This window comes from Arachis stenosperma, chromosome 5 (assembly GCF_014773155.1).
Source record: "Arachis stenosperma cultivar V10309 chromosome 5, arast.V10309.gnm1.PFL2, whole genome shotgun sequence".
In the NCBI taxonomy this organism is placed as follows: domain Eukaryota; kingdom Viridiplantae; phylum Streptophyta; class Magnoliopsida; order Fabales; family Fabaceae; genus Arachis; species Arachis stenosperma.
In genome coordinates, this window is record NC_080381.1 from 10063147 (window position 1) to 10119116 (window position 55970).

Here is a 55970-nt window from a genome sequence, read left to right on the forward strand (position 1 = left end):
TTCAGCAGTAACTTCTTTCCAATGAGCCCTTAGAAAATGGGAGGATAAGTATTGACGTTAGGATTTTTTGCCAGTAAAGAATTTCATAAAAACAGTCGCATTGTAGATATAGTCTCTAAACCGACAGAAATCCCTTCATACAAACGTTTTGGTTGTCACAAGTAACAAAACCCTAAATAAATTGTTAACCGAGTATTTAAACCTCGGGTTGTCTTCTCAAGGAATTGCATGGAGGTATGTTCTTATTATTGGTTATGAAAAAGGTAAAATGGGGTTTTGAGAGTGAAGAATAAATATGGCAAATAAATTAAATGGCAATTAAAATAAATAAATACTGTAAAGCAACTTTTGGCAAGATGAGATAAATTAGAAGTCCAACTTAGTTATCCCTCTCAACAATAATGAAAGTTGTATCTTAATTCCACTATGTTAACCTTTGAAGCAAAGGTAAGTCAAGGGACTAATTAGTTTGACCTTCGAATCCTATTTATTTCCTAAGAAAAAGTTGGGATAATTGAAGTTCAGTTCAATTAGCAAGATAAGGATTATCAATTACGCTGAGTTAGATAACTGTTGAGTTACTGATTTCTTAACCAAGACCAAAAGGGAGAAAGTAAATTACTGGAATAAAAATATCTTCAAATCGGAAACAATGATAGTTAAAAGGGACAATCATAAACTGAAATACTTCAAATGTCATTAATAATAATCTGTAGCATGGAATAATTCATAACTTGAATCATCAAAGTAAATAATCAATTCAAAGCTGGAATAAATGAACATAGTGAAAGGTAATCTTAAAATAAAGGAATATAAAACCTGGATCGAGATTTACTCTTAAAGACAAAAAGAAGTCATAAATCCTAATTTCTAAAAACACTACCTAAATCCTAAAGAGAGAGAGAGAGAGAACCTCTCTCCAAACTAGATCTAAATCATGGAAAGTGAATTATGAGAGCATCATTATGAATGGATACATTCCCCCACTTTATAGCCTCTAGTCTATGCTGTCTGTACTTGGATCTGGGCCAAAAAGGGCTTCAGAAATCGCTGGGGCGTATTTTGTAAATTTTGATTCGTGGCCTCTATCACGCGTCTGCGTGGGCCACGCGGTCGCGTCGTTCGGAGCTTTTCCTTGCCACGTGGTCGCGTCGTATGCGTTCTGCTTAAGGCGCACGGTCGCGTCAGTCATGCGGCCGCGTCGCTGCATCTTCGCTTCTGGCACGCGATCGCGTCGTCCATGCGGTCGCGTGGATACCAGTTTCCTTATAGCTCTGTTTTGCCTTCTCCTTCCATTTTGTATGTTTCATTTTTCATCCTTTAAGTCATTCTGCCTTAGAAAATTTGAAACTACTCAACATACTAATCACGGCATCGAATGGAAATAAAGGTAATTAAAATAATTAATTTTAAAGCCTAGGAAACATGTTTTTTGCATACATCACGTAATAAGGAAGGGAAAGTAAAACCATGCAATTAATGTGAATAAGTAGGTGAAGGATTGTATAAATCACTAAAATTAAGCACAAAAGAACTCATGAAATATGGGTTTATCAAGTATCCCCACATACAAGCTATTTTGAAAGTAATACATAGGAAATACAGAGTTTAAATAACAAATATCACATCCCATAAACTGAACAACACACAAAAGACAAAGTAAGTACATACACTTGCATCTCTTTGAACCTCACTAAATAAGTCAGCACATGATTTCTTAAGCAAATAAGATGCCTCACGATCAAAGAGAAGGAAAATACCCTCCCCACTATGATCTTCAACTGTTATTTTAAGTTTAACTCTGAAGAGAGGGAAAAAAAAAGGAACACAATGATTCAGAAAAAATAATACCAAGAAACATTATTTTTACAAACAATCTACAAGGCAAAATAAAAATACACTTTGAATAAAATTTCTGACCTTGGAGTGACATTGGTTATGTGCTTCAAACAGAAATCACAGTAATATGCACCATTCTGAGGATAGATACCCTTTCCACACACACAAGCAGAATACCACCAGCCTCCATCCTCAACAATATCTTGGATTGTACCAAAAATGATAAAAGAACCCTCCTATCCAAACAGCATTTCAGAATTTGTTAACAATATGAATGAAAAATCAGATCTGGAAATTGTTGTTTGATTTTATTTTTCAGTTCATTTGTGCATAAAATAAACATAAACACAACTAACTCAAAAGAAGACAACCTGATTCTTATCTTGAAGCTCTTCAATGGTGCATTTTCTAGTTAAACGCATGAAATCATCTTCCAAGGACACAACTTTACCCTCATTTGCAATAAACAGTGGCTGGGTACCATTCACCCCTTGCTCAATCATACTAAAAGAAAAAAAATTATGATAATACTTGTACTTGTTAGCCCAGATTGGCTATAAATAAAGAATACAATAAAAAATAAACAAAATAAACAATCCTAACCTCTTCCTGAACTCAACAACTTCAGGAAGATCAGGATTAAAAAATATTTGAGTGGCATACATCACATTTTGAAGGCCTACTTGACCTACACAGGAACACAGAAAAAGTCAAGCAAAAGTTTATTGGAGACAACACCTAGAGCAGCAATGAGATGTACAGAAAACAAACAATGTACCCCTAAAGAACTTGACTTTTGCAAGTTGAATAACTACAACAGGCTGCTCCACATCGCCAGAGGTAAGGAAATGATTTACTTGATTAACATAGTCCCCAAACAATGCACATCTCAAGGTAAGATTGAAACTCAAAACATAACAAACAATGAAACAGAAAATAAGGAGAAAAAGTGATTAAAACATAAAGAGAAACCAGCAGGAATGACTCAATCAACATACTCTTTGGAAGTTAATTCCAGCACAATCATTTTCACAATTTTTCCCTCTTTTGCATATTCTTTCTCTTCTCCCACTGAAGTTAAAAGACCAATAACATCTATTTCAAATAAACAAAACCTATTAAGTATTCAAAACATCTGTTAAAAAAACTTAAATAACAGCAGACAAAGAAGATAGACACACCAACTAAAAAATCATAATCTTCGGTCATATTCAGCAAATCAAAAAAAGGAAACATGTTGAAACAAGTCTTAGGGATAACATCTTCATCAACAGCTACAACAGTGGTTCGGTGAAGGAAAACCAATTTGAATTCATGAGAAGTTACTCTATAACTACCATAATTTGACACAACAGTAAAGTATGCCTGATGAGCGGATAATTTATACGCTTTTTGGCATTGTTTTTAGTATGTTTTTAGTATGATTTAGTTAGTTTTTAGTATACTTTTATTAGTTTTTAGTTAAAAATCACTTTTCTGGACTTTACTATGATTTTGTGTGTTTTTCTGTGATTTCAGGTATTTTCTGGCTGAAATTGAGGGTCCTGAGCAAAAATCTGATTCAGAGACTGAAAAGGACTGCAGATGCTGTTGGATTCTGACCTCCCTGCACTCGAAGTAGATTTTCTGGAGCTACAGAAGCCCAATTGGCGCGCTCTCAACGGCGTTGGAAAGTAGACATCCTGGGCTTTCCAGCAATGTATAATAGTCCATACTTTTCCCGAGATTTGATGGCCCAAACCGGCGTTGCAAATCAGCCTCAGAATTTCCAGCGTGGAACTGGCATAAAAATTGGAGTTAAACGCCCAAACTGGCATGAAAGCTGGCGTTTAACTCCAGAAAAGGTCTCTACACATGAAAGCTTCAATGCTCAGCCCAAGCACACACTAAGTGGACCCAGAAGTGGATTTTTACGTCATTTACTCATTTCTGTATACCCTAGGTTACTAGTTCACTATTAATAGGATCTTTTGACATTGTATCTGTACCTCATGACACTTTACACGTTTCTTTGTGTACCTTCCACGGCATGAGTCTCTAAACCCCATGGTTGGGGGTGAGGAGCTCTGCTGTGTCTTGATGGATTAATGCAATTACTACTGTTTCTTATTCAATCATGCTTGCTTCCGTTCTAAGATATCACTTGTTCTTAACCCGGATGAATGTGATGACCCGTGACACTCATCATATTCTCAACTATGAACGCGTGCCTGACAACCACCTCCGTTCTACTTTAGATTGAGTAGATATCTCTTGGATTCCTTAATCAGAATCTTCGTGGTATAAGCTAGAACTGATGGCGGCATTCAAGAGAATCCGGAAGGTCTAAACCTTGTCTGTGGTATTCTGAGTAGGATTCAATGATTGAATGACTGTGACGAGCTTCAAACTCCTGAGGGCGGGGCGTTAGTGACAGACGCAAAAGAATCATTGGATTCTATTCCGGCCTGATTGAGAACCGACAGATGGATAGCCGTGCCGTGACAGGGTGCGTTGAACATTTCCACTGAGAGGATGGGAGGTAGCCACTAACAACGGTGAAACCCTTGCATACAGCTTGCCATGGAAGGAGTCTTGCGTGCTTGAAGAAGGAGACAGTAGGAAAGCAGAGATTCAGAAGATGGAGCATCTCCAAAACCTCAACTTGTTCCCCATTACTGCAAAACAAGTACTTATTTCATGTTCTTTTGCTTTTCACAATCCATCCTGATAATTTCTGATATCCTGACTAAGATTTACAAGATAACCATAGCTTGCTTCAAGCCGACAATCTCCGTGGGATCGACCCTTACTCACGTAAGGTATTACTTGGACGACCCAGTGCACTTGCTGGTTAGTTGTGCGCGATTGCAAAAGTGTGATTGCAATTTCGTGCACCAAGTTTTTGGCGCCGTTGCCGGGGATTGTTCGAGTTTGGACAACTGACGGCCTATCTTGTTCCTTAGATTAGGACTGTTTTATTTTTATTGGTTTAGAGTCTTTTAGTTGAGTCTAGTTTCATATTTTAAGTTTGGTGTCAATTGCATGCTTTTGTTTTTCTTCTAATTTTCGAATTTGCATGTCTTTAGTCCCTCTTTGATCCGTAAAAATTCTAAGTTTGGTGTCATTTTGTTGTTTTTCTCTTTCCTCTTTTCAAAAATCAAATCTGTTTCATAAAAATTTTTCAACCATATCTTTCTAATTGCTAATCTCAAAATCTTTTTAATTAACTAATTGATTCAATTTTCAATTTGCTTTGATCTTACTTTCTTTTAATTTTCGAATTTTTATTTTATTTTCCTTTTGTTTTATTTTATTTTAATTTTTCGGTTAATTCAAAAAAAAAATTTTGCAATCCATATCATTCCCTTTATCCATCATGGACCTAAGTGGGATTGATCAGTCCAGAAGGACTCTGGGGTCATATGCTAACCCCATTACAGCTGCATATGGGAGTAGCATCTGTACACCTCCCATCAAAGCAAGCAGCTTTGAGCTAAACCCTCAACTCATTATCATAGTGCAGCAAAATTGCCAGTATTCCGGTCTTCCTCAGGAAGAGCCTACTGAGTTTCTGGCACAGTTCTTACAAATTGCTGACACAGTACATGATAAAGAGGTGGATCAGGATGTCTACAGACTATTACTGTTTCCATTTGCTGTAAAAGATCAAGTTAAGAGGTGGTTGAATAACCAACCTACAGCAAGCATAAAGACATGGAAACAGTTATCAGACAAATTCCTGAATCACTTTTACCCTCCAAAGAGGATGACACAGCTAAGGCTGGACATCCAAGGCTTTAAACAAGAGGATAATGAATCCCTTTACAATGCCTGGGAGAGGTATAGAGGTATGCTAAGAAAATGCCCCTCTGAAATGTTTTTAGAGTGGGTACAGTTAGACATCTTCTACTATGGGCTTACAGAAAAAGTTCAGATGTCTTTAGACCACTCAGCTGGTGGATCTATACACATGAGAAAGACAATTGAAGAGGCTCAAGAGCTTATAGACACTGTTGCTAGAAATCAATATTTGTATGAGTTCTCTCCAAAAGAGGAAATCTTGGCAGTAGCCACTGATCCTAATCCGCAAGAACAGATGATAGAGCTTAATCAACAATTACACCTGATGACAAAACAGTTAGTAGAATTTAAAGAGATGCTCCATGAAACTAAAATTGCTAACAAGAACATAGAACTGCAGTTGAATCAAGCAAAACAACAGATATCTAAACAGATAACAGAAGAGTGTCAAGCAGTTCAACTGAGGAGCGGGAAGACATTGAATAACACTGCTCAAAGTAGCAAAAAGCCAAATAAGGAACAATTGACAGAGGATAACCAAACCACTGTCCAAAATCCCTCTGAGGACAGTAAGAGCCCAGAGAGGAATACTGTTGGCGTTCAAACGCCAGAAAAGGGAGGAAAATTGGCGTTAAACGCCCATTTCCTACCCAGTTCTGGCGTTCAAACGCTAGAAAAGGGAGAGAAGTTGGCGTTAAACGCCCAATCTTCACCCATTCCTGGCGTTCAGACGTCAAGGGAGGATCAGACACCTGAGAGTGCTGACAGTAATCCCTCTAAAATGGCTTCTTCAACCACTTCTGTAAGGAATAAATCTGCAGCAACTAAGGTTGAAGAATATCAAGCCAAGATGCCTTATCCTCAGAAACTTCGCAAAGCGGAACAGGATAAGCAATTTGCCCACTTTGCAGACTATCTAAGGACTCTTGAAATAAAGATTCCGTTTGCAGAGGCACTTGAACAAATACCTTCTTATGCTAAGTTCATGAAAGAGATCTTAAGTCATAAGAAGGATTGGAGAGAAACTGAAAAAATATTTCTCACTGAAGAATGCAGTGCAATCATCCTGAAAAGCTTACCAGAAAAGCTTCAAGATCCAGGAAGCTTTATGATACCATGCACATTAGAAGGTGCTTGCACCAAGACAGCCCTATGTGATCTTGGAGCAAGCATCAATCTAATACCTGCATCCACTATCAGAAAGCTTGGGTTGACTGAAGAAGTCAAACCAACCTGGATATGCCTCCAACTTGCTGATGGCTCCATTAAATATCCATCAGGCATAATAGAGGACATGATTGTCAAGGTTGGGCCATTCGCCTTTCCAACTGACTTTGTAGTGCTGGAAATGGAGGAGCACAAGAGTGCAACTCTCATTCTGGGAAGACCTTTCCTAGCAACTGGACGAACTCTCATTGATGTGCAAAAAGGGGAAGTAACCCTGAGAGTCAATGAGGATGAGTTCAAGTTGAATGCTGTAAAAGCTATGCAGCATCCAGACACACCAAATGACTGCATGGGAGCTGACATTATTGACTCTCTGGTAGAAGAGATTAATATGACTGAAAGCCTAGAATCAGAGCTTGAGGACATCTTCAAGGATGCTCAACCTGATCAAGAAGAACCAGAGGAAACAAAGGAATTTTCGAAAATTCCTCAGGAGGAGGATAAGCCTCCCAAACCTGAACTCAAACCACTACCACCATCCCTGAAGTATGCATTTCTGGGAGAGGGTGACACTTTTCCAGTGATTATAAGCTCTGCTTTAAATCCACAGGAAGAGGAAGCACTGATTCAAGTGCTAAGGACACACAAGACAGCTCTTGGGTGGTCCATAAGTGATCTTAAGGGCATTAGCCCAGCTAGATGCATGCACAAGATCCTGTTGGAGGATAATGCCAAACTAGTGGTCCAACCACAGAGAAGGCTAAATCCAGCCATGAAGGAGGTGGTGCAGAAAGAGGTCACTAAACTACTAGAGGCTGGGATTATTTATCCTATTTCTGATAGCCCCTGGGTGAGCCCTGTCCAAGTTGTCCCCAAAAATGGAGGCATGACAGTGATTCATAATGAAAAAAATGAACTGGTTCCTACAAGAACAGTCACAGGGTGGCGTATGTGTATTGACTACAGAAGGCTCAATACAGCCACCAGAAAGGATCATTTTCCTTTACCATTCATAGACCAAATGCTAGAAAGACTAGCTGGTCATGATTATTACTGCTTTTTGGATGGCTATTCAGGTTACAACCAAATTGCAGTAGATCCTCAGGACCAAGAGAAAACAGCATTTACTTGCCCTTCTGGCGTGTTTGCCTACAGGAGGATGCCTTTTGGTCTGTGTAATGCTCCTGCAACCTTTCAGAGATGCATGTTATCCATCTTCTCTGATATGGTGGAGAAATTCCTGGAAGTTTTCATGTATGACTTCTCAGTATATGGAGACTCATTCAGCTCCTGTCTTGACCACCTAGCACTTGTCCTGAAAAGGTGCCAAGAGACTAACCTGGTTTTAAACTGGGAGAAATGTCACTTTATGGTGACTGAAGGAATTGTCCTTGGGCACAAAATTTCAAGCAGGGGAATAGAGGTGGATAAGGCAAAGGTAGAGGTAATTGAAAAATTACCACCACCTGCCAATGTTAAGGCAATCAGAAGCTTTCTGGGGCATGCAGGATTCTACAGAAGGTTCATAAAGGATTTTTCGAAAATTGCAAAACCTTTGAGTAACCTGCTAGCTGCTGACACACCATTTGTTTTTGACACACAGTGTCAACAGGCGTTTGAGACCTTGAAAGCTAAGCTGGTCACAGCACCAGTAATCTCTGCACCAGATTGGACATTGCCATTTGAGTTAATGTGTGATGCCAGTGACCATGCCATTGGTGCAGTGTTGGGACAGAGGCATAACAAGCTTTTGCACGTCATTTATTATGCCAGCCGTGTTTTAAATGATGCACAGAAGAATTACACAACCACAAAAAAAGAATTACTTGCAGTGGTCTATGCCATTGACAAGTTTAGATCTTATCTAGTGGGATCAAAGGTGATTGTGTACACTGACCATGCTGCTCTTAAATACTTACTCACAAAGCAGGATTCAAAACCCAGGCTTATAAGATGGGTGTTGCTTCTGTAAGAGTTTGATATAGAAATAAGAGACAGAAAAGGGACAGAGAACCAAGTAGCTGATCATCTGTCCCGAATAGAACCAGTAGCTGGGACGTCCCTCCCTTCTACTGAGATCTCTGAGACTTTCCCAGATGAGCAACTCTTTGCCATTCAGGAAGCTCCATGATTTGCAGATATTGCAAACTATAAAGCTGTGAGGTTCATACCCCAGGAGTACAGCAGAGTGCAAAGAAAGAAATTAATTTCAGATGCCAAGTACTACCTATGGGATGAGCCATATCTCTTTAAGAGATGTGCAGACGGAATGATCCGCAGATGTGTACCCAGAGAAGAAGCACAAAGGATCCTATGGCATTGCCATGGATCACAGTATGGAGGACATTTTGGAAGTGAGCGAACAGCCACTAAAGTCCTCCAATGTGGCTTTTACTGGCCTACTCTCTATAAAGATTCCCGAGAGTTTGTGCGTAACTGTGACAGTTGCCAAAGAGCTGGTAACTTGCCTCACGAATATGCCATGCCTCAACAAGGGATATTAGAGATAGAATTGTTTGATGTATGGGGAATTGACTTCATGGGTCCATTCCCACCATCATACTCAAACACTTACATTCTGGTGGCAGTGGACTATGTATCTAAGTGGGTAGAAGCAATTGCTACACCCACTAATGATACCAAGACAGTGCTGAAATTCCTCCAGAAACACATCTTCAGCAGGTTTGGTGTTTCCAGAGTACTAATCAGTGACGGGGGCACTCATTTCTGCAATAGACAACTATACTCTGCTTTGGTCAGATATGGAATTAGCCACAAAGTGGCAACTCCGTATCATCCACAGACAAATGGGCAAGCTGAAGTCTCTAACAGAGAACTAAAAAGAATCCTATAACGGACTGTGATAGCCCGAAGAAAGGATTGGGCAAAGAGTTTGGATGATGCTCTGTGGGCATACAGAACAGCATTCAAGACTCCTATAGGAACCTCTCCATACCAACTGGTGTATCGGAAGGCCTGTCATCTGCCCGTGGAACTGGAACATAAAGCCTACTGGGCAACCAGATTCCTAAACATGGATGCTCAGTTAGCTGGTGAAAAAAGATTGCTCCAGCTAAATGAGCTAGAGGAGTTCATACTCAATGCCTTTGAAAACGCAAAAATTTATAAGGAAAAGGCAAAGAAGTGGCATGACAAGAAGTTGTCAACCCGAGTCTTTGAGCCAGGACAAAAAGTTCTGCTCTTCAACTCTAGGCTTAGATTGTTTCCAGGAAAACTTAAATCCCGGTGGAGGGGTCCGTATGTGATTACAGGAGTGTCACCATATGGATATGTTGAGCTTCAGGATATTGATTCTGACAAAAAGTTCATTGTTAATGGACAAAGAATCAAGCATTATCTTGAAGGCAATTTTGAGCAGGAATGCTCAAAACTAAGACTTGAGTGATTCTCAGTAAAGGTCCAGCTAAAGACAGTAAAGAAGCGCTTGCTGGGAGGCAACCCAGTCATTAGCAGGTTATATGTTTTGTTTTTACAAAGGCAAGTATCAAAAATGAAGGAATTCACAGAGTTACAGAAGGATTCAGCGCAAAAAGCAGAGAAAAAGAGCTTGCTGGCGAAAAAATGCCAGTAAGGGGCATTTTGGGCGTTAAACGCCAGAATGGGCACCATTCTGGGCGTTTAACGCCAGTAAAGGTGCCATTTTGGGCGTTAAACGCCAGAATGGGCACCATTCTGGGCGTTTAACGCCAGGTGTGCAGCATCCTGGGCGTTTAGCAAAACGCCCAGTGATAAAGGGAATTCTGGCGTTTAACACCAGCCAGGGCACCTGGCTGGGCGTTAAACGCCCACAATGGGCAACAAATGGGCGTTAAATGCCAGAATAGATGCCATTCTGGGCGTTTAACGCCAGAAAGGTGGGGGACCAAGATTTTGTTTTCCAATCAAATTTTTTTTTCAAACTTTCCTTTTCTTACCCATACTTTTCTACATAAACACATCTCAACCTTTCATCATTCACTTTCAAATCTTCAAAAATCAAAACCATTCTTCAAATCTCTCTCAAATCAATCCCAAATCTTGTTCAAAAACTCACTCTTCTCTCAAATCCTCTCCATATCTTCTCAAATCTCTTTTCAATTTTTTTTCGAAATCTCCTTTCCCCCCCTTATAAAAACATGTTCAGCCTCCTCATTCCCCCACACCATTCGAATTCGCTCTTCTCCTCTCTCTCTTCTTTCCTTTCTTTTGCTTGAGGATAAGCAAACCTCTAAGTTTGGTGTGCTTTTCCGTGATCACTAAGCCAAGATTCATCAAGATCATGGCTCCTAAGGGAAAACAAACCAATTTAAGAGGAAAGAAAGAGAATAATCCAAAGAATCTTTGGAATCAAGAGAAGTTCTTAACCAAAGAACATGAAGACCATTATCACAAAATAATGGGTCTGAGGTCAGTGATCCCGGAAGTTAAATTTGATCTGAAAGAAGATGAATATCCGGGGATCCAAGAGCAAATTCGAAACAGAGGATGGGAAGTTCTAACCAATCCTGAGATAAAGGTTGGAAGAAATATGGTTCAGGAATTCTACTCAAATCTGTGGCTAACAGATAAGCAGAGAATGACTGGAACTGCTTACCATACCTACAGAACCATGGTCAGAGGGAAAGTTATGTACTTCCATCTGGACAAAATAAGAGAGATCTTCAAATTACCTCAACTGCAAGATGATCCTGAATCCTTTAATAGGAGAATGGTGAGAGCAGATAAAGGGTTGGATCAAGTTCTAGAGGACATATGCCTCCCTGGAACTAAGTGGATAACCAATTCAAAGGGTGTTCCAAACCAACTCAAGAGGGGAGACCTCAAACCAATTGCAAGAGGTTGGCTAGACTTTATTGGGCGTTCCATATTGCCCACTAGCAATCGTTCTGAGGTCACTATCAAGAGAGCAGTGATGATTCATTGCATTATGCTTGGAAAAGAAGTGGAGGTTCATCATGTGATTGCTTGTGAGATCTACACAATTGCAAATAAGAATTCCACTGAAGCCAAACTGGCTTACCCAAGCTTGATATCCTTGCTCTGTAAAGAGGCTGGGGTAAAGATGGGAGTAGATGAATTCATACCCATTGAACATCCAATCACCAAGAAGTCAATGGAAGGACAAATGCAAGACAACTCTATCAAAAGGAGGGCGCAGGAGTTCCTCCCTGAATTTCCTGAAATTGGCTACTGGGCCAGCCTAGAAGCATCTATCACCAAGTTGCAAGAAACTATGGAGCAACTTAAGGAAGAACAGCACAATCAGAACTGCATGCTCTGCAAATTGCTGAAGGAACAAGAGAAGCAGGGGCGTGAACTTCAAGAACTGAAACGCCAAAAATTCTCCCCTCAATTTGAGGGAGCATCCACTTCTCAAAATCAAGGTTGTTGAGTCCTAACTCTGTGAAAACCTCTATCATTAGGAGCCTATTTAAATTTTTTGTTTTTTATTTTTTGTTTTCTCTAGTCTCATCTTATATCTATTTTTGAGTCTTGTTCTTAATTCATAAATAATAAAATTTAAAATTCATGTCTTAAAGCTATGAATGTCCTATGAATCCATCACCTCTCTTAAATGAAAAATGCTTTAATCACAAAAGAACAAGAAGTACAGGATTTCGAATTTATCCTTGAAACTAGTTGAATTAGTTTGATGTGGTGACAATAATTTTTGTTTTTCTGAATGTATGCTTGAACAGTGCATATGTCTTTTGAATTTGTTGTTCATGAATGTTAAAATTGTTGGCTCTTGAAAGAATGATGAAAAAGGAGACATGTTACTGAGGATCTGAAAAATCATAAAAATGATTCTTGAAGCAAGAAAAAGCAGTGAATACAAAAAAAAACGAAAAAAAGGGGAAAAGAGAAAAAGAGAGAAAAAGAAAGAAATAAAGTGTGATCCAAGGCAAAAAGAGTGTGCTTAAGAACCCTGGACACCTCTAATTGGGGACTCTAGCAAAGCTGAGTCACAATCTGAAAAGGTTCACCCAATTATGTGTCTGTGGCATGTATGTATCCAGTGCTAATACTGGAAGACAGAGTGCTTTGGGCCACGGCCAAGACTCATAAAGTAGCTGTGTTCAAGAATCATCATACTTAACTAGGAGAATCAATAACACTATCTGGATTCTGAGCTCCTAAAGAAGCCAATCATTCTGAATTTCAAAGGATAAAGTGAGATGCCAAAACTGTTCGGAGGCAAAAAGCTACTAGTCCCGCTCATATAATTTGGAGCTAAGTTTCATTGATAATTTGGAGTCTATAGTATATTCTCTTCTTTTTTTTTCTTATTTGATTTTCAGTTGCTTGGGGACAAGCAACAATTTAAGTTTGGTGTTGTGATGAGCGGATAATTTATACGCTTGTTGGCATTGTTTTTAGTATGTTTTTAGTATGATTTAGTTAGTTTTTAGTATACTTTTATTAGTTTTTAGTTAAAAATCACTTTTCTGGACTTTACTATGAGTTTGTGTGTTTTTCTGTGATTTCAGGTATTTTCTGGCTGAAATTGAGGGTCCTGAGCAAAAATCTGATTCAGAGACTGAAAAGGACTGCAGATGCTGTTGGATTCTGACCTTCCTGCACTCGAAGTGGATTTTCTGGAGCTACAGAAGCCCAATTGGCGCGCTCTCAACGGCGTTGGAAAGTAGACATCCTGGGCTTTCCAGCAATGTATAATAGTCCATACTTTTCCCGAGATTTGATGGCCCAAACCGGCGTTGCAAATCAGCCTCAGAATTTCCAGCGTGGAACTGGCATAAAAATTGGAGTTAAACGCCCAAACTGGCATGAAAGCTGGCGTTTAACTCCAGAAAAGGTCTCTACACATGAAAGCTTCAATGCTCAGCCCAAGCACACACTAAGTGGACCCAGAAGTGGATTTTTACGTCATTTACTCATTTCTGTATACCCTAGGTTACTAGTTCACTATTAATAGGATCTTTTGACATTGTATCTGTACCTCATGACACTTTACACGTTTCTTTGTGTACCTTCCACGGCATGAGTCTCTAAACCCCATGGTTGGGGGTGAGGAGCTCTGCTGTGTCTTGATGGATTAATGCAATTACTACTGTTTCTTATTCAATCATGCTTGCTTCCGTTCTAAGATATCACTTGTTCTTAACCCGGATGAATGTGATGACCCGTGACACTCATCATATTCTCAACTATGAACGTGTGCCTGACAACCACCTCCGTTCTACTTTAGATTGAGTAGATATCTCTTGGATTCCTTAATCAGAATCTTCGTGGTATAAGCTAGAACTGATGGCGGCATTCAAGAGAATCCGGAAGGTCTAAACCTTGTCTGTGGTATTCTGAGTAGGATTCAATGATTGAATGACTGTGACGAGCTTCAAACTCCTGAGGGCGGGGCGTTAGTGACAGACGCAAAAGAATCATTGGATTCTATTCCGGCCTGATTGAGAACCGACAGATGGATAGCCGTGCCGTGACAGGGTGCGTTGAACATTTCCACTGAGAGGATGGGAGGTAGCCACTAACATCGGTGAAACCCTTGCATACAGCTTGCCATGGAAGGAGTCTTGCGTGCTTGAAGAAGGAGACAGTAGGAAAGCAGAGATTCAGAAGATGGAGCATCTCCAAAACCTCAACTTGTTCCCCATTACTGCAAAACAAGTACTTATTTCATGTTCTTTTGCTTTTCACAATCCATCCTGATAATTTCTGATATCCTGACTAAGATTTACAAGATAACCATAGCTTGCTTCAAGCCGACAATCTCCGTGGGATCGACCCTTACTCACGTAAGGTATTACTTGGACGACCCAGTGCACTTGCTGGTTAGTTGTGCGCGATTGCAAAAGTGTGATTGCAATTTCGTGCACCAATGCCATTCTATAAACTTGACCCTCAACTATAAGATCCCTAAACCTATTAAGGAGTGGTTTCTTAACTGTAGCTTGTATTTTTCCACACTAGAAATCAGATTAGTGAAACACATAATTTAAACTTGTAAATTTAAAAAACAAGTAACACCATATTTAAAAGAGAACTTAATAGGGGCTAACATGCTCATCAAGGAGAATCATCTCCATTGAGTTAGGAACCTCATGGTTACCAAAAGAGGGTACAACCCAAAGCCTTAGAACCCAAACTTTCAGCCTCCAAGCCTCTCTAGGAGGATGCATCTTAGAAATCATGTCAAATGGAGGAGGCATTGCAGTAAAAAAAAAAGGAGATAAACACAGTTGATGAAATAGATCAAAATGGAAACAGAAAAATTCTAAAATAGATAGAGCTTAGGAGGAAATAGAACAGAGCAGAATGCTTGTGCATTGAATGTGGTCCACCAACAATCCTTTTATAGAAAAAAAACCAAGACACAACCTCACTTTTTTTGAATTCAAGTTGAGGATGGAAATGGAGGGAAAACGAAATATGAGTCCACATGCATCTCCATTCAATGGCATAGAGACAACTAATCATAGGAGCAAAACCTAAACCAACACAAAAAAAAAGGAAAAACAAGTGAAAGTTTCAAGAAATCAAGAAATAGGGAGCAAAAAATGAGATATGACACCATACCTACTACAGTGCACCTAAATATCATTACACCATAGGGAAGAGAATCATCAACTACCCTAAACAATGATTCTACTCATGGCAATGAGAGTTGGTAAATGTCCTAGGTAGGGATACATTGGAAACAGCAAATCAATGGAAAAAGAAAGTATACACAAACATCAATAAAAATCTATCAATCACATCAACATTCAGGAAATGGGTGAGATTGAAACCTCATACGTTGATACTGATTCAGAAATTTCCAATGAAGAATATATATAGCACAACCTTATTATGTGTGCAGTAAATATTTTCATGGGAAGACCAGCTGATATCTAAATTTTTTTTCACAAACACCAAAAAATGTAATGCAATTCAGTTGAACTGAATAAATCAAAAAATGACCAGCAGGTTATACATCAATTTCTGTCAAGACCTGAACAGGAAAGAATGGAATTCCGAATGCAAAACTTGAATGAGAGTGGCAAAATCATATTCCTTTATCAAAGAAGCACAATAATTCATAACAATCAGCTCTACTTCTATACAACAGGGGAAATATACAGCACTCTTTGCATAACCAATAAAGAATTCAAATGTAAATGACATGACAAACAAAAGGTTTCTTGAAAATCCAAACAAATTACTAAGAAGCTATCAACCAATTGGTATCAATCACATCACCACTCATCAAATACACTACCTAGAAGAGAATTTCCTAGTAACACAAACAATGGAGCGATGCCATCTGATTGTGAGAAAGCCTCTTCCTTCTTATCAATCACATCACCACTGACCAAATAGATAGAAACCCCATACCTTGATACGGATACACACATTTTCAGTGAACAATGTATGGCAGAACATCATCTTTTGTGCAGAACAGATCTTCAAGGGAAGATAACCTAATCAACGTATAGGTATTTGGAGCAGGGAATTCCTTGTTAGTCAAAAAGTTCTTTTATACAAACAAGAAAAAAATGGAATGAAATTGACCTAAAATCAAAGCAAACTATATAAAGGAACTACCAGCCAGCTATACATCAATTTCTGTGAATGACATGACTACCAATAGAACATATTAGGTACAAAACCCATTCCCTCATCATGATTCACACAACCCACATGCAACCACCAATTCACCTTATGTAAACTTGATGGATTTGTTGAATATACAGAAAATAAAAAAATAAAAATAGATTCATGAAATTTTAATATTGCATTCAATGGATCTACTCTCAATATAATTATGAGAGTGCTTCATAAAATTTGAAATCAAATATAAAATGAAAGAACATGATCCTGAATACAGAAAACATCATAAAAACTAAATGGATTTGTTGAATATATACAAAGTAAAAGATTAAAAATAGATTCATCAGTTGATATATAGGATTTAATGGGTCTATTTTGGATATAATTAAACGAATCACACAAATGCATCACAATTAGTTCTACTTGTATGACAGAGGCTCACATTTTTGAATTCAAATTGAATATGGAAATGCACGGAAAACAAAATATCAGTCCATATCCATCTCCATCCAATGCCATAGAGACAACTAATGAGAGGCGCAAAACCTGAACAAACACAAAAACAGCAAGAACAAGTGAAAATTTCAAGAAATCAAGAAATAGGAACCAAATCACACCATACCTGCGGCAGTGAACCTATATGTCATTTCACCATAGGGAAGGCAGTCATCAACTACCCCAAACAATCATTGTACCGATGGCATTGAGAGTTGGTAAATGTCTTAGTTAGGCATACATCGAAAACAGCAAATGAATTGGAAAAAAAGTATATAAATAAACTGGAAGAAAAATATACACAAACATGAATAAAAAACTGTCAATCACATAACCACCAATAGAATACATTACCTACAAAACCAATTCCTTGATAATGATTCTCACAACCCACATACAACCAGCAATTCATAATAGGTAAACTTAATGGATTTGATAGACATACCTAAAAAAAAAGGGAAAGATCCATCAATGGGATTTTTTAATCAGAATTGAAATGGGAAAGCAAGACTTGAACAGTAGAGGATGCAATTCGGAGTGCAAAAAAATTGAATGGGAGTGGAAAATCAAATCAAACTATATGAAGGTACAACCAAAAAGCTATACATTCAATCACATCACTACCAATAGAACAAATTAGGTAGAAAACCAATTCCCTCATCATGATTCACACAGCCCACAAGTAACCACCAAATCACTTGATATAAACTTAATAGATTCGTTGAATATACACAAAATTAAAGAATAAAAATAGATTCATGAAATTTGAATATCCCATTCAATGGGTCTACTCTCAATATAATTATGAGAGTGCTTCATAAAATTTAAAATCAAATACAAATAACATAAGACAAATATGAATAGAGAAAACAGTATAAAAACTCAATAGATTTGTTCATTATAATTATTTAAGTTCTTCATAAAATTTTACATCAAACATAAGTAAGAGAATTTTGATTCTGAATGCAGAAAAACTTATAAATTGATACATTCATTGCAAACAATTCAAAGGGATTAGGAATAGCAGAATTGATAATCACATGAAATTCTAAAGAAGGAAATAAAGAAGATGATGAAAAACATTCATAGACCATACTCAACGTTAACAACAACTGGGAAAGAAATGTAACCAACAACATGAACCCACACACAAACCAAGTCACATACACAACTTCCAAATTACAATTTTCAGAAACCCTACACAATAAGATCTGGAATAACACTGAAACAGATACCAAAAAGGATCCAAATTTGCAAAATTAGAAATTTCACAAAACCCTACACAATAAAATCTATGCCTAACCATCGAACAGATAGCAAACATGATTAGAATTTGCACAATTATAAATTTCAGAAACCCTAGACAATAGAATTTCGGTTAACCATGGAACAGATACAAAAAATGATCACATTTTGCACAATTTGAAATTTCTCAAACCCTAGACAATTGAATCTGGGTTAACCCTACAACAGTAACCAAGATTGATCATAAGAAAGTACACAATGAAGTGAAAGAAAAAGGATGGAGAGGAAAATAGGTTTGAAGGCACCTGATTGATTGATCGAAGATCTTCCATTTGTGCATCCATTGGAAAATGGCTAAGCTGGATGAACGGCGACAAACCAAAGTCCCAGAAAAATAGGGTTCCTGAACAGAGCTTTGTAGGGCAGAGTAAGGAGAAGAAAGCAAAGCTCGTAGGGTTTCAAGTAATCATTACTTCTTCAAACAAATCGATGGAGAAGGGAGGTTGCGTGAAAAACTCGATGAAAGGGAAAGAGGTTGCGTCAGCGAGGAGATAAAACGCACGAATGACAAAGAGTTGACAGAGGAGCACATGCACCCCCTGAAGATCAGAAGCCACGGTGGAGGGGATGCCACCGTGGAGGAGAGGCGCCACCTGGGACGGGAACCGGCGTGAAACGTGGAGAGGAGGCCATGTCGGAGATGAAACCACGGCTATCTATTGTTTGATAGATTACTAATTATTTATTATTGATGCAGGCCAAAACCAAAATAAAATCAAGCAGCCCAAAGTGAATAAAATAAAAAATAGCAAGGCTGGTGGGCTGATGACACAAACGAAGCCCAAAAGGAAACAAAGCTAAAGAAATAAAAAACGGGCCAAGCAAATCAAAACCCGATCCAAGCCCGATTTAAATTCAGCAAGTAAACCCCTCTCATTTGCCTTACCAAAAGTAACGTTCACTTCTGTAACTAGGTCAGAAACTCAAAAAAGTGAGAAAGAGAAAGAAAGAGCTTCTTCCCTAATCTAATTACCAAAGAAGCAAGAAAGAGAGAGATTGAGCTTGAAAGGCTGAGGTCAAATCAACACGTCCAAACCAAATCAAGCTTAGGTTAAAGGTAACCATTTCCTTTTACATGCAACACGCTTTCTTCTCTTCATCTTCAACACTCTGCCACTCCGTTTTGAGTTATATGGAAAAGAGGATTTCTATTCTTCTCTGCTGTAAATCCACGGTCTCAAACATGTCTTGGGGACCAAGTTGGTTTTTAAGGGTTCAGATTCGATTTACCATTGGAAGACTTTTGTGGTTGCTGTTTTATGGCTTTCGGTCAAGATTGAGAAGTCACAAGAAAAGGTTCTACTCTAAGGTTTAATGAGAAAAAGTGAGTTTGTGGGTTGGTGAAACTCAAGGCTCAAGAAGTTGACCTAGGGAGAGCAACCAAGCAACATGCAATGAGATAAAAAGAGTTTTGCTGTTCATTCAGAAACCAAGGAGAGAAAACTAGAGTTTGGTGAATAGTATTCTGTAAAGAAGTTTCTCTACTTGGATAATGCTTTCTTTCAAAGAAGTATTTGGCCAATACTAAAGAACTGTATCTGAGGTTTGCAAATATGGTTTTGCACATAGCGAAGAGGTTGTTGATGAAGTCAATCTCCTTCATGTTTTACAGATTGTGATCTACTTTTCTATATTTATCTTTCTGTAATTTCTTGTGTGAAAAGGCATAGTAAGAGAGCTCAAGTAAAAGCCATGAGTGGAAAAAGGCTGAGTGATACACTTGAGAGAAAAGTCTAGAGTTATTTTCTGATTTCTTTAGGTATGTCTATGTCTTGTATCTTGTACATGTAAGGTATCCCTTTCTTAGTTGGGTTAGCACTAAGAGTGAAGAGTTAGTTATTAGCATAGCCAATGTCAAGTTAGGTTAGAACTTGAGTGTGAAAGGATTGGGTCAATCCTGTGAAATTGGTGTATGTAATACTTTTAACTATAGTGGAAATTCCTCCATTGTTGTGGAGGAGACTGGACGTAGGTTGCATAGCACAAGGCAACCAAATCAGGATACATGCTGGTGTTAGCTTTTCTCTTCTCTGCTGTGTTTTATTTTCTGATATTCATGAGTCAAAAATAAATTGTCTCATAAATTTCCGCTGCTAAGTACAAACAGAAGCAGAATTGAAAGTTTGTTTAAAAAAGGGGTTATAACTGCAACTTAAAAGGAAGGCATAGATTCAATATCCTTTAGCTTCATTATCCGCTATCCATGCAATACGGCAAGGTATAGAATTGCCACACTGAGAAACTAAACTGAACCTTATTCCCCTCAATGGCATTGCATTGATGCAAAAGAAGGCCAATAATTTTTTAAAAAAATCACAATATGTTATAAAATTATTTTAATAACCAAAAACTTAAAATAAAAAATTTTAATATATTACCAATCGTTAAAGTTGCATATCCGAGTTTGAAATGAATTTAGCAAAACTGAACTTAAATTGAGGGAAATCAATCTCATTATGTGCTCCACTTCGAAGATCTCCGGGCAGACGTAGAAAGCATAGAGGGGATTAAACTTGAACTTGACCTACAAAGCTATGTGAAAACAATTCTTCAATAAAAAAATCGAGCTCCTCCCAAAAAAACTAATTTTATTCACATTCTATTAGGTTAGTCATAATATGTGAGTAGATCCAACCATCTTTCGGTAAAATAGACTTTAATGCCTCTTCTTTGGACGCTTATATCCATGTAATTAGAACCCGAATGAGTGATACAACTTGATGATGTATTTCATGGATGTGATGTATTGTAAATGATTGCAGCAAAAGACAATAGCACTGGAACATTAGACGAAAAGTATAAGTTGGAGTAAGAACAATTATTAAATTATCAAAAGAATAATATAATAAAATGAGTATATAGAAAATACTATACAAAATTATAAATTGTACCTTAAAAGGATCAATTTCGATGAAAAATGAAGAATACATTCTATGAAGTAGCAAAAGAAGAACAATAAATTTAAAGAAAATGAGTTGACTCTCATATCTAGTCTCATGTACCACAAAAAACTCTATATATAGACTTTATTAAAAAAAGTAAATATGTAAATTAGTTATTATCAGGGTAATTTTTTATTATTTATGTTAATTATACATCATATATTTGTTTTATTAAAATTATATGATTTTATCATATTATATCATGATTAAAATAATTATTTTTTATCATGAATAGAGTAACTGGACCAACTTCATATCATTATCATACCATATTATTATTATTATTATTATTATTATTATTATTATTATTATCATAAATGGATCACCATTAAACAAACAACTTGCCATTATTAATAAAATTATTGGATAATGAATAAGAATTTAAATTGTATTAATATAATTAAAATTAATATAATTAAAATAATTAAAAATATTTTTGAGTAATAATTAGTTTAATAATATATTAAATATTAATTTTATATAATTATAATAAAGATATTTTCTTAAATTAGTATAATTATGTATTATTCATTAAATACTAATTGTAATATAATTATAATAAAGATATTTTTTAAAATAAATTTATTTAAAAAAATATAAATTGGTTATTAATAACTGGTGCCATTATCATATAATTATCATATCATATCATAATATTATTATTATTATTATTATTATTATTATTATTATTATTAAAAATATTTTCGATTGATAATTAATAAGTAGTTTAATAATGCATTAAATATTAATTTTATATAATTATAATATAGATATTTTTTAAATTAGTATAATTATGTATTATTATTTAAATATTAATTATAATATAATTATAATTTATAATAAAAATATTTTTATAAAATAAATTTAGAAGAGAAAATAGTGTATTCATTTTGGTGAGAAAATGAATTCATGAAAAATCGATATTTTACTTCTATTAATTGAGAGAAAGTCTAATTTTAGTATATTAAGTTGATAGATAGATACATTTCTCATAATTGAGAATGGACGAATGTTTACAATACATCTATCCAAAATTAATAATCAAGCCCTTGGACTTTTTTTCACAGGTGTTTTATGAAATTTCATTTTAAACGTACTTTCAATCTTTCATACCCTGCACAGTATATGTATGATTATCAATAAAAATTAAATAAAGTAAACCATTTTTATTCTTATAATTGTAAACCATTATGAAATGGCAACGTACCAGTAGACAAATGAGTACGACTAACAGATTGGGATTATTATTGTAGTAACAAAGCTATAATGGAAAAACTGGGATTTGGCATGCGATGGATTAGCTGGATCCGAGAATTAGTTACCACAGTTTCTTACTCTGTTGTTGTGGAAGGCCAACCTTTTGGTTTTTTCAAACCAAATAGAGGGATCCGACAAGGAGATCCTCTATCACCATATCTTTTTCTTTTTTGTGCGGAAGGTCTATCCTTCCTGCTACACAAGGCAGAGCAAAACGGTTTAATTCACGGTATTCAGGTAACACGGAGATGTCCTACAGTTAGTCACTTGTTATTTGCTGACGACTCAATTTTATTTTGCAAGGCCTCCGAGGAAGGTTGTGATAGAATCCTAGAGCTTTTGGAGTCATATGAAAGTTTTAGCGGACAGAAGATTAATCTATCTAAGTCAGCCATTTTCTTTAGTAACAATACTCCAGATGCTACTCGGGAACTCCTGGCAACAAGGTTGAACATTACTCATATTGGAGCACAAGACAAGTACTTGGGGCTCCCTTCAGTAATAAATAGATCAAAACGATCCACCTTCAGTGCCATTAAAGACAGGGTATTCAAGAAGGTGCAAGGCTGGAAAAAAAGTTTACTGTCAAGTGGAGGTCGTCAGATTTTGATTCGGGCAGTAGGGGAAGCAGTACCCATCTATACCTTATCTTGTTTTAGGCTCCCAGATACGCTGCTGAAGGACATTCATAGTATCTTGACTCAATTCTGGTGGGGACAGCATGGAGAGGAAAGACGCATGGTCTGGATTAGCTGGGATAAGATGACAAGGCCGAAAAGCGAGGGAGGTTTGGGAGTGAAAGACCTGCAAGCACATAATCTAGCCTTGCTAGGCAAGCAGTGTTGGAGACTCATAACCCATCCTAACTCTCTCCTAGCCAGAATTTTAAAGGGCAGGTATTACAGGTATGGGGATTTACTAAGTGCAGATAGAGGAGTTTTACCTTCCTGGGGATGGCAGAGTCTTCTCCACGGACGGAGTGTGGCAGAAAAAGGCACAATCTGAAAAGTGGGGGACGGCGAGTCCATTCGGATCTTTAGAGACCCCTGGCTTCCTTCAACCTTCCCATATAGAGTTTTCTGCGACATCAATTCCAGCCAAACATCAAATCAAATGACACTAGTCAAGGACCTTTTCTCTGAAAATAGAGAATGGAACCAAAGGCTTGTCTCCGAGGTCTTTCCCACTGAGGTAGCACAACAAATTCTAACAATATCCCCAGGAGAAGGACCAGACAAAGTTCAGTGGCTATTCAATAACTCCAAATGCTACGACGTTGCATCCGGATACCGAATTTCTTACCTGTTCTTTCATGAACCAATTGATCTATGCCCAGCTTATATGCAACAAAGAGGAATTTGGGCCCAGCTATGGAACCTGCTCACACCCCAGAAGATTACAATTTTTCTTTGGAAATGTCTTCATGGAAGAATTTCAGTCATGCAACTGATCCATCAGAGATTCCCCAATACACCTGCAACATGTCCACTGTGTCAAGAAGAGAGCGAAACAATAACTCACTGCCTATTTCTATGTCAAAATGCAAAATTAACATGGGGGAAGATAGAAATGGAAGCATGTGTACCTTTCTCTAACTCAACCACCTTCTTCGATTGGTGGAGTTCAACAACAAGCCTCCTGGATAAGCAACCAAATGGGAGTAGCAAGGTTCTTCTTGTAGCAATTTTATTGTGGCATATATGGAAAGACCGGAACCGAAGAGTGTTTGAGCAAGGTGCTGGTGCTACCCCTCCGGAAGAGATTGTCACTAGCGTTATTAGAGCCCACCAAGAAATTCTTGTCCGCCCCCTGCGCCCCTCAAGAATAGATTAGTTTTTCTCTTCCCCTTTTCCCATTTAGTGGCTTACTGTTCGTTTCCTCACCTGCGCGTGAAGTGAAACTTTTGGGAGAACCCCTTTCTTATGTTTTTACGGTTATGTCCTTCAATTGGGACAATACCTTCCTTTTCTTTTATTGGTGAATAAAAGTTAATGACTGCCTTTGGAAAAAAAAAAAAAAACAATAATCCAATCCGGATCCCGCTAGGGAGATAATGGACTATTTGTACTACAATGGCTTATGAAATGAACATCTCTTATACTATTTAAAATAACCATCTTTTCGAAAAATTAGTTTAATTTTTAGGTTCACTAAGGATCGAACTCTTGACCTTTTGAATCTAACGCTTTAATACCATGTCATGATACCACTCATCCTAAAAGTTTCAGCTGATGAAAAAATATAATACTAATAATTATATCTCTAATACTCCATAAACCTCCATTGTACACATTGTATAAATATTTCATTGGCTCCTCATACTTTCCCAATCCAATAACACATGATATAGGATGCTGATTTCCCAAGCTGATACTAACAAATGGTAGTAACGTATTCGTAGATAGATAGAGTATGAAATTATGAATTATGAAACGATAACTAGGTTTTGTTCATGGTGGGTGACTTTTCCTTTTCTTTTTTTTTTGTGTGGTGTACACACGTGGGTAATTTAGCTGCACCAAAAACTATTTTCCTTCTGGGCCATGAGCCCACCAAAAATATTTGGCCCAAAAAGTGGTGGTGAAGGTGGCCTTCCTATAAGGCTATAAAACGGTGCGCTTAGCATAAACCCTAAAGCCTCTCGTCGAAACTTGGTCAGTAGTCAGCTATAAGGTGAAGGCATATTTGGCATGGTAACCTTGGTCATCGCTTCCGTGACTGCGAGCTTAAATTTATTTATTTGCGCTTTGATTAGGAAATTATAATGTCTGTGTAGTTGTTTTTTTTTTGTTCCTCTTTCTGATATGATGATTATTGTTTGTTTTGGAATTGATTTTGAGGAAGGAACGGGAAGTGGTGTTTCTCTATGATGATGAATCAATGATGACGAGTCCGATCTTTCCATTCTTAACAATACTGACGACAAATCGAGGCATTTGTCTGAGAGGAACTCCACTCTTCCACTCTTCCTTCCATTTCCACCATTTTTATTTTTATAATTTCTGTGTTGTTGATTGAATGTGGATTGTTATGCAGAGGAATTTTAGTTGATGCTGGAACTTTTGGGCATGATGAGGATATTTATGAACATTTTCATATGGTCATTCATATGATGAAAACAATCCTCCTACTCATTCTGAATGCCTCAGTTTGATTTTACGTACTAGTTTGGTAGAGAAAGATGATAAAGTAGCCATGATGATGAAATTGATATTTGACGAGAGAATTCTCAGTGATTGTGTTTCAAGCACTTTTGAGCTACTACTCCCTTTCTCTTATTCCACTTTGTTTTTAAAAAATCTTTTTGGAAACAGATGGTGCTGCTGCCTCTCATTCCTCATTTGTTTTTTTGGTATTTTCACTAGAAATAACTTTTGATTTTACACTGGCACAAAACAGCTTATTCATTGTTTTCTTGCTTTTTCTCCCAAAATCATTCTCGGGCAATTGTAGCTTTTTCTCCCAAAATCATTCTCGGGCAATTGTGATTTGCTCCTTACTGTTCCAGGCATATCTTTAATTATTTTATATTTTTAAGTATTAGAATGTTTAATTTAATTTTATATATTTTAATTTTGTTTATTTAATTATTAGATTGAACTTTATATCACTGGGGTTAGAGTTTTCTTTATTTATAACCTATTTTATATCCATTCTGTATATTGTTAAGCACCGATCACTATTGATTGATTAGAAATAAATGCTTAGTGGATGGAGGCACATTTTTGCATGAGAGCTCTGGCTGAATGAATCTTATTACTTTTTGAGGCTTCTGGTTCTGCATATCCATATAGAACAAGAAGTTTAGCTGCTGTTTTTTTTGGTCATTAAGTTTAGCTGCTGGTTGAATGTTGCAGCCTGAAGGTAAAAGGACACCTAACGAAACAAACTGAAGATACTATAAGATGGAATCATAGCTCGAATGGTGAAGTCACCATAGCCTCGGCTTATAAATTGTTAAGTCAAAGCAGTGAGAAAGAGCAACTCCCAGTATGGAAATGAAAAGGGATGGAAAGAATAAAAATGCTCATGTGGAGACTAGCCCATGGGAGGATCTTAACAGCAGGAAGAAGAGCTTGCATGATGGGGACAAATCCAAACTGCCACTACTGCCCAAACCAGCCTGAGATCCTTCTTCATGCCTTCTGAGACTGCCCCCAACCCGCGAGGACTTGGATAAAACTCATCCAACTGAATGCAACAGCTATTTTCTTTGGAATCGATATGGCAAATTGGATAAGAATGAATATGGAAAATAATTTAGGAGTATCATCTGTACATTCTTGGATTGATGAATTTTTTGTGACTTGCTGGGCGATGTGGAAATGGAGAAATCAAGAAGTGTTTTCACCCCCTTTTAACAGACCAATGAATGCAGTTAAAGTAATTAGAGGCACGATAGAAAATTATACTGTTGCTCAAGGGAAGAGGAAAGCGTCTAGAAATGATATCCACCCTAATAGGGATCGAGGAGTTTGGCACCCTCCAACACAAGGGTGGTTGAAATTAAATACTGATGGTGCTTTCGGGGAGACTCAAAATGATTCGGATAGTGGAGGATTGCTGAGAACTCATGAAGGGAAATGGATATGAGGTTTCATGGCAAGGCTGGGGAACTGTCCAGCAATACAGGCGGAACTCGGGGTAGTTTTTTATTGATTGAAAATGGCTTGGGAGCTAGGAATGAGGACAGCGATGGTGGAAGTAGACTCTTTTGAAGTGATGGTGGAAGTGAGTCTCAATTTGCCAATCGGATGGGTAGGGGTGGGTTGTTGTCCAACCCGTTCGTACCTCACCCTACAATAATCTGTATAGAATTCGTTCCACTTTTACATGCGGGTATTAAAAAGTTAAACCTTAATCCACCTATGCGAGTAGCTGTCCTACCCGTATAATTATAAAAATTTAATAAATAAAATTAAATTTTAAAATTTATATAATCATCATTATATACATATCATAAATTAAAAGAAAAATTTAAATATGATATATTATTGTTAATTATTTTACTAATTATTGTTGTTGACTATGATGCCCACAAGTTTGTGATTATGGACAAACAAATCATCGGTTGTTGAAATTTTCAACCAAACAAAATAAAAATTTGAAGCACGTTTTAGTTACAAGTCTATTAATAAATAATGGCATGTTTATGGTTTATAAATAAAATAAAAATTAGACCATCTATTATATTCCTTGACAATAAAAAATGGTCTATTATCGGAAAATTGTTCTCTCTCTTGCCGGAAATGGAGTCACCACCAATGCCAAGAATTGAAGAAATAGTAATTTCTAAAAACATTTACACTGCATTAATCTTTTTTCTCATATTAGTAAATAATTATTTATATCTTTTATTTTTAATTGAAATAACCATTTTATCCTACAATAAAAAATCTAAAATTTAAAGTTACTGTCATTAATTAAATTTTAATACTAGTCAAGTGAAATTTAAAATTACTAATTACAAAAAGTATCATGTCATGTGTAAATTGGTAGGTCAATGTATAGGTATCTATAGCCACCGCATTGAAAGCCACTATAGTCGTCAATATAGAACTCAAGGTTCCTTCCTATTTGCTAACTGAAGACCTTGTCCATCAGTCGTTGATAAGTAGCACATGCATTCTTAAGTCCAAAAAGCATAACCTTATAACAATAGTTTTCAAGTTTTGTGATAAAAGCTGTTTTATCCTCATCTTTTGGATGCATTAGAATCTGGTTATATGCAGAGTATGCATCTAGAAAACTTAAGATATCGTATCCTGATGCATTATCAACCAGTTTATCTATACATGGGAGGGGATAGACGTCTTTAGGACATACTTTGTTCATGTTAGTAAAGTCTACACACATTCGCCACTTACCTGAGGTTTTCCTTACCATAACCATGTTAGAGAGCCATGTTGTAAATTGTAATTCCTTTATGAATCCTGCTTGTAGGAGTTTTTGGGTCTCTTCCAGTTCCAGACATGCTGCTCTTTTCTCGTTTCCCATGTTTCGTTTCTTTTGTGATACAGGTCGAACTTTAGGGTCGATTTGTAATCTGTTGCATATAAGGCTCGGGTCTATGCCGAGCATGTCTGCTGCCGTCCAAGCGAAGAGGTCGACATTGTTTCGAAGCAAGTTGATAATTCGTTGTTTAGTTCCTGAAAAAAGAGAACGACTTATGTAAGTGTAATGATTGTTATTGTCATCTATTGTTACCTTTTCAAGGTCATCTGTTGGTGCAGGCCTGTCGTGGAGATCTCCTCTTGGATCAAGATCGGCGGTGTTCAAGATATTTGCCACATCATAGGTTCCCTTCTCTGGTTCGGCCTTCTGGTTGGTTTCTAATATTATTTTCAAGCTTTCATTGTAGCATTGTCGAGCTTGGATCTGATCGGAATGTATAGTGGCTATCTTGATGGCGTGCAATTGCAGTTCTGGATTGAGGTCGGGAATTTTCATGGCTACTGTTGTGAAGCATGTCATATAGTCTTTCAAGCTCTCGTACTGTCCTTACTTGATCATGTTGAGATAGTCTGAGTCTCGCATATAGATTTTGGATGCTGCAAAATGATTAATGAACAATTTTGCGAACTCTTCGAAATTAGTTATGGAACCTAGAGCAAATTAAAAAACCATAATAGGGCAGTTCAATCTAAAAAAGTTGGGAAAGATCAACACAAAATGGGATCGGAATCGCTATTGAGGAATATCATAGATTCAAATTTTGTGACATGAACTTTAGTAACCTGCAAAAGAGACTCCGACGCTCAAGTTAGTAATGCGTATAATAAACGTGAGAAAAAAATAAAAGAAAGTATCACAGAGGTGAGGCTGTTATTGCTTTGTTTGATTGAGAATATCTTAATGTGTGTGTTTCTTTTTCATATTCTGACGAGGTTTGCTCATTTGTTGAAATAGATAGTGTGTTAGAGAATATTTGTCGAGTAAACGTTCAAGTAGTGTTTGTTTTTTTAGGAATTGTTATTAAGGATTAGTTTAGATGCTTAAATGGTACGGAATTTTCGGTATAGAGTTTTGTTTGAAGAGTTTGACTTGTTTTCGGTTGTTACTTCGTTTGGCCAAGGATATTAGTTTGGTATAAAAAGTATATATATTTATATATACATTATATATATTGGTTCGAATATTATCTAAATCCGACTTCCCCTCACCCTGTCCAAGAACTCCATCACTAAAAAATCCGCTTCGAACGAGTAGGAATAGTTGAATAGATACCTGCAAATTCGAATATTATCTAAATCCGACTTCACCTCACCTTGTCCAAGAACTCCATCACTAAAAATCCAGTTCAAACGAGTAAGAATAGTTGAATAGATACCTACAAATTCGGACAATGTTTTCCTCAAATTCCAGCACCCTCAGATAAGGGAACACTTGCGCTTACTGGTTACCCAAGGAAATCCCCAAAAGCCATAATGGATTCCATTTTATTGACTCCTTCCCGATAGGATTTGTGTCTTTCATTGTTTTTTTTTTTTTTTTTTTTTTTTGGTCGGTGGATTGGACAACCCCCAATCCTAGGTACCCCAACGGATTGGACAACCCCCAATCCTAGGTACACAATACACACCCACACACTCCTCACATACTTACCAATTTTTTCTCCTCGGATGAGGCTGATAGGACTCGAACCCGAGACCTTTGAGGTGGGGAGGGGGCGAAATGCCGTGTGAGCTATGGCTCATTGGCGTGTCTTTCATTGTAAATGATAGTATGGGGAGTGTTTCTTCTTTTGGGATTAGGCCTCGTTGGTTTAACAAAAAATTCAAGCTGTTCAAGTTTTCAACCAAGCACTTTTTCCTTTGGGGTCTTTGCCTATGAACTAGGTAACTGGGCCAAGACCCAACTCAATTTTATTATCTTCCATTACATGTATCACAAATTCGGGTGATGCTTGCTTTGCAGATTGGGCTTTTGTTTCTGGTCCTACCGTCTAATGTTCGACTCTATCTTATGACAATAAAATGTACAAGTGCCGTGTAATTATTCTGACAAAAAATTACTACGTAACTATAGTATACTACTATACTTTAGTAAATAATAATATTAAAACAAAGAGTTGCCATAATGGAATTGTACTTTTTCCTTTTAACATTCTTGTTTTTTTTTTTTTGTCGTTGTTTAGTCTATGTCTTCGTATTCACTATCGAGCAGTATATGAAAGCGAACAAAAATTCAATTTTTTTTTACAAGTTTGTTCCTATTACTTTTTACTGCATATTCTAAGAACGAATTTTATTATTAGTCATTAAATATGAACATAAATTACATTTTCTGTTTCATATATAGTTGTTAATTTAGCAAATAACAAAAACAATATATATTGTTACATTAAGCATTTTAATTGTTTATTAAGATTTGAAGAATGCTACATGATCAATAAATATTATTATTTTTAGTGAGTATTTTATCAGCAATACGTTGTATTTATATTTACAAAAATTTTATACATAAAAAATATAATTTACACTTATATGTATAGGCACCTATATTTCTTTAGAGTTTGTAATTTTGTATACATAGATTAATAAAATTTATTTATTAAAAATAATTTAGTAATGGTATTAGTCAAATAGTAAAAAATACTAAAAATTACTGATTTTTAAAATTTTTTTAAAAAAGTTATTCATGAAATAAATATTATATGGTATTTTTTCATTTTTGTCACTACATATTTATTTACATGAATTTCTTTTGATGCAGTCCCTGCACTAGTATTTTATTGAAAGATGAGTGTATTATATGATGTTTACACTCTACATAATTGTTTTGGGGTGCTGCATTTATTCACAAATTACAAGAGGATTGAATAGTCACTGCTTCCCTTTCACACTTATCCGTATCGGTATCCGAATCCGAATCCAACAACCTGGTATCCCGCCGACAGAACATTTTCTACGTACAAGACAACCGCACGATCGAAACCATTATTAACCGAAGACCTCTTTACCAATTCTATTCCATGATTCCACTTTTGTCTGTCACTCTCTTTTGCAACTCACCGTAAAATCTAAACCAATCAAAACTAACATTAATTAAATAATTAATGAATGCACTCAGTCACTAATTGTGGCGTGTGGCATGTATCACTGTATAATATTATGCTCTTCTTATGCCGTGTTTCCTATATAAATTAATTAATTAATATGGTTGAATTTCACAATCCCAGGTTCCACTTAATTGTATGGGTATGCAGAGAAGAAGATAAGTGGTGCGAATGATGGAGGAAGTGGCAGGGGCGTTTGGCAGCAGCGCCAGCTTCGCCCTCCGCTTGGGGCAGACCGTCTTCTCCTCCGCCTCCCTTCTATTCATGTGCTTTGGCGTCGATTTCTACTCATACACCGCTTTCTGGTATTTCTTTTTCTGATTCACTCTTTGTTCTTCAATGTGTTGCTTTGATAACAAACATTATTTTGCAATGTCATCTGAATGCACACCTACTCTCAAATTTCGATCTCAAAATTGGTTTTTATGTGGGGTTACATGTCAATTCAATCCTGCTATGTCGCAGATCTATTCTTCATAAGAAATGAGGCAGTAATTTACACTTCTCAAATTATAGGCAAGTCACTGCAAGCTTGCTGGCCCTGAAATTGGTTTGCAAATTGTTCAAAGTCTTACATACCTCTCTGATTTTGGGATAGAAAGTTTACAAATGAATTTATTGCTGAATGGTGATGGGAAATTAATTGAAATTCCCTATAACTAAATTGCGCATCTAATAGGTCCAGAGTCTACAGCATTTTTGGATTTGTGTAGGATGTAAGAATGCTGAGAACAGATCATTTCTAGTTTCTTAATGAGCATGAACAATTGATTGATTGGGGTTCTTAATACAAAGCTGGAGTTCCCAATTTCTTTCACATTTTTGGGTTGATAAATGATTTGATTGTGATGAGTGTTTGTGTGGAGCTTAGCCACTTAGCATGTTCAAGGTCTAAAACCAAGAGGAGGAAAAGGAATTAGGTTTATGCAGCATGCATGTGGTTACTATTGGCATGCCTTGCAGTTTATAAATTCTAGCTGATAATAAGTTATGCTATTCTGCAGCTATTTGGTGACAGTCATGGGTTTGGTAATTCCATGGAGCGTAACATTGTTAGTAGTAGATGCTTACTCCGTCTTCATAAAAGACCTACAAATTCAGCAAAGGATTGTAATGATAATCTTTCTGGGAGACATGGTATGTAGTTATCTGCAACTTATGGTTAAGACTTGAAGAGGCATTAATAAGGTTACAATACTGAACTAATAGTTTTGAGGTTTTTCTTTCGTTTTCCTTATCTACTATGCAGGTTTTATCGTATCTCTCGCTGGCTGCAGCATGCTCTACAGCGAGTGTCGCGGATCTTCTGCTTGAAGCTGGTGGATCCCTTTGCCCTGCAAGACTATGTGGTAGATATCAAATGTCTGCTGCTATGGCCTTTTTGTCTTGGTTTCTTTCATCAGCTTCCTGTCTTTTCAATTTTTGGCTCTTCTCTTCTCTGTAAAATACATAGCTCACTGTTGATATATGTGTAAATGAATGCAAAGGGTGTGAATGTGAATGACAAAGTCATTTGCTTTTTAAGTACATATTTTTTGAAATTTCCTTGTGAATAAAATTCTGGCGACTATAGTCAACAATGTAATAACTGCTCTTTCAGCAGGGCAAGGGAAAAATACTAAAGGTTTATTTCTTGGTTCTCAACTGCTTCCAGCTTTTCTTCCCAGTTTTTTGCTGTTTTACCAAGTTACTTGGGAAAAGTTGGTTGAAAATCTGAATGATTTATGTAGCATGGTACTATAAGTTCCACTGTTCCAAACTGTGTGTACTGTGCCTGCGATAATCTGGCGCAACATCTGTAACATTCATTTGGTGCTTATGCAATGTGAAGAGTTCTATTCTATATTGTTTCTTTATGACGTTTGGAGTCACTTTTATTTCATCCTTAGGGGGATTTGAGGGAGCTTGATCCTTAAGAATTAAACTTGACTCCATTCGAATGACTAAAACACTGGTTATCATTTGAGACACTGTCTAATTCACTAGCTGGTCAAACGATTCATGCTTATATGACAGCTGTATAAATATGAAAGGAAAGTGTGGAAAGAATTACTAATTAGTTTTGCATAATTTATAGTCAAACAATGTCCATTGGATCAGAAAACTAACAATTTTAAAATAAGAAAATAATATGCGATGATGGTAGAAATAAAGGTAAATTATAACCATATAAAATTTAACTATTAAAGAATTATAGATGTAGATATGTAGTAGCAAAATGAAATCATAGACTAAAAATCAGCCACTAAAATAGTTATTTAATCATTGATTTATATAAAATAAATATTAAAATATAAAATATATATTAAAAATATATCTAATAATAGTTATTTAATCATTAATTTGTATTATTTAATAAGATATATATTTATATACAAATATATTGTAACAGAATTGAGTAATTAATTTTTTAGATAGTGTCAACTTAATAATTTGGAATAACCAGGTTTAATAGTAATTCTTACAAAAGCGCCTGAATTAAGATAATACAACAATCTATTATATTTATGAAATATGATTATTTACTAAATTCTTATATTCTTATAGTAGTCTTTTAGATTTTTGAATTTCACTAATTTAATCTCTCAAATTTAAAATTGACTATACTGATTTTTAAGATTCATTTTCGGATATTGTATTAGCTCTTGGATCAAGTGTCGAGTTATCTCTGATTTGTCACAAAAGATGTTACAAATGATTAGCTTTCATGACAAGATTAGTTTTATTACCCAAATTGGTCTTTTCTATTTATAAATCCTAATTCACTCTCATTAGTGATGTCTGTTGTATTCTTTATAAAATCAATCTTGCCAGCCAATCTTTGCAGCATCCAGCATGATAAGTGAGAGATAACTCAACACTTTGTTCACTAACTCAGTTCTAGAAATGATCTAGGACCAATACAGAATATGAATCTTGAAGACTGGTATAATAAATTTAAATTTAAAAGACTAAATTGGTAAAACTAGGGAATAATAGGAGAATTTAGTCCATGATTATTTGTAGGGAAGCTAGGTAGGTAGTTTTATTTGATTTGATTTGATGTCAGCCGCTCTGAAACACGCGACCGTTGGTTCCCGCCTGTTTTGCGTTCACTCAGCACAAACCATTTGGCATAATTTCAAGTCACCCACTCACCAAACCCTTCACCATCTCTTAGAGCGATGTTCCTCCATGAGAGAGCTCAAGCTCCTCCATGCCCAGACTATCCTCCATGGCCTATCTGGTCAAGTTCTCACAATTGGCAAGCTTGTCTCTTTCTGCACTTCTCCCGAACTGGGGGATCTCCGTTATGCACAGCTTCTGTTCGACCAAAGTCCCCAACCTAATAAGTTCATGTACAATCATCTCATAAAGGGTTATTCAAATAGCGATGACCCAATAAGGTCTTTGTTACTTTACCGCCAAATGGTAAATGCTGGGATTTCCCCTAATGAGTTTACCATCCCCTTTGTTGTCAAAACTTGTGCTTGCAAATCCTTATATTGGGAAGCTGTTATTCTTCATGCTCACGCTATTAAGCTTGGGATGGGGTCTCACGCTTGTGTGCAGAACGCTTTCTTGAGTGCCTATGTTGCTTGTCGCCTTATAAATAGTGCACGGAAAGTGTTTGATGATATTTCTGATAGAACCCTGGTCTCATGGAATTCGATCATTGGTGGGTATGCTAAGCTGGGGTTTTGCAAAGAAGCCATCTTGTTGTTTCGAGAGATGCAAAAGTTGGATGTGGTGCCTGATGTGATCACCCTGGTTTGCTTGCTCTCTGTTTCCTCCAAGCATGGTAATTTGGAGTTGGGAAGATTCATGCATCTTTACATAATCGCTACCGGAATTGCAATTGATTCAATTGTGACGAATGCCGTCATTGATATGTATGCCAAGTGCGGGCATTTGCAATATGCCGAATGTGTTTTCGATCAAATGCTTGATAAGAATGTCGTTTCGTGGACTTGTATGGTTAATGCATATGCTAACTATGGGCTTGTTGGTTATGCTCTGGAGATGTTTAATAGGATGCCAGTGAAAAATGTGGTTTCTTGGAATTCAATAATTTGCTGTCATGTTCAAGAAGGGAAATACATGGAAGCCGTGGAACTTTTCCACACAATGTGTAGTTCAGGTGTGATGCCAGATGAAACCACTCTTGTTAGCATTCTTTCATCCTGCAGTCACATGGGTGACTTGGAATTGGGGAAACAAGCTCACAATTACATCGGTAACAATAATATTACACTAAGTGTGACCCTTTGTAACGCCCTAATTGACATGTATGCTAAATGTGGTGCCCTTCAGATTGCCATGGACATCTTCTTTGGGATGCCAAAGAAGAATGTGGTGTCATGGAATGTTGCTATTGGGGCACTTGCTCTGCATGGTTTTGGAGAAGAAGCTATTGACATGTTCGAGAAGATGCAAGGAAGCGGGCTATTTCCTGATGAGATTACCTTCACAGGGCTACTTTCTGCTTGTAGTCACACTGGTCTTTTGGACAAGGGGAGATATTACTTTGACATAATGAGTTCCAAGTTCGGGATTTCTCCTGGTGTTACACATTATGCATGCATGGTCAATCTTTTAGGGCGTGGCGGGCTCTTGGGAGAAGCAATGGCCCTAATCAAAGGGATGCCCATGAAACCTGATGTGGTGGTTTGGGGTGCTTTGCTTGGTGCTTGTAGAACCCATGGAAATCTAGAGATTGGTAAGCAAATCATGAAGCAATTGTTGGAGTTGGGAAGATATAATTCTGGGCTTTATGTGCTTCTCTCAAACATGTATTCAGAATCTCAAAGATGGGACGACATGAGAAAGATCAGGAAAATAATGGATGAAAGTGGGGTAAAAAAGTGTTGGGCAATAAGTTCCATTGAAATCAATGGCTTTTGCTAACAGTATATACTAATGCTTTTGATCAATAAACAGATCATCTAAAGTTTGTAGGATATCTATGCAAACCTTGGGATATAGTGGAAATATACTTGTAATATTTGATTCTCAGTAGCAGTAAACAGCTTAAGTTTAAAAAAAAAAAAAAACATATCTTCTTTTCAAGAGTAAAATTTTCAAGGTATCCAAGTCATTACTGGTAAATGGGTATTCTCTCTGAGTTATGTGACCTTTATTATCAGACATTATTAAAATGTCTACACTGTAAATAAAAGCCTTATTCATCCTCTGCATAAAATAAATTTACTCAATCATTGACCAAAGAAAACTTGTAAATGGGCGTTTTAGGCGATATGAATGCCATTATTGTATAATTTAATCATAAGTCACACATAGCAAACCAATGATTTTTTTAAATCAATACATCTAACTGCTTCAAGGCTTACATATATTTTAAAAGGTAAGAAGATTCATGCTTGCTAGTGAAGGGACCTTCCTTATTAAAATCATACTCAATAATAGGACAACCCATTATCTTGCATAATGTTGATGTATCTTGGCTAAATTAATTGGATAAGGAGAGTAAACAATCAACTCCACCAACCGGCAATAACACATTGAACATAGTACAATATTATGAATCAAGACACCCTCAAACAACAATAATCTTTGTTTTGTCAGTCCATTAGATTTTCAAATCCATTAAAGATGTTATATGGTCTTAGAATCATTGATCAAATTGGATATCTGATCATAAAGTTTGGAGTTGCCATTACCATGAACCTTCCTTCCTCCGCTAACACTTTTTGCCAGCAAGGTTGGCATGCCCAATTTGTTTGACCTCTAAAGAAAGAGGACACTTGAGTGGTCAATTGGAATGTACTAAATGGGTACCATTGCCACCAAATCCAATCTATATAGCGTATCGGCGGTGCCATGGAATCATGCACTCTATACTCTTGTGTTCAATGTACAAATAGGTAGAAATTAATCAAATCATACTTTTTAAATTAATAACTAATCATATGTATTAATGCCTAATGAACTCCATCTAACACTCCCAACATCAAGAATACCATCTCACAAATACAAATAAGAAAACAAAATAAAACGGTTTTCTATTAGAAAATTATAAGACATTACACTTATAATACACAATATCCAAAAAAATTTATGGAAATTCAAATAACGGAAATAAAAATATTCTAGAACCAAGTAAAACAATACTCAACAAAAGATTAAAGAAGCCAAAAGATGTAGTTCTTGGTGGCTACACTTTTATATATAAATTTGACATGTATTATATTAAATAATTTAGTTAAATATATTAAATTATTTATTATTATTTTTATGCAAAGATGTTTTTAAGTGAGTAGTATTGTTTTTTTTTTCTTTTCACATGATTTTAAATTGAAAAGCATGAGATTTTAAGAAAATTTTCCTTAAAACATTATCGACATTAAAGATATTGATAATTAAAGTAACTTATATAACATTTTAAGATGGACATTGAAAAAATTGTTCAACTATGTTAAGTATATACTAAATATAGAATATATATTAAAATATAAAATATATACTAAAAAAATTAAATTATATATGTATTTATACATAAATAGATAATGACTAATTTTAATAATTATTTTTTATTGGGCAAATCACTATATTAAGCCAAGGAGAGCAAAAAATTACACAAATCCGCCAAACCAAAAATTATTTCATGAATCAACCGATACATATTTCTATATAGTTCGAATTAAGTTGTTTCGAACTTGATTTACATGTAATTCGAATCAACTTGATTCGAATTATACACAAACGCACACACCCACTAATTCGAATCAACTTGATTCGAATTACATGTAAATCAAGTTCGAAACAACTTAATTCGAACTATATAGAAATATGTATCGGTTGATTCATGAAATAATTTTTGGTTTGGCGGATTTGTGTAATTTTTTGCTCTCCTTGGCTTAATATAGTGATTTGCCCATTTTTTATTGGACAAATAACATTTTTCATTTTCGGAAATATTTGATAACCAAAGAAAATCAGCCAAAAACAGCCATAACTTGCCTTATTTAGCATTCATTAATTGTTACGACAATTAATGAATGCTAAATAAAGCAAGTTCTGACTGTGTTTTTTGTCTACCTAACATTATCTTTTTGTTTTGTAATTGTTTCAGTAGAATAATGTTTAATATCATTACTATTTAAAGATCTTAACTCTGTTTTTCTTTTTTTTTGGATTAATAATTAAATCAGTTTCTAAAAAATGAGACATTCTCCAAATTCATTCTTAAAAGATTTTATCAATTAAATTGATCATTTAAAGATTATCAATTAATTATATTTGTCTTTCAGTTACTCAGTTAATAATTTCTGTCAACGATTGATGATGTGAAAGGTGTTAATTGATAGTATACATGACACCTAATATATCTATTTAGACGCTATTCAAATATATTTTGAAAATATATCAATTTAATTGTTAGATCATATTGAGAATATGGTTTATGTAAATCGAAAAAAGAACTAAATTAATAGATTTTATAAATATATTTGGTTAATATTCAATTAGACATGTCAAGTACCATGTATGTAGTCAATTAATGTTTCACATCATTATTCGTTTAAAAAAATTATTAATGGAGTGAATGAAAAACAAATATGATTAATTTTTAATCTTTGATGCACCAATTTAATTGAAAAAAATTTTCAAAAACGAATTTAAAGAATACTTCATTTTTTAAAGACTAATTTGATTATCAATTTTTTTTCGTTTGCATTGTTAGTTACTTGGATAATATGTAGTCATAATATTAGGTAGAAAAAGTATAGGTAAATAATTTTAAATAACTGTAATTAATACTTATTAATTTTATATTTTAAAAAAATTACTAATTAATGATAATTAGTTAGTATGGTGTACAATTTAAAAAAATTGTTGACTTATTATTAATTAAATCTCTGTTAATTACTAGTGGGATTGCATTAAGTAAGCTAACGCATGTGTTTCTCTATTAGTTGAAACGTTAGTACTAATTCATACGACATATATAAATGTAATTTCTAAGATTTCTTATAATCACATATCCAAACAATATAAAGAAAATAAAATAAAAAATTATTATACTTATAACAGCATGAATATCGATCCATTGAATCTCAATTAAAATTAGGTGAGGCAATTGTTACAAAAACATTCAAAGCTCTTGCCAAAGTTGGCAACCATCCCTATTCATCCTCTTTATTCTCGACAAATCATGTGAACTTTAAACCTTGTAATGACAAACAAATACAAATGCAGAGACTGAAAAGGATGCTTAAACTAATTCGTTACGTCCCCCCCCCCCCCCCCCCCCCCCCCCCAAAAAAAAAAACCCCAAAAATTTCAAAAAATGTTTATATATATATAGGTCAAGATATAAGGCTCTGAATAACAGAAAATATATATATTTATTACTAGCTAGGGAAGGCAAAGCTCGGAAATTATTTATTACTCTATACTTTTGAAAGAATATAAGGATACTAATCCGAAAAAAAAAAGAAAAAAAATATTTAACTAAAGGAATAAAAAAACTGTCACTTTCTATTTTTCTCATGTATATCACAAAATTTTAAAATATAGTGGTGAGACGCTTTGGTTGCATTATTGTTTGTACATCCGGTCTTATTTGGTAGACATTGCATGCAACTTTTCTAATTCAGTAGTCTAGCTAGTATGGAAATACTCAAAAGCCCTTAGCGGAAAATGTTAGCTTTTTAATCAATATATCACAATTTCTAAAATAATTTAGTATCAAAATATTATTCATTTTAAATTACTTATTTAGATACCATGCATAATTTTGGCACAAGTACACCTCTTTTTCTTTTACATGGTGCCTGGAAGACGGTTATTCCAAAAATACTTCTAACAAAAAAAACGTTATTTCATAAAGTATTTAGTATTTACTGTTCTGAAGACACTGAATCAGAACTGAATTTCATAACAAAAAAAAAGGCACCTTCTCGTAAAAGGCTAAAGTGTAAAGGCGCCTTCATAAGTTCATAGCGTGTAAAAAAAAAAAATAATAGGTGCAACCATCATGATAAATCGGTAATATCTGAATAAATAATTTTTATAATATCCGAATAAATAATTTTTAAAGAAATATTTTAATAATAAATTTTTGAAATAATGACATATTGGTTAAAAAGTCTTGAATCTCATACTTTTCCTATTTAAGTTATTTGTTCACCTCTACTTTGTTACTCAAACAAAATCTCATGAACTTTAAAAAAAATATTGATAAATACAAAAAAAAATTGAAGAAAATGAATAAAAAAAAACAGATGGATATATAGATTGATGGAATACTGTAGAAAACGTATATCCTTTTAAATTTGAACTGGTCTCATCGATAAAAAGTTTGATACAATATGTTACATATTGAAATTCTTTTCGAGCTCTAGATCAGATCTATATATGTAATTAGTTTATGTACCTAACAAAGAAGAATGCTGATGAGTAAGGAAATTATATCATAAAATTATTATTTATTTTAAAAATTTAAATTATTAAGTAGAGATACGTAAATAATTTAAAAATATTAGAGATAGTACTTTTTGTAAAAAAAATTAAAATTAAACTCAAATATAAGGCAAATAAAAAATATTGATTATTTAACATTTGTGTAAAAAATTATCATATATTTAATATGTTATAATTATGGTAATTAAAAATAACCATATATATAAGCAAATGATTAATACTGATAGACTAATATTTTCATTTTTAACACCACAGTTTTTAATTAAGTTTGATTATGTAAGCCGCCAGTATAGTGTAGGGAGAAGATAATGGAAAGAATTAGAGAATTTAATAGGAAAAAAGGCATTTAGGTGGACCTAGAAATTCTTTTAAGATAAAAAGGCCAAATCATTGTGTGGGGGAAGGAGAATAGTGAAGATTGAAGAAGCTTCTTGGTAAGCATTGAGGGGGTATCTCTGATAATTATTTCATGCATTACAACCAAAGCAAAAGCCAAATAATGAAATTGTAAAGCTATGGAAGAGAAAGACATACATGCCTTTTATTAACAAGATATCATATTGGACCCCAAGTTTAAATTTTATAGAAAAAATAAATTCAATTAAAGTAAGGGGTTCTCTTTATTAGCCCCCACCATCTTTAACCGCCACCAAAAACCACAGAAGATAAGGCATTATATGTACCTTCTCTCTTTGCTTCATAGAGAAGAATTTCTTAACATGTGCATGCATGGTATCATCAAGTGAAAAGTGAGTTCAGTATATAATGAAGATTGTGCAACCATTTCCAACTTTGATTGTTTGTTTGCTTTTAATGGCATCGGTTTAATATATGTATAAATGAATGTGAAATTATAATTAATCATTATTTTTAGCTTGCTTGTTATTTAAAATGTCAAATGATTTTATGTTTTACTTTTAAGAACATGTAAGATCAAATTGTTAAGATATTGTTGGTACCTAAACCTGATATTCAAATGTTTAGATATTTTAGTTGCATTGTAATAATATAGAGATGTCATTTTATTCATTACTTTATCAATGAAAATGACTAAATTAAATTCACCAATTATTAACACATAATACAATGTCTACAGTCGATCGTAGAATGATAAGGAGATGAGTTTTGGTTTCTTGTGGCAGCAAGAATATATAAAGTTGGTGGGGAATTTGATCCAAACAAATCCAGGAGATTATTAAGTAAAAGAAACAATATTTATATTATTTTTATACATTTTTTTATAGTATGAAAGATAAGTTTATTTTTCTAATAATAATAATAATAATAATAATAATAATATTTCTCATTAACAAAATTACAAATATCACTGTATACCAGCTAGACTTCAACTTGCTTTGGAAATGGAAAAGGAGACGACAGAAGCAGAGATTGAGGCTGATGATATAATTCATGAAAAAAATGTATAGCTGGAATAGATAGTGATAGAGTTCCTGGTAAGGAAAAAAAAAAAAGCCGAAAACAAATTTTTACCTGCAAAAATCTAAAATCTATAAATTTGAAATTAAAACATTTTTCCGCACCTAAAATTTATACTCATTGATAGTTGATTAATTTTTTTATTATTTTCCATTTTTGCTTTATGCTACATATTAATATTTTGGAAGCTTTAATTTAATTAATTTTATGCCAAGACAATATATATAATAGGGTGAACAGTGTTATTTATAATTACTACAATTGCTCGAGCATACATAAATGATATTTGTTGGCTGGCATCAATCCCCTGAATTTATTAGTCATTTGTTGTTGTTGGACGTATTTGGTTGAATAATAATAAAGATATTTTCAACTTTAGGAAAAAGACATATAATTCTACATGATGTATCTTAATCTGTTTTCGTCATTCAATGATTATTGTTTTGGTGGTTATTTTTACGAAAATATTTTAATGTAAAAATGATATTATAAATGGAGGTATATTTTAAATATTTTTCATATAAAGAGTTTAAATATTATTTAAAAATATTAATTTATATTTTAGAATGTTTAATTTAGTTTAATATATTTTAATTTTATTTACTTAGTTATTAAATTAGGTTTTATATTTAGGATTTATAATTTTTTTATTTTAATTTAATAAGAGATTTTAAATATCTCATAAATTATTGTAATCGTTGTTGAGTGATTAGAGATGTAAATTTTTTTTGGGTTTTATAATGAAATTATGGTGTAGACGAGTAAAATTAAGTGAATTTATCTCTTATTGTATCGAAAAATTGGATAGAAGGTTGAGTGAGTTTATTTAATTTAATTTCCAAACTATGATATAAATAAATTAGATTGAGAAGTCACTTTTTATTGTATTATAAAATTAAATTAAAAATTGAATAATTTTGTTTGCATTTAATTTTAATTTATCTTTTTATTTTTTGTTTTTTTATTTCAATATATTTTTTAGTCAATTCTAATTCATATCTTTTTATTCGTATAAAAAATTATTATTAAATAATTTAATAAATTTGATTAAACATATAATTTTTTATATAAAGATTTATTTTTATAGAAATAGTCAGTTAATTATATGATTTAATTTACACCATAAAGCACAAGTTATTATGAAGGCCTTACACTACATATGAAGATGCACTACTTGTTAAAAAGCTACAATTTTTTCGTATACATTGGCACACAATTAAGGGAAAATTGAATAACACTTTAATATTCGAATCAGAACAGAGAATATGTTATCATATACAAAGAAAATTTAGTATAAAAAACATTATCTTCCTCACAAAACTATTAATAATTTAGTAACGTATTGGTATAGTTTTGTAGAGTTTACTGTTGCCAAAGTCATATTGTTGGACGTGAAACGTGGCTTCTTGTGCGCCTTGCACCGAAGCACTAGTGGCTTCAATGGTCGCCACGTCGTTTTCCCTTCTGACTCTTGCTTTATAACTCTACCACCCTCCAATAATCCATCTCAACTTTATTTTGTTTCCTTCTTCGTTAAATTAAACAATTTAAAGTTCCCCAAATAACGACAATCAAAACTGGGTACGTAATGGATGATATATGTCCAATTATTTCCCGCACCCTAAAAACCAAAAGCAACCTCATTCAATAATGATACGCTTTGGAATCATTTTCCATGCACAATATAAGAACGCTAATTAAACTACCTATGCCTTCATTAATATTCACCTAACAACCCTTTATTTTCAACGTCATATCACCAAAACCGGGATCTCTTACCTTTTTATTAGCATGTAAGACTCTCTTCTAATCCTCATTTTAATTAATTAATTAATCAACTCCGTACTAACGTTATCCATAATGGCTGGCAAATCTTTCTTTTATTACTTTTATCAAACTTAATTATAATCCTCGTTCTAAATAGATCCATGATTTAAAAGAATGGAAACTATACAACAATAATGTAGAGCACATTTTATATTATATTTTTAATATTAGTCGATTTCCACGTGTTGGAAAAGAAGCAAACGACAAGAAGGAAAAGAAGCCATACCCTAAAATTTCATATTATTATTAGTTAGCTTTTCTCTAATACTCGATCTTCATTGATAGACATAAGGTTTATCGTTTTGCATAAATCCAGTGGAATGATTGCTTGGCTGCTTGCTATTCAGAGCAATGATCATTGTAGCAGTTAGCACAAAAGGGAAATTGGTGATTCATTTTTTCATTGAATCCATTATATAGGCCACAAACATTTAACATTAAGATATGTTTTCATTTAATATTATCATTTAGCAATATTAAAATAAAAAAAATAAAACCGAAGGAAAGTAATTAGTATAGCACGGAGTAATGTAGACTGTAGAGGTAATTCTTTGAACAAATTGTATTAGGAACGAAGAATAGGCAAAATTAAAGTTCGATTTCCCATCTATCCCGTGAAGAACCTAACACGATGCTGAGAATCTCGAAAAAAAAATGAATGGCAGCACTTTTGGGTGTGGCCTGAGAGTGACGAATAGTGCCTTTATCCAAATTTCGCAAACTTTACCATCCCGCTTTATTTCGCCATACCCCAAATCCCACCCTTAATTCTCCTAACAACAAGAAGAAGCGTTAGTTCATCATCCACGGTGTAAAATTAGGTACCACCATAACGAACAACACTGCCCCCCACTACAATCCACGTGATCTGCTCCACATTCTCATCAAACGGTTGAAATCGCTCCAAAAAAATATTTCCCAAATCCCGAACCCCCAAGTGGCAGGGTCCGTAATTTAAGAGAGAGTGTATTTCTATGTTATGACACACACTAATGCGCGCGCTACTAGTACAACCTGTCAACAACAACTTACAGCCTGGAAAGCCATTCCCACTGTTCAAAAATTTTAACAATTTTAAATAATATCCGACGTGGCAAAACGGTCCAAATCACGAGGTTGGTTCGTTCTATATATAATCTCCGCCTCGTGTTCCTTTTTCCTCCAGCTAATGCTCATTAACACCTCCCTTCTCGTAGTACCTTCCACCCTCCGACTCGCTGACTCACTGAGTCACGCATAGAACATAAAAACAGAAAGAAAGAAAATAGAAAGATAATGGGAAACTGTAGCTCAGCCGATTCGGCGGAGGTTGTTGCAACGGCCAAGCTCGTTCTCCAAGACGGGACGTTACAGGAATTCTCGTACCCTGTGAAGGTTTCGTACCTCTTGGGAGAGAACCCTACCTGCTTTATATGCAACTCCGATCAGATGGACTTTGACGACGTCGTTACCGCAGTTGACGAAGACGAAGTGTTGCAACCGGGACAACTCTATTTCGTTCTTCCTTTAAACCGCTTGAGGCAACCCTTGCAGCCTGCAGAGATGGCCGCATTGGCCGTTAAGGCCAGCTCCGCTCTCATGAAGAGCGCCGCTGCCACCTCCGACAAATACGGATATCGCCGCAAACAGATTGTCATAACCGCCCAACCGGATTATAAGTCTTTACGGAGTGTTTCTGCCGCAGCCAGTGGCGGAGCCGCCGTTTCTTCACGTAGGTCCAGGAGAGCCAGCAGTAGAAGTGGTGGAAAGGAGAAGTTCGCGGCGTTGTTGACTTCTATACCGGAGTAGGGGCATTTTTGGAAGAAAATGTGCTCCGGTCAACTTTTTTTTTAAAATTTCTTTGTGAATATATTAAATATGGAGAAAATTAAATATAAAAAATTTTTGAAGATTAGTTTTTATATAGAGCTTGTAATTTAGTGAACCGTGGAAGCTATTAGATTCATGAAGAGAATTAGCCAAGTCTTGTGGGATATTCGAATCTTTAATTTCCTGTCTCCTCTTTTCCATTTTAATTTGTAGTAGATCTGAAGTTTTAACCCAGTGAATCGGATAGCATTGAAAGTTGGTGCAATATTTTTGGTATGAGATTTAATTCTTGAAGGAATTTTATTCTTGAAAACGACATCAAACTAATCCAATACGGTAACTTAAGCGTCCAAAATGTAGCATATTATTTATTGGATTAGATATGTAACAGTAGTTAATACGGTAACAGTAGTTAATACTGTGGCCATTGACAGTAACAGCATGTGTCCTGTGATTTGTAATTACCGACCTTCTCTAAGTGGAAACTTAGCTTGTATCCATACCTTAAATTAATGATTATCAAATACTAATTTCAACTACAGAAGAGTACCTTGTTCCCGTATCAAACGTAGAATCAACATACAGTAGTAGTAGAAGACATAAAAAAACAAATGGGTAAAGTATTTTTTTTTTGAAATTTGTTAAAAATTTTAAAAATATGTTTAAATTTTATTTTGTTTTAGAAATTTTTTATTTGTATTAAATTTATTTCTAGCGACTAATTTTTTTAAAAATTTATGACTAATTTAAAAAGAATTTCATAAGAACAATATTTAACACAAGTGGATTAAATATATTTATCATGTATTATTGTTGGATTTATTTTAAATTTTTTAAAATTTAATTATTAAAAATATATTTAAAACAAATAAAAATTTTTTAAAATAAAATTAAAATAAAATAAAACTTAATATTATTTTAAAATTTCTAATAAATTTTAAGGACAAAAATATATTTTACCCAAAACAAATTAAGAGGCTAAATACAAAAACAATGAATGCTATTTGGATATGATCTGTTTGTAATAATTTGAGGCATAACAAAAACGATTATTTTGATTTTGGGAGTGCCTGTTTGTAAATACCTTTTATCATCTTATTGCATTGGCCGAGTATTGCTTCACCAAAAAAGCTGAGGTCTTACTAATTTCAACTGTTTTTATCAGTCATTATTTCTGCCACTAATACAATATCATCGTTAACCTTAGAACATAATCTATATTGAAATGTAAATATATAAATAACAAGGTAAATTTGTATTTTTTATCTCTCTGTTGTATTAAATATCGCAACACTTCAAATGTCTACTACACTCAATTTTTATAAACACAAACACACTAGACAACCCGAATAATTTTTTGGGGGATCTAGGATCTTACTCTTGTTTTTTCCAAAACTTTTTTTGTTTATATATTCTGGATATTAATAGCTAAAATAATTTCAAATAGGTATATATATTATCATTCAGTGTCAGACAAAATTAAACAGCCTTGGGATTAGTTTGCTAAAGGATTAAAATATGCAAGCCTATATGTCTAGGCTTGATAGAATGAATATGAAGATCACCTTATCCTTATCCTCCAACATTTGTTTACAGACAATGGCTCAAATTAAATATATAAATATTCGTCTAAAATGTCTTTATTTCCCCATTTTGGACTTACCTTTCAAAAGCCAATTCATGCAGGGTTGACAGCTGAAAGACTAGAGTATATTTTGTAATGCCATAATGAAAGTGATCCATAGAAAATAATAATTTAGTTGGTTGCATTATGGATAAATATTCAAGGGGTTGAGTTTTGAGGATGTTGACGGACTAATATATGGTATAGAAAATATTGAGTGAATATATAATATTGTTATTTTTAAGTCTGAAAAATATTGTTATAAATATGATTTATACTGATAGTAGTATTTCTAAGCAGTTTTTAAAGCAATTAAAACTTTTTCAATTATAATCGGCCAACAAAACAATGGATGAATAAAAATTAAGAAGAGAAAAAAAATAATAGTGGATGTTTCAAATTCTTTTATATTTTTAAATTGAAAAAAAAAGTACAGGTAGACAATGAAAATATTAAACAATGTAAATAATAGATATATTGGATATTCAATTCATCACTAGGTGTGTAGATGATTATCCTAATATTAATATTTAGGTGGATAATTTGAAGGTGTAATATATTTTTACTTTATTAAGTCAATTTTAGAACTTATTGTTCACATTGTTCATAAAATCATTGTCTACCTAGTAAAATCTAATTGAAAATGACATTACGAATGCGGTTGCACTAGGAAATTAACTAATAGTAGCCAACTAAAGCCAACTAGTTAAAAAATAGAAGGTTTATTATAAAAAAACAAAAATAACTCCTCACTATTTTAATTTTTTGAATTTTAAAACTAAAAATACAAAGAATTAATTTGAGTTGGCTTATGTTATAGTTGACTCTCTATACTTTTTCTTAAAAATATGGACACGAAGTGATAGTATCTACCTCTAATAAACAAAATAAAAAGAAAATATTGGAAAAGCTATCCAAAAACAAAGGATAAATGAAAATTGAAAAATAAACGTTGATAGCTAGATAATGAAATGTGTGCAATATTTTCTTAATAATTCCTTTAATTTTATGTAAATTTATTTTAAACAATGAGATTGGACTTTATTTAAAATATGTTCTAACAAATTATGTTATACGATATGTTGATATAGTATTAATAAAACCGAAAAATGCCATCACTGTTGGGACAATGGAATATGGGTAGCCAACAAAATTCCCCAGAGGTGAGGGGTCCGAAGGGTACGAAAGGCGCAGAGTTTGGAACATTTTTCATTATTGGCTTTGCCGGATCCAAGAATGAATTAAATAAAATTAAAAAATAATAAATTTTAATAATTTTTAACTAATATTTTTGTTATTAAATATTTTCGATATTGAAACAGGGATAATGGGTCTTGACTGGTGTAAGAGGTTTATGATTTTTGGTTGAAAAAGTGGTTCAATATTTTTTTCGTTTCTTGAATTCATTGTCTGAATTTTATTTAAAAATTTTTTGTTAATCAATAGATTAGATTGTTGTATATATAAGATAAAATTAAATCTGTGATATTTATATAAGTAGACTAGTAAATTAATTACTAGACCAATCTAAATTGGTTTAAAGTGACTCAATATTAATATTAGAAAAAGATGAAAAACTAACTTATTTTTTCAATACTTTTTCACTTTTATTTTTCGTCTCTTTTAATAATTGTGTATCTATTCTGTATGGCTGATTGTTGATTAAAAAATAGTTAACTATCCAACAAAACCATTAATATTATGAGGAAATTGTTTACAGCTGTAACAAGCCTGTGGTGGTACGGTTATAAATAATAAAAAACAAAACTAGTCAGAATGGCCATGCAATGAATGTTGTACATAGGTCCAACACTTTAGTTTATAAAATAAACCAATGCAATGAGATGAATTAAACTTGTGCAAAGTGCATACAGTAGAAATTTCCAGTTATATATGTGCATTTCATATTTAGCTTTGTAAGTGATCTGATCTGATCTGATGAGTAAACAGCATCAATATTCAATAAGATGACTTTTTGTTTTGTATGTATTCATCACTTTTAAGTTTTAAGTGTGGTTTCTGTTCCATCTTATGCTAATATAGTTCTGACTTCTAAGTAAATATTGCACATACAAAATGAGGCACATTCACATTTCTCGCGTCAAAATAACGTGCACACATAATTACTTATTTGTTAGGTAGATAATAATTTTTGTGAACAGTGTGAATATAATGAGCTTTAAAATTGGTTCAATAAAATAAAAAAACACTACACCCTAAGTTACTCACATAAATCTTAATATTAGAATAACTATTCGTACACCTAGTGAACATCCGATATATTTATTATTCACATTATTTAATATTTTTATTGTCTACCTATACTTTTCTTTTTAACATCATATATGTTAACATCTTAACTATAAATTTCATACAAAGACATTTTGATATGAGTAGCGGTCTCATTTGTTTTGTAACGTCGTTGAGGTCTGTACTTGGTTGATGACATAACAATGGCAAATGTGATGAGTCAGCATGGAGTGCAAAGATTATGGCTTTTATGGCTGAATAGGCTGTTTATATGGGCCATGATTATTCTGCTATATATGACTCATCGAGAATGGGGGATGAGTGAGTGAGGTCACACGGAGTTTGGTAAATCACACATTAGGTTGTCACTAATTAATATGACAAGTTTAGTAACTAGATAATGTATGTACAGCTGTTGCGATGTGATTCGTCATGCCAAATCCAATTTAATTTGAAATAGACTAATGCTACCTAATATCTTTGGCCCCTTCACATTTTCTTGGAATTTTTACAGCATCGTCAAATTTAGAGGTTTAGAAACAGTTAACATTGTTCAAACTTACTGTCACATTGAAACATTCATATTTAATTAAGTCTACATAAGAGTTATCCATGCAGTACAACATTCTTATTTGATGTGATTCTTAATTTCTTATATCAAACAGAGATGCAAGTATGAGCAATAAGCAAAGGATCAATCTTAGAGACAGCCATTAGTGAGTTTACATATTTGGAGATTAATTCTAGTTGAAATTGACCTAGAAGTAACATGCATTTGCATAACCGAAAATGTGGGGGAGAAAAAACACTGTGTCATTCTAGTTGAAGTTAATTAAAGGAGTCCAATCCAATCCTCTGTAATGAAAACAGAGCATTCTAGTGGCATTATAATATATTCAAGTAGTTGATATTTACATGATAAAATAAGATACCAAAAATAAGGTATAAAAGATAAAGATATAAAAATTAGTATTACAAAAATTAGTATTCTTATATTTTGTTTAATAATAAATTAAAATAAATTATGAATCTTTGATTTATTTTCATTTTTTTATTCAAAAAATTTAAAAAAATATATAATAATAAAAAATATAATTATAAAAAATTAATAAAAATAATAAAAAAAGCCTTGTTTCTTGTTTGTATTTTTGTGTTATTTATGTCATGATAAATACAAAATATACTAATTTAATATTTTTAGAATCTAGATACTAACTGTTCTTGCTGAGTTTGGTCGGTGTATAGCTCGTCCGTCGATAAATGTCTTCAAGCTTCTCGTTGGGATGAGTTATACGTCGGTAAGGAGAGAACAAGGGGGTGGGTACCTGCAAAAGACACTCCGACGCTCAAGTCAGTAAATGTTTAAGAGGTATATAATAATTCTATGAATATAGAATGTAAGACATGAAATGAAAGTTATCATGTGTTATGTTGTGTTTATAATAATTCTATGAATAATTGAATATAGAATGTATTATTGAGATTAGATATAGAAGGTTCTTTTTATAGGCATAAAATTGATGAATATAATTGATGTTATGACCGTTTGGTCATTAAGATAGAAATGATGGTCATTAAGTCGGTAATGAAGGTGTCGGTTACAAGCAAAAGAATGAATGATAGTTAACGCCGAGTTATAACTCATAATGCATAATAAAGACTGAGTTATAAGGTGACGGATCACAGCCCCTAAGCTTTGTCCGCCGATCATATGATCTAGGCTAAGCTTAGAAAATAAAATGAGTTATAACTCGGTTAAAAGATGAGTGAATAATGATATGGTGAGCCCCCAAGTTTAGTCGGGTTATTATGTCGGCACTTATTCAAAAAATAATTGAGTGATAAGAGTCGTTCAATCAAGATAGTTGTGTGGGGGATACTTTTCTGCTTAAGAACAATTTTAGCATTTGATTGTATATGAACTGAAAAGTTCAGAGATAGATATCCATTGACGGAATCGATTGTATGATCCGAGGATATAATGGTTAATTGTCTTGGAAATTTTTCCAGCCCACAACAACTTATTGATAAATTTCTCGCTCAAAGCAATTAGTTATTGAATATTTACAATTTATAGTGAAGGTTTGACATGAATAAGATAAATTGAGAAAATGAATAGGTATAAAGTCGCAACATATATTGAATAATATATATTGTAAAAGTAAAATAGTTCAAAGTAAAAAAAAAATATACCTTGAAAGTTGATAATTGTAGAGAAGAAGACGACATATATGAATGTCATACATGCCAAATGTGAATATCTGAATTTTGTTTTGTAGGACATGCTTTAATTTGATAATAAAGCAATAAGATAACAGTCATATAATAATATAATAAATTTTGTTTAGATGTGAGGTATATTCCTTGTACAAAAGTAACAAATTTGCATGTTTGTAACTATTTTTTGTTTAATAACTTTCTGCATTAAACAAATAGTAAAATAAAATTTAATAGCATAAAATGAATAGTGTAACAGTTATATACAATTAATATTTGATGGAATTCAATTTTAAGATTTGAACTCATCATTACCGTCATTTAATTGTATAAATGAAAATATAGTACATAATGAAATAAAAATTCAATTGACATGGTTGTTACATGTCATTATTGTATAGAATATATATTGAGGTTTGAATATAACTAATAAATCAGTAAATATTAGTTACACAAAATATAAATACAAAAGTATATTGAATAAAATATATAATTTTACTTGTGTAAATAGAGAACTTTGAAAAAGTAAGCAAAATTGATAAATGAGTTTGTGCTCAAATTGATTGAAAATCGAGTTTGTTCTCAGATTGGTTTATTGATCGATTATGAGATGTGAAATATTATGATACGTAAGAATAAAGCAATTTGAATGTATAAAGTACATACTTTATGAAAAGTTACGATAGATTATATTTTGATAAGAGGTATTAAATAAAATCTTAAAAAAGATTGTTAAGATTTGTTCAAAAATTTGAATTTAAATCAAATTTTATGAATCTAAGGGGAGTGTGAATTATTTTACTCGTTCCCACAAATGGCGCCAATTGTTCTTGCTGAGTTTGGTCGGTGTATAGCTTGTCCGTCGATGAATGTCTTCAAGCTTCTCGTTGGGATGAGTTATACGTCGGTAAGGAGAGAACAAAGGGATGGGTACCTGCAAAAGACACTCCGACGCTTAAGTCAGTAAATGTTTAAGAGGTATATAATAATTCTATGAATATAGAATGTAAGACATGAAATGAAAGTTATCATGTGTTATGTTGTGTTTATAATAATTCTATGAATAATTGAATATAGAATGTATTATTGAGATTAGATATAGAAGGTTCTTTTTATAGGTATAAAATTGATGAATAGAATTGATGTTATGACCGTTTGGTCATTAAGATAGAAATAATGGTCATTAAGTCGATAATGAAGGTGTCAGTTACAAGCAAAAGAATGAATGATAGTTAACGCCGAGTTGTTATAACTCATAATGCATAATAAAGACTGAGTTATAAGGTGACGGATCACTGACTTTAAATTTTATCGATATATTTTCTGTCAAACATAATTTTATATCTTTGTATTTCTATTTTAATCTCATGTCCGTGTCTATAAATAAATACAGTCTTACATACAAAAAGCACCAACAAACTCTCGTTCACTAAATTGTGTTGAGTATATGGATGTTAATTATTAGGTGAATTATGTGTGTGGTTATGAAATTTTGATAATATTTAAAGTATAGCAAAAACTGATATTATATTTTAATTCTTTGACAATATTTTTTATTTTAATTTTTCTACAATTAAAAAATGTACAACCTTAATTTTAAGTAATTTTTAAGTCTTGTCAAAGATTTGTAATTATCTTCGCACATAGACATCATTCAATGTACCAAATTATTATTGTATCTTATCATGAATCACTAGTAAATGATATAGAATATGTAAAGTTGATTAACTTTTATGTTGCAGAGGCAGTACAGAATTGAAGTTGAAGGTTGTAGGGGAGCTTAAAGAAAGAAATTGAAGTACAAATAATTGGAATGCATGATTGGTTAACAAGGTTTGAATGCGAAGGAAAGCCAGCTAATAGAGTCCGAAAGGTGCAGATGGAAGTGGTCAAAAACATGGGATGGGTCATGGTAGTAGACTAGTAGGTGAGGGGCAAGTAGCGGTTTCGATGTGGGGCTGGCTCATGTTCATCATCAAAGTTCAACCTCCTCGATTGACACTAAACAAGTTGCATTATAAGTTTATAACATTACAAGTACACCAACAAGAACCTGCTATACATCTATCTATCTTGTTGGACATGTCAAACCCTTCAACTTATTTGGTATCGCTTCTTCATCAGCATGGGTTAACCTAATTATGAGATGCCTCCATTGACCTCTCTCGTACAAAGTAAATGCCTCCTAATTAGTTCATAATGCGGTAAACAAATTTTAAAATAAATACTCAAATTAGTTTTTAAAAAAATTATAGGTCAGATACTTGAATCTCTAATAACAATTTAGATCATTTAAAATTTAAATTTCACTTTAAAGAATAAAGTATAATTTTTTACTATTAATTTTATAGGTGAGATAAGAATAAATATGAAAGAAAAATTATTCGAAGGTAAAAGATCACACTTTACTCTCTAAAATGAAATTCAAACTTTAGAAGATCTAAATTCCTCTGATAAAAGTTTATTCTTTAAAAGTTTTGAAAATTATTGTTATTATATAGATCAGTTCCTCTATTATTTTAAAAAATGACAAATTTGTCTTATAATTATTCATATCCTGACCCAAAATAAAATCAGTCTATTAAGGATAAAAGTCCATCAAGAGTGACATCTTCCACCCGATCTTTTAAGAGGTCAGATGCGAAAAAAAAGTTCATCCATACTTATCATATTAAATAATTATCTTTTCTAAATTTCTCCTACTATCTCTACTTCATCTAAAAAGTTAGATCTCAACAAATTTCAAGAAATGATTTTTCATCTATAAAGATGGAACTACTCTAAAAGATGGTTATCTTCTTTACTATGAATATATTGATATCCCTCAAGTATGTTTAAGTCTAATCTACTAAAAACCTACTCAAAATCTTTGCTAACTTAAATATCAAAATATCTTGCAGGAACCATATCCACCTTTTTACGAAGAATTCAGACAACGGCACCTAGGCTCCACTACAAGTCGAACGCTGCTCCTACAGGAACTTAGATCTCAGGTACAGGCTCAAAAAACAATCTAATTTCAAGTAGCCCTCGAAACAATAATAATAATTGTTAGAATTTAATTGTCTTACAATAAAATTTATTAAAAATTTGATTAAAAATATCTGAGAGATTAATCTGTAGTGCGTCCCATCTAAAATTCTTTGCAGATTAATTTAGATGTTTATTCACATTTTTATTTTATTTTAGTTTAGGATAGGATGGGATCCTTTATTTATATTTGTGGGAGCCCTAGTGGATTTTTACTTTATGAATTTTTGTTGGGCTGGACCAAGTTGGAATGTACTTGGGCCTTCTCGTACTCTCCTCAAATGATGCAATTTCTTGACAAAAATACTGACTCAATTTGGATTTTATTGTGGTGCTTGCCATCAATTTCTATAGATAAGAAAAAAAAAAGGGTTAGATTCATTGCTTCTTTTTCTTTCGTTTTCATTTTTAACTCTAGCAATATAAAGTTATAAACTCACTTCTTATAATTATATTTGGAACTTTACACTTAAAAAGGGTTAAATACTATTTCTGAAAAGAAAAATAGTTGCGTAGTGTTTGTTTTCTTTTGTTCTTTCTCCATTTACCCAAAAAAAAAGAGAGAAAAAAAGAAAAGAAAAGAAAAAGAACCATTTGTTTGTTTTTCTCCTTGTACAACACTTTCTTTTGTTTATTTTAAGCATGCGAATATATCATTTTAATTGAAGTCAATGTTAGTATTATGTATGAATAGTCAAAAGAGAAAAAAATATATATTGTGCTTTGAATTTTGTGAGGTAGCTAGTAATGAGTATTGAGTAACGCCAACCCGTCAAACAGATAAAAAATACTAAATAAATAAACAAAAAATGAATGAGTAATAATGGCAAAGCTTTGCGGCCTTCACCGCATAAACCGTCCATCATTTGGTGAGTCAATATCTGGGAAGGTTCCGTTTCAACTTTAATTTCAAGTTTCAATAGCTTATACGGGGAGTCTTATA

General features: G+C 33.8%; 3 protein-coding genes, 1 long non-coding RNA gene and 2 other non-coding genes across 6 annotated transcripts; all 6 read left to right on the forward strand.

The window, feature by feature from the left end:
* The first annotated feature begins 24997 nt into the window (after positions 1-24997).
* On the forward strand, positions 24998-27457 carry LOC130979904 (uncharacterized). Its single transcript, XR_009086796.1, has 2 exons — positions 24998-25045; positions 25197-27457. It is a non-coding gene; the product is annotated as an uncharacterized LOC130979904 (long non-coding RNA).
* LOC130984582 (small nucleolar RNA SNOR75) lies at positions 25214-25301 on the forward strand. Its single transcript, XR_009088502.1, has one exon. It is a non-coding gene; the product is annotated as a small nucleolar RNA SNOR75 (small nucleolar RNA).
* On the forward strand, positions 25416-25492 carry LOC130984520 (small nucleolar RNA Z105). Its single transcript, XR_009088454.1, has one exon. It is a non-coding gene; the product is annotated as a small nucleolar RNA Z105 (small nucleolar RNA).
* A 3862-nt stretch (positions 27458-31319) lies between the features above and the next one.
* Positions 31320-33391, forward strand: LOC130982225 (CASP-like protein ARALYDRAFT_485429). The gene is made up of 4 exons (XM_057906125.1): positions 31320-31367; positions 31534-31715; positions 32415-32547; positions 32660-33391. Exons 2-4 carry the CDS (start codon positions 31582-31584, stop codon positions 32852-32854), a joined length of 462 nt encoding a protein of 153 aa, XP_057762108.1. The 5' UTR covers positions 31320-31367; positions 31534-31581; the 3' UTR covers positions 32855-33391.
* Positions 33392-34386: 995 nt separating this feature from the next.
* LOC130983055 (pentatricopeptide repeat-containing protein At2g22410, mitochondrial-like) lies at positions 34387-36454 on the forward strand. The gene has a single exon (XM_057907228.1). The coding sequence runs from the start codon at positions 34453-34455 to the stop codon at positions 36295-36297; it is 1845 nt and encodes a 614-aa protein (XP_057763211.1). The 5' UTR covers positions 34387-34452; the 3' UTR covers positions 36298-36454.
* An 8822-nt stretch (positions 36455-45276) lies between these two features.
* On the forward strand, positions 45277-46439 carry LOC130982517 (uncharacterized). Its single transcript, XM_057906555.1, has one exon. It carries the CDS (start codon positions 45373-45375, stop codon positions 45883-45885), a length of 513 nt encoding a protein of 170 aa, XP_057762538.1. The 5' UTR covers positions 45277-45372; the 3' UTR covers positions 45886-46439.
* The last annotated feature ends 9531 nt before the right edge of the window (positions 46440-55970 follow it).

Coding starts and splice junctions, on each gene's coding strand:
- LOC130982225 (XM_057906125.1), top strand. CDS start 31,582: ATGATGGAGGAAGTGGCAGGGGCGTTTGGCAGCAGCGCCAGCTTCGCC. Junction 31,716..32,414: donor TACTCATACACCGCTTTCTG/GTATTTCTTTTT, acceptor GCTATTCTGCAG/CTATTTGGTGACAGTCATGG. Junction 32,548..32,659: donor TAATCTTTCTGGGAGACATG/GTATGTAGTTAT, acceptor TCTACTATGCAG/GTTTTATCGTATCTCTCGCT.
- LOC130983055 (XM_057907228.1), top strand. CDS start 34,453: ATGTCAGCCGCTCTGAAACACGCGACCGTTGGTTCCCGCCTGTTTTGC.
- LOC130982517 (XM_057906555.1), top strand. CDS start 45,373: ATGGGAAACTGTAGCTCAGCCGATTCGGCGGAGGTTGTTGCAACGGCC.